The sequence below is a fragment of the Lytechinus variegatus genome, chromosome 3 (genome assembly GCF_018143015.1).
Source record: "Lytechinus variegatus isolate NC3 chromosome 3, Lvar_3.0, whole genome shotgun sequence".
NCBI lineage: Eukaryota > Metazoa > Echinodermata > Echinoidea > Temnopleuroida > Toxopneustidae > Lytechinus > Lytechinus variegatus.
In genome coordinates, this window is record NC_054742.1 from 35,960,390 (window position 1) to 36,017,210 (window position 56,821).

The 56,821-nt window shown below is 35.1% G+C and overlaps 2 protein-coding genes across 2 annotated transcripts; one reads left to right on the top strand and one right to left on the bottom strand.

Moving 5' to 3' along the window:
• Positions 1 to 3,425: 3,425 nt before the first annotated feature.
• LOC121412205 (angiotensin-converting enzyme-like) lies at positions 3,426 to 13,869 on the bottom strand. The gene is made up of 12 exons (XM_041605113.1): positions 13,779 to 13,869; positions 12,738 to 12,868; positions 12,194 to 12,357; positions 10,587 to 10,849; positions 9,893 to 10,084; positions 9,409 to 9,544; positions 8,719 to 8,850; positions 7,588 to 7,814; positions 7,064 to 7,214; positions 6,472 to 6,570; positions 4,378 to 4,500; positions 3,426 to 3,888 (listed from the first exon to the last, which is right to left on the bottom strand). Exons 1-12 carry the CDS (start codon positions 13,828 to 13,830, stop codon positions 3,729 to 3,731), a joined length of 1,830 nt encoding a protein of 609 aa, XP_041461047.1. The 5' UTR covers positions 13,831 to 13,869; the 3' UTR covers positions 3,426 to 3,728.
• Positions 13,870 to 18,801: 4,932 nt separating this feature from the next.
• On the top strand, positions 18,802 to 56,411 carry LOC121412016 (angiotensin-converting enzyme-like). The gene is made up of 27 exons (XM_041604929.1): positions 18,802 to 18,954; positions 19,479 to 19,687; positions 20,175 to 20,308; positions 20,975 to 21,129; positions 21,894 to 22,153; positions 33,883 to 34,074; positions 34,975 to 35,110; positions 35,542 to 35,673; positions 36,102 to 36,325; positions 37,425 to 37,569; positions 40,998 to 41,096; positions 41,479 to 41,601; positions 42,142 to 42,306; positions 43,629 to 43,635; positions 45,948 to 46,223; positions 48,191 to 48,349; positions 48,998 to 49,085; positions 49,649 to 49,792; positions 50,250 to 50,441; positions 51,470 to 51,567; positions 52,101 to 52,273; positions 52,580 to 52,803; positions 53,588 to 53,732; positions 54,190 to 54,288; positions 54,996 to 55,118; positions 55,709 to 55,890; positions 56,249 to 56,411. The coding sequence occupies exons 2-27, from the start codon at positions 19,501 to 19,503 to the stop codon at positions 56,344 to 56,346; spliced, it is 3,960 nt and encodes a 1,319-aa protein (XP_041460863.1). The 5' UTR covers positions 18,802 to 18,954; positions 19,479 to 19,500; the 3' UTR covers positions 56,347 to 56,411.
• Positions 56,412 to 56,821: the final 410 nt, after the last annotated feature.

The following is a 56,821-nucleotide window of genomic DNA, read 5'->3' on the forward strand; positions in this document are numbered from 1 at the left end:
TTTATAACAAAAATAAAAATATCGAGGACACATGTACATAGAGCTATGTTGAGTATGTTCTTTTCATGAGATAAGTCTTTAAATTTGATATGAACAATGTAATGTAGGGGATACAACGAAGGTAAGCTGGAAGAATATTCCAAAGACGTGGGGCAGAGTTTGAAAAGGACCTATCACCCAAAAAAAGTTATTTTTTTGACAGTTTGTGATTTGCAGGACGAAGGAACCTACTGAGAGTGTATGCCAGGATTAATTCAGAGATATATTTTTTGGAGCATATCCATGAAGAAATTTGAATGTTATATAGGAGAAGAATTTGGAATTGTACACGAAATTTTGATTGGGAACCAGTGCAATAATTGTCAAAGAGTTGGTGCTATATGGTTGGTTTATTTCCAATTTGTCTAATGCCAATTAGTCCAATTGCCAACTCGTCTGCTACCATTTGGACTATCATCAATTCGTCTACTCACCACATGGTCTACTTTCATTTCGTATAATGCCATTCCGTCTAATAACCAGTTGGTCCAATAGCCATTTAGTCCATATACTATTTGGTCTACTTAAACTAAAAGTGTTAATTGTGCAAACTGAATGAAAAGAAAATGGGTATTAGACCAACTGGTTATTAAACGGAATTATAATAGATGAAATGGTTATTAAACAAAGTGATGATTGGACCATATGGTTATTGGACCAAATGGTTAGACAAAGAGTTGATGGACGGAATGGAATTAGACTAAATTTCAAATCGTCACTTAAAACTCACATTTTCTCATAACTTTTTTTCTTTTTCTTTTTTTGATGGATTGACATGTTATTATAATCAGCTAACCTGTGCGCTTTGAAGCAACAGTATATAAAGCGCCCTACAAATGTTATTAATAATATTATTATTATTAAATGAAGGTAGACCATGTGGTGAGAGGACGAGTTGGCAGTGGACGAATTGGCAATTTACCATATGGTTGTGTTTTTAGTGAGGGAAACTAAACGGGCTGCCGAGTTTTGAATTATCTGCAGCTTTAAAACATCGTTTTCTGGAATTCCATGGAGTCGGCTATTGTAACTGTCAAGAAATAAACCAATAACTGCATGAATGAGGACTTCAGGATGAATGATGACTTGGACAGATATTTACGAATTTTACCCATTTTCTTAGGGTGAATGATGCTTTCCGACAACTATCGGTACTATTGACATGGGAACGCATTGAAAGTTTTTTTTTTATCAAACAAACACCAAAGTTAGCAACCGTTTTAGAGGGATGTGCATTTGAATTGGACGTAGTTCAGGGGTATTACCTTCGATGGAAGGACAGATGTAGGACTTCCATCTTGTTATCGTTAAGGAGTAAATAGTCCTCAGTCATCCAATTCATTAACACCAATGTCGAAATTGTGAAATATCGTTAAGTGTAAGCCATTTTTCTTCTTTTATCCTCTTAATCGAGGTATTTATTCACAATAAAATGTACGCATATATATACAACAAGTGGAATGCCTCTGGCCGTCTCACCTGCATCACGCGGTTCAATATAGCAGCAGTGCTGACTTTGAATACTACTCTAACTCGCACAAGATGTTCAGTGATACATGGTTACTCTTATGTCCACTTTTTATGAACGAGACCAATAAACTTACAGAGATATGATGGTTATTCAACAAAAAACCCCAACATGGCCAAAGTTCATTGACCATACATGACCTTTGACCTTGATCATGTGACCTGAAACTCGCACAGGATGTTCAGTGATACTTGATTACTCTTATGTACAAGTTTCATGAATCAAATCCATAAACTTTCATAGTTTTGATGGTAATTCAACAGATAAACCCAATTCGGCCAAAGTTCATTGACCTTTGACCTTGGTCATGTGACCTGAAACGCGCACAGGATGTTCAGTGATATTTGATTACTCATATGTCCAAGTTTAATGAACTAGACTAATAAACTTTCAAAGTTATGATGGTAATTCAACAGATACCCCCGATTCGACCAAAGTTCATTGACCCTAAATGACCTTTGACCTTAATCATGAGACCTGAAACTTGCACAAAATATTCAGTGATGCTTGATTACTATTATGTCCAAGTTTCATGAATCATATCCATAAACTTTCAAAGTTATGATGGGAATTCAACAGATATCCCCAATTCGGCCAAAGTTCATTGACCCTAAATGACCTTTGACCTTGGTCATGTGACGTGAAACTCACGCAGGATGTTCAGTGATACTTGATTAACCTTATGTCCAAGTTTCATGAACTAGGTCCATATATTTTCCAAGTTATGATGACATTTCAAAAACTTAACCTCAGGTTAAGATTTCGATGTTGATTCCTCCAACATGGTCTAAGTTCATTGACCCTAAATGACCTTTGACCTTGGTCATGTGACATGAAACTTTGATAGGATGTTCAGTAATACTTGATTAACCTTATGGCCAAGTTTCATGAACTAGGTCCATATACTTTCTAAGTTATGATGTCATTTCAAAAACTTAACCTCAGGTTAAGATTTGATGTTGACGCCGCCGCCGCCGCCGCCGTCGCCGCCGCCGTCGGAAAAGCGGCGCCTATAGTCTCACTCTGCTTCGCAGGTGAGACAAAAATCTGTTTAAATCAATTCAATTCAATAATGCAATAATTTTTGGAATATCACATTTTTTTCCAAATTCCGAACTCGCTTTTTTGTTTACATAAACTTTCTAGATAAATAATCATAGTAAGCTTGAATTCAATCCATAAAAAATTCGCATCATATCTTTTTCCTTTGAATATGCTCTTTATATAATTTTGATAAATAACAAATTGAGCAATAACACGAATTTTGCAGATCACAACCTATAATTAATGTTTTTTTCTTCTATAGAAATAGTAATCTTGAAAATATAAAATAGCTACCTTACTATAATTTTCAAAAACAATCGAACATATTTACAATACAGTATGAAATGAAAAGTGGTATCAACTTCTCCACAAATGTTACATGTGTTGCTTTCTAATACATGCCACTTAGATAAATTGTCTCTTGAATGTAAAATCTTGTAAGCTTTAATTATATTTGTAACAATCTACAATTGGTAATATTTTGGTAATAAGTATTTGAGCTGGCACTTAAAATTCCATTAATGTGCAAGTTTACACACAACTTAATGAAACACCTGCCTGGTCATTGAATCTGACTAATCACTTCACCCACCTCGTCCATGTTGTCATCCTAAAGGAAATTATTGAGATGGCAATCTGGAGGGCGTTTCATCAATATGTTCGTCCGACAAGTTATCAGATCTGACAACTTTCTTGGATTCTGATTGGTTGAGAAGCACTGTTACTATAGTAACTGTCGGATAAAACAGGACTTGTCGATTAAACGTCTGACAAGTCCTTTCATGAAACGCTCACCTGACAGCTAATAATTAAGAGCGCCATCTTTGATAGACGTGAGGAAAGAGTATAAATATGACGTATTGTTATCTTCTAACCACAGTGTAATAATGCATCATCAAGTCTTTTAGAACTTGGTATGTTGATTCTTTGTTGAACAGATTCAGCGGTTGTACATTTCAAAACCCATTAAAAGATATATTTGTATTTTCCGAGTCTTCTTCAAAGAAGGGCTTCTCATTCTGGATATACCACCTGAAGAAAGATCTATGATAACGGCCCAAAACCCAATCCATAAGTTCAGTAGAATGTAAATTAAAACAAACCAGCTCTATGACTGTCAGGTCCATCCAACAAATTTCCCCTGGTTTTCATTCCGCAGCCATTCGGTAAGAGGCTGAATATATTCTAGGAGAGGTTTGGCATCCATTTTGCGTTGGCCAGTCATGACCTCCATAGCGTCATGCCAAGGTTTACTGGCACCCATCTTCAGCATATACCTAGGAGAATGAAAAGATAGTTCAACATCTGTTCAGTATGGGCCCGAACGGTCTCAGTTACCTGGCAAGAAAGGTCTGGGGTTCAGTTCCCGGCCACAGTATGCCCGGCACCTTGAAACAAGGCTGTCTTGTTAACATTGATAGAATGAATAAAAATGATACATGATTGTATTCATTGGTCCAAAGTTTAAGGAAATAACTAAACATTAAGACAAAGCCACTGAGTTCAAGGAGGACAGTTTGTAAACGAAACGAATGGACACAATTTCGAAAACAAGATTTTATATTTTGTTTATTACTTCTAATTGTGATATTTAGCTAACTTTCCAGCATTATGTCACTGCATTCTGATTTTATGTAAATTGCAAACGCCAAGAATCATCCCATTGTTTATAGCAGAAATTATGGAAAACATCAAACATGGAAAAGGAGACCACACAAATGTGGGTTTTTAAAAATATTTTTCCACACAATTTTGAAAAGTAATACCTGAATTTTCTTCCGGCTTCTTTAGAATTATAGATGTTGCATAGATGTAATGGGCCCTGTTCTCCTTTAACGTCGCACAGTGCCTTGTGAAATTGGAACTGAATAACGAAACTAACGAAATATCTAGAAAGACAGAAAGAAATAAAGAAACACACAACAATGTAGCCAGTAAACATACCAAACAAGTGTTTGATAAACAAGTGAACATTCAACGTCGATAATGTTGTCATAATATTAAAGTATGATACTGTGCATACGCTTTACTTTCCTGTATTTTCATTTCACAGTAGATAGCCATATCTGACCACTTGGATCCTACACTGTTAAAAAAAACCCTGATCTTACAGAAAAAAACAGAAGATTTTGCAGAAAGCAATAACAGAATCATTCTGTAAATTCATTAAACATGAATTTTTCTGCAATTTAACAGAACAGGGTCCCGTAAAACACAAAGGTTAGCGATTGATCATACGCTTGATTTTACGATTTTTTTTTTATTGTACATTGTAGACAAATCGTAGAAAAATTTTCTACGATCATTGCTAAGTTCTGTGTTACGGGGGCCCAGGTTTGTTTGAAAAGGGGACAAGTTTGTTTTAGTAAAGGAAATGTGTAAGGTTCCCTACACCAAATACCAATTTCCTGTAAGTTTACATGATCTGGTAAGATTACAGGTGTTCTCGAGACTGCTACAGGAACTTCTTTTATTTTAAGGATACATTTTCTTACAGTGTATGTTCGTTATCAATCATTTCACGGGATAGAAGGTAATCGTGTTACCTGGACATAAAGGATCGAATGTCACTGAGTTTGATCACATGCCAAATTTATCAAATGTAAATTCGTCAAATATATTCAGTAATTTTCTAATGGGTTTGAAGATATTCAATCTTGCTTTACTGACCAATACCTGAAAAAATTATTTCGGTCGTTGACAATGGTGAAATCGCTGAGTATATCCTCTGAGGTTTAGCTTATATTGATTCTCATTATGCTAATCGTTAATGGGCTTCTGGGAAAATTTCAAATAAACATTTATTTTCCTCCATTTTACAAAATTACTTCATTTTTGTTAACAAGAATAAGTTTAATCCTGTGCTTTAATGCATGGTCAACTATCCAAAATATTGATTGCCTGATCATGCTGATTGAATAGAGTCCAAAAAACAACTCCCTTGAAAATCGAATATCTACTGTTTATTATTGTTGTCATACCTGACTATAAGAGCATAGAAATAGATAAATTGATACGGGCCATTTTCATTTTCCTTCTAAGTTTATTGCTTAATCCTCAAATAGCACCCTTTAATAGAATACTGTGTCTCTTAAAAATATGTCTGTTGATAAACTTATTTATTGAGGAAAAAAAACATATTTCAGTGCATCTAATTCATGCGGAGTCACTTTCAGTTTGTTTATTTATTTCAATAGAGTAAAGTTACAGAGACATCATTAATCCGAACGTACTTGAAGAACTTTTCAATGGAATGAACCTAGTTAGAACGAGACTTTGCGAATCTTCAGAAATATCATGTTAATGTTGGGAAAACTTGGAAGGCTTCTGGCTGTCACGTGATTGCTTCTTTTCTTTTACCACTTGACAATACGCATCCCATCAAAACTTTGCGGTAGTAATTTTCATGATATAAATTCGGATTGTTGGTTTTGCTACAAGATGTAATATAATTATGATCTATGAAATAATAAGTCTCTATAAAATTACTGAAAGTAACTCAATTTAATTGTAGTTAAAAGTTGAAATGTGATTTGAACAAAGTCCACTACAGACAGAAAACAGTGGCAAAGTTAGCCAAAAAATTTGAGGGGCGTATTGGGAAAATTTCAAACAAAATGCGAATGAGTGATGCGAGCGAGAATAAATTTCCAGTTTTTATTTCAATATTCCAATTTTGTGATAGATTTTGGCATACTATCCAGATAATATAATAATAATTTACCATATCTCTTGACTTTTTTCTTTGTTACTTTGTCGTGATTTTTTTTTTTTTTTTGGGGGGGAAGTGCCCCAAGGCCCCCCTTCTGTATGTCACTGGTTAAGTTAATGCCGATAACCAACCAATGCGACCGACCTACCTGACGTACGGTGTACCCGTTGCTACGTGAAACTTCGCCCCTGGGTCAAAGTCATCAGGACTGCGTGGTATTGGTGCCTGAATGCCTTGGTATTGTTTCCTATTGATAAAAGTATCATAAACTTACAAAATACGCACACATAATTGTTATGTCAGTTTTTTGCGGGCAATTTAGGGAAGAGAAATTAATATTGTTGCTGACAGGTTCATCACAAGTCATGCATGGCAAGTGTACGTTATTTCTAAAGCCGAAATTGGTATATGATAAGTGTATTTCCTAGCAATTTGACGTGAAAGTTCATTTCTTGAACGGTTAAATGATATGTCACTTTCATAGCATAGCCATGGGGATCAAACACACACTAAAAGGACAAACCAAAGTTAAAATCGAGTCAAAATATGATAAACACATATGAAACAGGCAAATTAAGTATATAGGTATAAAGAACGGGAAAAGGTCATATTGAATTGGTTTGTAAAAGTAGACAGACAATAAAAGCGACCAAACAAAACAAACAAATAATCGAACAACGCAAAACAAAACCCAAAGTATTTCAAGATTTCGAAACTTTTATTTCGGAAACATTCGATACCTTAGATTCCACCAGGCTTGGTTGTAATCATTTGGTTGTATTTCGCCTTTAAAAGCCTGCCATCGCCATTTATCAACAAGCAGTCCATACGGCAGAAATACCAGCTTGAATAGCGCCACCTTCATTAGAAAGTTAATACTGGATTCTGCGTCTGAACGATAAAAAAATGAGTTGTACAAAGACATCTATTCAAACAGTAACCTTTCTCTTTTTTTAATATCAGTACCCCTTATCATTTCATTTTAAAATATATGATAGGGCTATCATCTCAGACAATGGCGGATCTAGGTAGGGGAACATCCGGCTCGTGACCCCCACCCCCCCCCCCCTTTGAGAGGCGTAATTAATGCTTTTTAGGGAATGTGTCGTGCATACACAATTGAGGAGCTTCGCAACATCTTAACAAGCAGTTAAGCAATAAAAAAAAAACCATCACAGTATTTTGGCAATGACATCCTGGAATGGAAAGGAATCAATCAACGGTTATGACGATCAGGCAATGATGAAGAAAATGATGATTTTACCTGTGTGATTGGATAGAGACTGTTGGAGGAGACCAATTCGGTTCAGATAGCTTGGTGTAATAACCGACAGAGAAACAGTATCCCCTACTGCTTCGTGGAACCCAGGGTTGGCTCCATCACGAAAGAGAGCATGTTGATTCCTGTACTGTAGGTAGTATTGACAATGTCCCATCTCATGATGGACAGTGAAGAGATCCTGCATGTTAACTTCTGTGCACATCTTGATCCTGCACAGCAAAAACTGTGGTGTTAACCGGTGTACATAGAGGACCACACCAGTTATTTTACACCGGTGTTAAATTGGTGGTGTTAGTTTTACACCTATAGGTGTTATTACAACACCTTTGGTTGTTACATTTACACTCTTTGGTGTTATTTTCAATCTTTAGGGAGTAATATTAACACCTCAGGGTGTGGTCCTCTATTTACACCAATTGGTGTCAGTTTTAACACCATAGTTTTTACAGTGTGTGTACAGGGAAATGAAAAAGACATAAGTACAAACACAAAGCAATGCTTAATAGGGTGTTAATAAAGCGGTATAATACTGAATAGATATATCTGAATATGCTAAGCAACCACTGGGGATGTGCCATATTGATCAGGCCTATTTTGAACCTCGCTGGTCTAGATCGACAGAGAAATCGATATGATGGGGATGACCACATCTACATGGGAATAATGAAGAGGTTTCAACTGATTTCAGTGGTATAATGACCCCCCCCACTCAACAAAATTGAGGGGTATAACATGACGTATATGGTAAAAATTGTCTAAAAAAATCGCGAGTGAGCGAAGATACCGAGCGAAAATGTTTGCCTTAAAGAAAATGTTTATTCGTGATACATTTGACATATACCATTGTACACTGAAAAACAAATTATATCATAATTTACCCTTTCCCTTTCTACTCTCTTCTTCATGTTTTTTTTTGTTTTCATTTTTGATCGTTGAACCAGGGGGCAAAGTTCTCAAAGCCCCCCCCCCAAACCCATCTGTATGCCAGTGACTGAATTTAAACAGGAATTCGTTTCCAAGAAATAAACCTAACTTGTTGAATTGCTGCATGGACTCATTGAACCATTAGCGAAAGAGAGTATTCTGTGCAATTCCATAAACATAATTTCTCACCTCACATCTTCATTTTTGTAGAAATCAAGAGAGCTTCCGTGGCATGATACTTCACGATTTCTTGGTTTAACCATCATAGACTTAGCCCAGAAACTCCTTGGCATTGATTCAAGCCCAAGTGATGTAAAGAACCTGTATGAAAGAATCATATCCGTGTTTTAACTTCCAATTTGAAAATAAAATGATTTAGATTTAATACGACTGAGATATAGCATACTAACAGAAGCCTAAAATAATTGAGCAGGTACTCAATTTGCATACATACACACAAAGAATGACTCCATCTTTAATACTTTTGATAGTACAACTGTAAATGCGGAAACAAGATTTATATAAGTCGTGATTTGAAATTTCACTTATACACTAAATTGTACAAGTGAAATTTCAAATAACGAAGAAATTTTGTTTTAAATAAAAAAAATCCGGACCAGATTGCTATAGTTTTCGTTTCGATAAGTTGATTCAGCTTAACTAGACTGAAATTATCGGAACTGACTGTAATCGGATTGAATTAGATTGAAATTAGTTATTTCTCATGCAATCATTTCTCATCAATTTTTAAATGAAAATTGTGTTATATTCAAATTTTCATGATGAACATCGTTTTTTTATATTTAAGACTAATTTCAATACGATAGTTCTCAACTTCATGTCTTCTGTCATTTAGAATTTTTAACACAATCGACTTACTGATTAGCAACAGCGAACATGTTTTCTGCTGTCCATCCGAGATCTTTCATTTGATTGGTGACATCAATTGCCCCATGACCCGGATATGGTTCCACGATGTCGTAGATATTATTCCATTCCTGTGCCCACATGTTACCTGTGGCAATTGCAATCTTACTGTTAATTACAGGTATCTATAGACTTATATCATTACGAAAGCAAGGTTTATAAGATTAGGCTAAGCAGAATATAATTTTTATATTCTCGGCCTCGTCGGAAGACCCCGGGGGAGCGTTTCATCAATATCTTCATCCGACAAGTTTTCAGACCTGTCATCTTTCCATTTTGATTGGCTGAGAGTGAGAGGCACCGTTCCTATGGTAACTGTCGGATAAAATGGGACTTGTCGAATAAAACGTCCGACAAGTCCTTTCATGAAACGCCCCCCCCCCTGGTTTTATATTTTTCGTTGAAAGGAATATTATTATTGCTATCATAGACTCACCAAGGAGGTGGGCAGGGATTGGTCCATGTGGATCTACAACATCTGATCCATAATAATCAACGAGCCTTCGCCTGACGTAAGCGTGCACTTGTAAATACAGCGGCTTTATAGACTCCCAAAGAGAGTCGATATCATCAACAAAATCAGGATCTTCGTATCTATGCAGCCATGATTCCCCTTCATTTGAAAAACCTGAACACAATGATGAAATATAAATGTAAATTTCTCAAGTATTTTTTTTAATTCAGAAAGATCGAAAATGAAATTAATAACATGCATTATCTCAATAAGAGAAGGTTTGTTGATGCTGAGGGCATTGATGTACCCGGTGGATAGAATTGATAGCTTTAAAAGGAATGGAACAGAAACGAGTAAGAGAGGGGAATACGGGGGAAATGAGGGGCCGTGGTTAATACAATCCCTTTTTACATCACCTCTGTTATTGAAAAAAAAACACCCCAGATAGTTTATGATTTGACATCTACAGATAATTAAGCGTAACATGCAGTGCACATAAATGTGATAAAGATAATTATGTCACAAACTATAAAACTGACAAGAATATCAAATACATGGATTATACAATTACAGGGATAGTCAATGAATTTCAGAATTCGATCATACATGGCTAAAAATATTTTTAAAAAGTGACAAAAGTATATATCCACGGGCTTATATTCAAAATGTTTCTTACCTTTATTCACAGCAGCTACGTTGGATAAATTCACATATATTGGATAAAGGTCTCTCATTGGTCTACCAACTGCATCTCGCCAGCCTTTCCACGCCCATAGCAACTCATTGGCATCACGTGACATCGCCATTAGGTCAGTTAGATCTGGTTCGATTTGTAGACAACGATGGCTTGTCTGAGGCCTACCGAGAAAGGTGCGACCAGCACAAACCTTGCCATTGTGATATATTCTTCTCATTTCACCTCGTATGAAGCCATAATATCTGTGTTAAAATAAATAATATCATAATGATGTATCAAATAAAACGGGAGAAAATAGACGATGTACCGTTCATCTCAATGTAGATAGAAGTGCTGAAGATGACGGTTTCTATGGCTTTAACACCGTGAAATTTGCAATAGCAACAAATACTAACATAACCGGGTTTCGTCGCCGTGGTCATCAAGTTTGATCAAATTCCCAAAACTTACAGACCCATCCGTTAATAGTAAATGAAGAGGCATTAATAGGAGGAAATTATAATTTGTTAACAAATTTTCGGCATTCTATTTGTTTTTTAAGATCAGTAAGCTCGATCTGTAATGAAAACCGTTAGTCAGAAAAACTGGAACCAGTGGGATTCGAACCTGTCATCTGCTGCTTTCCAGGCAGCGGCTTAACCACCAGGCTATTCTGGTTCACGGCTAAGTCACGATGAACTGGAATTCAAATACCCTCGATCCTCTTCTTTCTGACTTATTCGTATCCGAATGCCGTCCACCGTGGACAATAGATAGTAAATGAAGAGGTTAATCTTATACGGAAAAACAAAAAAAGACGTCACATTTTGTCCAATCCAGGGGCGGATCCAAAATTTTCCAAAAGAGGTGAGGGGCACAATTTTCGGAGGAAAAATTTGACGAGCAAAAAAGGATTTAACCAAAAATTAAGGATATCTCGTCCCCGAAAAAAATTGACAAGCAAAAAAAAAAAAACACAGGTCTTCACTTCCAAAGGGAGGGGGGAGGCACGGGCCGGCTTTGCCCCCCCCCCCTGAATCCGGCAGTGGTCTAATCGTTAACTTTCTTCGTGCGTAGGCCTACTCCAAAAGTTTTACACGCTTTGATGCCATAAAAGATCATTATGTGGTTACCGAAGACATTTATGTCATGTATTATTTTCTTTCTCATTTTGTCACTAAAGTAGGTCTAAATATTAAGAAACCCATAATAACAGCATACACCTCCGTGCTAAAATGGCCCTTGATGACTTGAAAATCGATTTTTTTTTGACATTCTGACCTAAAAATTTTACATTCTACGCACTTTTTGTAACCAGGATAGGTATATAACTAAACAATTAATGCGAGCGGAAAAAATAGATTAATACCTAAAAACGGAACCATATTTATTCACGTTTTTGTAATTAATCAGAGAATGAATAATTGGGTATCTTCCTCCATCAATAGCGCCAGCGCGAAGCGAGCGAAGAATTGTTTTATATTCTGATATGAAACTAGATAATTTAAGCATGACTGTGCGCGAGTTTTTGAGATTTATACCTAGAATTTGGGCATTCTGAAATCATTTCTCTTATTATCAATAATACGCTAGCGCGAACCTCTTACCTGAGTTGACTTGGATTATTGAAGGTGAATAGATCAGACCCATAAAAGTTGTATAATCGTTTTATTTGAGGATCCAATCCAGGTTGATCTACATTAATGGATTTAGTCTGCTCCAGAACTATGGATGTTAATGCAACAGTTGCTCTTTCAACGCCTCGTTTTTCCTTTTTGAAAATATGAGAGTGAAGAAGTTTGGAACGAATTGTAAAAGAAATGATAGGAAATGAGAAAATACATTCCATATTTTAAAATTTGAATTTTAAGGGGAAGACTTTGATTTCAAAGTGAAAACAGACATTTTTAAAAATGAGCAGCACGAAATCAAAGAAGCAAACATTTTTTTAAGTTAAAGGAAGTTATGAATTTGTTTAAACCTTGTGATCATTCCAGTTGAAGAAACATGCTTTAGGATAATTTTTTCCTGGATATTTGTCGATTCTGAAACTTATAATTGTTGTAATGCATGAGTTTGATTCGTCTTTCAATGAATAATTCTTTTAAAAGATATAGGTATATTCAATATTAAGGGGAATTTTCATCAAACCTCCAAATTATATTCTGTCAGGTTGGTGACGTAGTTCCATAAAGCTAGACCATTGCGATTTCGAACCTCCACTTCTACTTCATTAATGACTTCCATCCATCGACGGGCCAGTGGATTACTCCTAATCTGACCTGTGTGATTAAAAGGTTAATCCGAGGGTAATCCACAATCATCATAAATTACGAATTTTCATATTATGACGACAAAACATGAAAGCAAGCAAACTATATGATTTTAGTCATTTGGGATCATTTTGATAAAAAAATATTCAGTTTAAACTATTATGGATTTAGGGTCGTCTGAGCTGGAGATAATTCTTGCTTCATTGCGTCATATTTTTGCCATGACGAATAAAGAAATCTTTATGTGTAGGTCAGCACAAAAGAATGTCTGATTTATCTACTGGGATTGAAAAAGCATCTTGTATAACACATGCATGCCTACTATAAGCAAACAATAAACAAAATATCGTTTCATCATGTTTATTTGATTTGTGCCCGATTGTTATAATATTGCGCAATCAAAGTAACAATTAAATATAACAATCGTAATAATCAGTATTAGCCTTCATCCTTATCCATGAAAAAGGAGAAAATACTAGAGCGCATCATCTAATTAATCTTTGACAAAGGAAAGACATGCTGTATAGAAAATGTCAAAAGAGCAATTATCATCTTATAGGCTCCCGGCATCCGAGTTGTTTCAGACAGAAAAACTACATGGACTTTGTATAACTTACTTTAGAAATGCATCCGTTGACATGCAAAGAATAGAAAGAGAATCAGATACAGTTCCTCCATTAGATTCGTCCAAAAGACATGAAATATTAAAACGACTCGGAAGCTACAAATCGCTGCTTATCTTGATATATATTTCCCTTTGTGTTTCATCATCATTGCTGCGTATTAAAAGGCAAGGTACGGCGAAACATTCACTGTAGCCTACATGTAATTGTGAATGATACCCCCCATCGCACCGGTGGGATGTACGTACATTATAGTGACAAATGAAATATATGTAAAGTGGATAATTGATAAATACCTTTTTGTCTATACTGTATACACATCGAAGACACAGGATTCATACACACCATCTGTCCCAAAAGGCCCGAAGTGTGATTTATCAAACTATATATAGTATCAAGGTTTACAGATTCACTCGTTGCTACTGACGACAAAGGAATGGTGATTAGAAAGAACAGATGAAATGGCGCCATCTTCATGATCTTGGTACGCCAAGGTTGGTTCGTTCGGAACGAAGAAAGTAGTTCTGCTTATAATGCTAGAAGTATGAAACTGAAACAAAGAGTGATAAATAGAAAGAGAACACAATGTGTTCTTACCATTTTGGGCCAAAACGATGTGCATAAAATTGCGGTTTCATAAATGTTTAAATTTCGTTTTGTCATCTCTTAAGGCTGATAACTTTATCGTATCATAATAACAAAAATGAGTCAGTTTGGTTCATTCTCTGAATCTTTGTGCTTGGAGGGTATATCAAATACTTGAATAGTAAATATATTATGATGAACCCTAGACAGGTAAATAGGCAGTGGAATAAGGTTCAATGCAACTTAGCTTATGTGGATCGCATGGTTGAGCAAATTAAGGATCTCATTACAATGAGTTATGAAAAGGATGTGTCTTATTTAACTGAAAGTGAATTGAAGGAACTGATTGTCTTTCTGTGCCTACACGCATATTAATTCCTGGTCCCACCTCGGTTTTTGTTGTTGTTGGAAGTTTTAAAGTGTATTTTTTTGTACATTGAATCAGAACATATTGGAAACCTAGAACATTTTCAATCCAAAAAGATAAATCAAAACTTTGTCAAGGTAACATTAAAATGAATGGTAAGAAGCCTTATTGACAAATTTACAATCATGAAAAAATTGCATTTCGGGAAAAGTGTCATTTGTAACTATTCAGATGGTTAGGATTAACAAATTAATCGAATTCAATGATATCAACCATTGCTTACTCGTTGTGCTTAGTTTGTATTAGAAATTAAAAGGTGATATAAATGAATAAATGAGAAAACTTACTTTCCATGAATAATGAGAAAACTTACTTACCGAATCGTTAATTGTAAGATAAGTAACCTTGCAAAAAGTTATAAAGAGAGCGTATAACCAAGATAAAAATGCTATTCCAACAACGATTCCTGAGTACTTTTGATAGCTTTTGGCAGAAGACTCGACATGGAAAAGTCAAAAGGGATATAATGATACATTATAAAGGTGAATCAAAGATCTTTTTCACAGAAATGTAGAATAACTCGTCATCAATCCAACAATAAATCGAGTAACAGGATGTTTAAATAACGCCCTGCTGAAGTGACATGAAATATGAGCAGATGGGTAATGTGTCGATGAATCTTATCTGAGCGTCCCCGACCAACAGCCGGGTTATCTGTCAGTTCGCACTCGGAATTGATAGTCGTATGTAGAAGGAATGAATAGTCGAATACAGAAAGGTGGATCAAGGGGTTGTATTAATGGAGTACCAAAACATTTTGATTCCATGTATAGAATAGAATAGAAATAGTTTATTTGAACAAAAGAAATCATTCGCGGCCCAAAGGCCGAATTACAGATTTTCAGACAAACACAAAAATATACATGAAAATTACAACATAATGAGAAACGGGAATTAGAAACACAATCCAAAATACGTGAAAAAAAATAATCAGATGTCTGGGGTAAATACATACATACGTTATTGCCAAATCAGTCATCATTGTAATGCAATCATTTTATAACCATTTACTATTTGATTCATTAATCTAAGATCATTAATCTAAGATTTGATTATTATTATTTATTTATTTATTTATTTATTTATTTATTAAAACATCTTTATACAGGATAACATGTTCAGATAAAATACACTGTTTTTCAACACGGTCCTGTTACATAAAAATATCAAACAACAATAAAAATGCATACAAACTTAATTGAGTTAAAATACTGGGCATGCTTAATTTACAATAAAAGTTGCACAAAAAAAAAATAGAGCAGGAAAATAGAGAGAGGTAAGACAGAGATAGTGTGGTTAAGTAAATGGCAGAAGTAGAGAGAGAGAGAGCGAGAGTGAGGGGAAAGAAAGGAGTGCAACAACATAATACAGAATTAACTATACAATCAACTATACAATAAAATATGGATAAAAAAAATCAGTCTACTGTCAGTTTAAAAATACTTTTTTTTTGTACGACCTCTTGAAATGTAGGAGGTTAGAAATATTCTGGAGTTCATTTGGCAAGGAGTTCCATGTCTTTATTGCACTAAATTTAAAGGATTGCTTGAAACTTTCAATATTTGGCTTCGGTATTACAGCATTCAGTGAATCAGCGTTACGTGTATACATTCCATGTCTATCAATAAATAGTTCAATATCATTACATAGTCTAATAGGGGCAAGTCCATATATACATTGGTAAGCTAAAATACATAAAAAATAATCCCTCCTTGTATCAAAAGATTGCCATTTTAATTTCTTCATTAAATCTGTACAACTAATAGAAAAATCATATTCTTTCATTACAATACGTGCCGCCCGCCTTTGCAGTCTTATAATAAGTTCCCTATTTTTCAATGAACAATTTCCCCAAACAGAACAAGCATAATCTATACATGGCTGAATAGTTGTTTTATATAACGTATTCAGTAAATCTGGTTTTCATCATTACTATTAATATCATATTTAACTATCCTTTTATTATTCACATTATCATCATAAAGAAAATTGAGTATTGCTCATAGAGAAACATTGGCACTTTGTATTACACTAAAAAAAACAATAAAAAAAATAAAAGATGTTCGTTCATAGTTTACCACTGGTTTATATTGTTACGTTGTGAGTAGTTATAGGTCATAGTAACTTGAAAAGTAAGGCTATAATTGTGTAGGACGGCTAACATATGTATTTGAATTCCGGAAGACTTGGCAATTAAAAAAAAATCTGTGAGAACTCATACATTAATTGATATATAGAGCGATTAGCAAACGTATGATGCTCAAATGATAAAATATAACAGGAATGGGATTCATTGGTTTTTCTTGGAAATGATAGACAAACGTTTCTGAGATGGCTCTATAGACATACAATACTAGTTATTTCTACAATTTTATCCTCCTTTTTGTTCTACTCCTCTTTCCTTTCCTTCTCCATCTTCCGATCTCTCCCCCTCCCCCTTCTATTATAGGTTCTATATAGGCTCCAATGCATAAAACATACCACAAAATTTAATGGTAAATTTACAGTTATCGACTTCAGTTTCAATTCAGTCTTTATTCTTCCATTGCCACATTTTCTTTTAACAAATTACCATACAGATAAAGGAAATAGATATTGATAACTACAATAACCATGGACATCAGCAAAATAAAATCGAGGTTTCCATGGAAAAAACCGTATATGACATGATGTTTCGTGCAATTGGGCCCTACATAGAATGGGTGGCAACTTTTGTGATAACGTTTGCGACCCAATCATAATCTGAAAATTGTTTCCAGGACACGTTAAAAAAAAGATTAAAGCTCTATCTCAAATGCGCAATATTAATCTTCGCTCACTTTTTAATGCAAACTAAGAAATACACATACATGTATTTCCAAGGTTTTTCAAATCTTTCGGCATCAGCACCTTTAAATGTTCTTGCAATGTTAGTTAATTAGAACCAAGGAGCTTCGAACTCCCTGCCTGTGCATGCCTACCCTCATTACATGAAGTAATAGTCTGGTAAGACGCTCACATTACATACCAATGATATACAATATCAATAATTGCTCCTAAGCTTGTGTGAAAGACTTCCAGGCTAAAGTCTGTAATCTCGATCGAATACATTAAATTAGGCTAAGATTGGAAGAAACAAAAAACAAAAACAAACATAGTAAGAGCGATTTCAGATAAGCCTTTTAGAACTCTGATTATTTTTCATTTTCTTACATAACTTATTTTTTTGTACTCCAGTGAATCCCAACGTGAAACCATAAGAGTGTTATTGAATAACTGAATATCAAAGTTTAATCTACCCTGAATAAGTCAGTTTAAGACCTTGGTTCCAAAAATAAACGTTGTATGGTAATGAAATTGGTATGTTTAAGATAGAAAAATAGGAAGAAGAATTACACATCCACTAATGAAAGACAATTCGAAATATTTGTAAAATTATTATATTTCTGTGAAATTACGAGCTAAAATCCAAGAATTAAAGTCATTAATGAAAATGGCGAATAATGTTGAAATATTATCTCTCTCATTTCATTCGTATCAATGCAGGTCTGATAGCAAAAATATCATATTAATTTTTTAAGTTACAAAAAGTGCTTAGAATTTAATTTTTAGGTAAAAATGTAAAAAAAAAATCAGATCGTGCCTGGAGCTCGCATTATTTAATTGTTGAAACCTATGTAACGTTTTCATGGCTAACTGCAAGCAGTAGGTAGGCCTACCTTTTCGATCAGTTCAATACGTGTATTAAAAATTTCTGCACGCGCTTCGCGTTCGTAGTAATTATTTAGTTGCATATTCTTTTTTCAGGATAACAAACATTACCTAAAATTTGTATATGTATGTTCATTTGTAAGAATAAAGCTAAGAAGTAATTATTAGGACTACCCCTTCAAAGAAACAAACAAAAATCATGTTCGAGAGGCCGATCGGGAAAAATATGGCTGAAAAAAATTCCGCCCACCCCCCTATTGGCGAAGACTGTATCCGCCCCTGCAAATAGCTGAACATGGAATCGCATACGTTGTACGTAAATACTTTAACGGATTATTCTTACATTCGCAAAGCACTTGATCAATGACATGCCCGTTTCATGAAGACTTGTTATTATTATTATGTCAAATACACACTTTCTCTTTTTCTCGAAAATTTTACCATCACCCAATCATATTGCATGATTTCAATAGTTACCTGATATTGTGTTATCATAGCTAGTTTTATGAAACTGGGTCCTGGTATCAGTGGTCCGTATGGTAACCATTTTTACTGGTATTACTGAAGTTGCTAAAAATGCATTTGTAACAATGCGTGCGTCATAAATCTATGCATAACACAAATATATTTCATTGAGTCCATATGGTAACACAAAAAGAGCGCACTGTAAAAAGTACAGCTTATATTTGATTTTGAGCTGCTTTGTACATCAGGAAGGGGAAATGCAATCTAATCGTATTTTTTCATAATCTTTGTATCTTCTCTTTACGGTAAGTCTTCGTCTACTACATAATATGTGTATTTAATTTTTTAATCAAATTATCAAGTTTTTAAGTGTTATAGCCTAGGTTTTGTTTGCAAGATTATAAAATATATCTAGTTGCGCTGTTACCTCCAAATCACATATTAATATAAATATTGCATAAACATACTGTATAGGTATTTATCCATTTTTGATAGATATGGTGGTGTTTTAAAAAAAATCTCCAAAGTGTTCTTATGGTTGTATTTTTCATATTAATAAAAGTCACACTGAAACTAATTATGAGGGGGAAAGAAGACATAGCTTTCTTCTTTTTTTTTAAAGATATCTGATATTAATGAGACTATTATGTATTATTCATTCATTGGCCAACATCAGAGCTGGAAGGGCCAATTTACAATCACATTTTTCAATAGCGGCCTTTTTTCTTTTCATTTCTCTATTGCATTCAAATGAAATTTGGTTGGAGATGACGTGACTTCTAAGTTGATAAGTCCATATTGTTTTGAAATGTTGTATTGATTTTGTCAGTTTGAGAGAAGAATCAACCATTATGACGAAGTGGAAGGTGATTGCGATAACGCTGGCAGTGATTTGCGCCGTTGTAGCACTTTCCTATGCTTATGACGTCATCGATATGACGACTGCTGAAGAAATGACTGAGGAGTTTACCAATAAGCTTCCCCGGTTAGCATGTTCGGCACCTTCTTCACGTATGTGTGGGCATTTTAATAAGACAGGTATGCATTCTCTTTATCTTCAAGAAAGACAACATATTGTATTTATGTGTTTTTTTATCAGAGTATGGTCATTACAAGAATTTGTTCAACTTTTTAGCCCTCCAAGGGCGGGGCCAGTTTTATGGCCATGAAGCCGAAGGAGACAATGATGCATGTTCACGGAGGATTGGTCTATTGTTACTAGGGGTACTGAGCATTGTCACAGCATCCCCAGTAACAATAGACAATCCTCCGGAGCCATGACATTGATAAAGTAATTCAAGGACCTGTCAACGGAGGATTAGTCTATTGTTACCGGGAGTGCTGTGCACCGTCACAGCACCCTCAGTAACAATAAATATTCCTCCGTAACCAGGTTCACGAAGTAATTATTGATGATGATGGTGGTGGTTATGATGATACTGATATTGATAATAATAGCTGTTTATTAGCTTCTAACAACATGATGTGACTGTGATGAATCCTGCGTGAATATTATCAAACACAGGCAAGATTCGTGATCCGGAGTTGGGACGATACTGGCTTAAACATTATGTGAACACTGCATACGTGGAGGCCAAGTACAGGAATGCTCAAGGCTCGTGGAACTATGAAACAAATATTACGAAAGGAAATGCAAAAGTAAGTACATGGACATCCATTAAAATGAAAATTCTTAGGATAAACCATGTTTAATATAGTCATTTCATGTTGCCTGTCAAATCAGGTCAAATGAAAATAATTATAATGACGAACATAACGTAAATGAGAGTTAAATAAGGCATAATGTGTCAAAAATATTAATAAAATACCTATTTGTACTTGTCCAACATGTCCAACTAGGTGTCTGCTTATACTACTGATAAAAGAATAATTGTGAACCGACATTTGCTTTTGTAAAAATTACTCTGGACACAATGCTCCTAAGAATACGACGATTTCTTTAAGGCAATTATTCCCGCGATAATTGTTCCGACACAAACATTGTAGCCGACGATAGGGGGGGGGGCAGCCAAATTAAAAGATATAGATGAAAATTAACGAAAATAATATTGATAATTTGAACAATTAATAATACGCAATGCCAAATGCCAAAATACGTTTTCAAAAAACCTGGAAATTCACTATAAAACCGTTAAACCAGGCATAAAAATACTATCAAACAGATATTCTGAATGATATTTCTCTATTTTACGTCTGTCTATATCTATTATCTGTCCCTTCTCCCTCATTATCTTTTGTTTCATTTTTCATTTTCCCTTTTCCCCTCTCATTCTAAACTCAACATCGTATTGTTTTATTTGCAAGGAAATGCATCGCATTGGAGACATTGCCAGCTCTTTGATGGCAGTTGTTAAGGCTCAAACGGAAATGTTGGACCCAGTCAATCTTGATGAGATAAGTAAGAGAATCATATCATTCATGATGGATGGTGGATTTTATTCAACGATTGAACATGCTCGGTGAGTTGGGATATCTGCTTTTACAGAATTAAGAGGAGAAAGAGAGAAGAAGAAAAAGGAGGAAGAAGGGGGAGAAGGAGAGGGAGGAAGAAGAAGAAGAAGAAAAAAAGAAAAAGAAAAACAAGAAGCAGAAATCATGATAATAATGATAATAATAATTATAAGAAGAAGAAAAACATAGTGTTACCCAAGTTTCATTGAAAATACGATGATAATTACCCCGTCCTTAGACTGCATGTACTTCTTCATGAAATGAAATACAACTGGAAAGAACATGAAAAAAAAGAAGAGAAACTCGGAGGAAGATTTCAAATTTATCTTTTGATATTTGAAAGAAAATAATCTGTAATTGTGATGGAGATTATCATGTTACAGCTGAACCTAATTCGTTCTGTATTATGGTTAATATTTACTGCACGTACATAGTCCGAAATAAAATTCTATACGGTATATTTTTTAATGAAAACTGAACCAAAATGCCTTATACTAGTCATTTACTTGTAAATCGAGTGGCAACTCAATGCTCAGTGATCGGAAGACTGCCTGAATTCACTAAACCTTTTATTGCACTTTGATGGAACCTACATTGTATGCTTGAAATTTAGCATCGGCTTGCAAACACTGGTTCTTTTGCTGGATTACCAAGACTATTTTATCAAGTAGTCAAAAATCAATGCAAAGCGACGGAGAGAGAGATAGGGGGGGGGGGGTGCCTAGTAATTCGTTGATACAATAATACATTTGTTTGTTTGTTTTTATGTTAGGGAAGCTAGTGCGGTCCAGGATAATATGACTACCATTTTTGCAACAGGAAAAGTTTGTCGAGAGAGAAAGCTACCAAATAAGAAACGATCGGAGATATGTATGCACATGGAACCAGGCCTTCAGCACTTTATGAGCATATCACGTGATTATGACGAGCTGTTATGGGCGTGGAAAGGATGGCATGATGCAGTTGGACCGAAGATTGGAAAGCTGTATCCTACTTATGTTTCACTGTCGAACGAAGCTGCTAGGAATGGGGGTAAATCCTAAAAGAGATTTCAGTAATCCTGATATAAATTCAACAATATTTCAAAGAATATATATATATATATATACAGTACTCTCTTAATTCCAAAGACTTATTTTTAAGTCCAAAAGACTTATATTTTAAGTCCAAGAGAGACTGGTTAAAATGACAAAACCCTTGGATTTAAAAACAAAACTATCCTTAGACTTAAAATTTTAAGTCTGTAGAAGTTTTAAATTTTAAGTCGTTTGGACTTGAAATTTAAGTCTTTCTGGATTCATTTTTAAGTACCATCAGGATTTACTGCAGTTTAAGTCTTTCTACGGGTTTAAATATGAATGGTAATTCCCAACATAAAAACAAATCATGTAAGGGTTGTTTTCAAGTCCTTCTTAGAATTAAAAATATTGAACTTCAAATGAAACACGATACAAGTACTTCAAATTCATAAACATTTATTTCTCCATGAAATAGTCAATTATAAGATAATCTAGAATTTCAATTCCACAATAAACTAACATATGCAAATTCAAACCAGTTCATAACCTTTTTACAATATCAATATGTTATATACTGCCTTTCCACGACAAAAGGAAGTACTGACCATAAAATAGTTTACAAGTTATAAAGCAAAAACTATATTTTGTACGATTCATTTTATTTTGTTGTGAATTCATAGCTCAAATTGGTATACCGTATAAACAGATAAACTGATGATGCATAATAAAAAACTACAAAGTATTTCGGTATGTGGAAATTTATGCCAAGTAAAATGGTAAAATTGGTCAAAAATTATGGTCAACACTTCCTTTTGCCGTGGTAATTCAGTAATTGCCCTATCTTTTGTGTGTACAAAATGCAAGTAAGCAACAACAGCAATCCAATCAGTGAATGTACATCATTTTGATTTATATCATTTACTAACCTCTAATAATCAGGCCTACTAATTCAAGATTTCTTGAAGATTACTCCTAAAACATGTTACAGTAAAAGGGGTGTTCAATAAGTTTGTGGCAGATGTGTGCAGATCCTCTAATTCATTTATAGTTAGTGCCATTTCTCGTTTTTTTAGGTACAGCTAATTTAAAAAATATATAGTTAGTCATCGGTTTTGACCCTTTTTACCATGAGATTTGGGACAAAATTCCAAAATCTGGCACTGTGCGGTCATCCATTGCCCTGGTCTCAAGGGCTTAACACCAACAGAAATCAACAAGAACATGGAGACCATATTTGGAGATACTGCCCCTTCCTACAGAATGGTTAAGAAGTGGCCTGGTGAATTCAAACATGGCAGGGAGAGCTCGGAATACGACCCCCGTCCAGGAAGGCCAGTAAGAGTCGCCGCACTGGGCACAATTTACAACGTTCTCAGAAACCGCTAACTGGCCATGTTAAATTACCTGTACCTAAAAAACAAAAAATCGAAATAACCTAAAACTTTTGGTGTATTCATGGATTGAGTAGATCTGCACACTTGCCAAATTACAATTTTGCAGTTCATCAGCTTCTATCTTAACCTTATATAGCATGGGCTATTTTGAAACTGCATAGCCCAGGGTGGGGGGGGGGCTTATTTGCCCCCCCCCCCCAGATCTTGGCCATCGATCGCGACGAAAATAGGCATGCACGTTTTCCACAACCTAATCTAAAAAATTGTATAATTACATAATTATTCAATTTTTTTTTCAATTCTGCTAATTTATGCATGAAATTAGAATTCAACTGTACATCTGTATATACAGGTCAAAAACTGCTAAATTATGTCTAAACACTCGTTTCAGGATTCTCATCAAATGTACATCCCAAAAATTGTATCAATTTTTTTTGTTCCTATGTATTTTATTGTGTTTTAAATTTCTTATTTCTTTTTCCACATGAAATTAATGATACAATTATGAATTTTGGCTAGAAACAGAATTTGCATTGGATTTGTACATGAAATCATGTTTTTGAGCAATTTTGGGTCCGACATGCTTATAAAATGTTGCGCAATTTCGGAACCACATACCCGTTGAAATTAAAGTTATCAAACGTCACGGCGCGAACTTTTCATATTCCGGATATAACGCAAAAATATGTTGAGGGGCTAAAAAGTTAAAAGATGCAATGAAAACAGCAGTGTGGACTGTATAGAGGCACATTATAATGTTACATCCATTTTCTAAATCAAAATGAGATAAAGTTTACCTAACCTAATCCATGTTAAAATTTGTCCCTGACACTGGCGGAAATGTTAACTTGGATCAACTGCATATTTGTACGGATTACAACAATTTTATTGAGGGAGTGTTCATGAATACTTTGGTAGGGCTGGGTTGAAATTTTTTTACATGTAAAAACTTTCTTGACCCTCCTATACTGAACCAAAATTTAATCAAAATTGTGTGAAATATACCATACAGTTATTTCAATGACTTGTCAAATAAACTGCATGTTATTTTACCCCTTTGAGGAATAATTAAAAAAAATTGTTTCTCCCCCTTCTTTAAGATAAAATCAATTGGCAATTCAACTGGAAACTCTGTACTAGTGTTTGATAAAAATGGCTGCTAGCTACTGAAATGTCGCATGTAGTGCAAATTTAATTGGACTAATCAATTAGTAATTGGAAGAATTATACTATAAAACAACTTTAATGATTGATATACCAAGATGACTTCCATCTTTCTGTATTCAAAAACTGTAAATCCAACAAGTGTAAACTAGCTAAAATTTCCAGTAAACATGGCAGACCTCGTTATCAGTCTTATGGTTAGGGAATGTGGCCTTAAAGGACAAGTACACCCCAACAAAAACTTGATTTGAATAAAAAGAGAAAAATTCAACAGGCGTAACACTGAAAATTTAATCAAAATCAGATGTAAAATATGAAAGTTAGGACACTTTAAAGTTTCGCTTCATTTCACAAAACAGTTATATGCACATCTCGGTCGGTATGCAAATGAGGGAACTGATAACATCACTCACTATTTCTTTTGCATTTTATATGAAATATTTTGATTTTCTCGTCATTGTCATGAGAAATGAAGTTTCATTCCTCCCTAAACACATGGAATTCCATTATTTTAACATTTTGTGTTTCAGGCAAGGAGGTCCCAATCATCAAATTCTTAAAAAATGAAATATTGTATAATTCAAACAAGAAAAAACAAATGAAATAGTGAGTCACATCATCGACTCTCTCATTTGGATGTTACTGGCTTGTTCAAGTAACTGTTTTGTTAAAAAATAAGCGAAACTTTGAAATGTCATAATTTTATTTTACATCCGATTTTGATGAAATTTTCAGCATTGTGCTTGTCTGATTTTTCTTGACCTTTAAGGGGATGGTCCGGGCTGAAAGTATGTAAGCGTAATAAATAGAGTAGAGTGAGCAAAATGCCGAAAATTTTATCAAAATCGGATAACAAATAACAAAGTTATTGAATTTTAAACTTTAGCAATATTTTGTCAAAAAAGTCGTCATGAATATTCATTAGGTGGGCTGATGATATCACATCTCCAATTGTTCTTTTGTATTTTTATTATATGAAATCAGGTTTATTCTAATTTTTTCCACCAAGAACTAGAAAAAGTGGATAACTGATTTTGTGCATTAGATATTTATTGCTGCAACTTATTTTATTATAAGGGCAACATATTCACACAAGTATGAAATAATGAAACAAATATGATTTTATTTGATAACATATGAAAACAGAAAGTGGAGATGTGACATCATCAACCTACCTAATGAATAATCATGACAACTGTTTTCACAAAATATTGCTGAACTTTAAACTTCAATAACTTTACTATTTGTTATCCGATTTTGATGAAATCTTCGGCATTTTTCTCAATGAATTCTACTCTATGTATTCAGATACATGTATAAATATTTTTAACCCGGACCATCCCTTTAAAACAACAAAATGTTCTTCTAATAGCCTGTCAAATATAATTCAACAAAGCCATCACCTGCCACTCTACTTTGATTATCACTAAACAGGCAGGAAATGTGAGGCTTTTCTTCATCTGTGCGCAAGGTAATCCCACTCACAAGTACATCATAGACACCGATGCGCGTGTAAGACAGAAGCTGCGTCTGCTGCAGTTGTTCTGTATTCAGTACTTTCCTATATCAATTCACATTGTGAATTGGCCTGCCTATTTAGTGATGATCAAATTATAACATTTTGGTCTAACATGAAGAGGGTTCAGTTTGTACGGATTACTGATCAGACATTATAACTGATGTAAGTGAGCGCACTGCAGGTCTCACCTTGGATGGGTGCAACACCCCATATATGTAGGCTGCTAAATATTCATTAAATGGTGCCAAAACTTGGGAAAAGTGGACATCGAAACAGTAATGGGCTTTGAAGAGCCTGTCAAATGTATTAACAAAGGTATCACCTGCCACAAGGACATTTTGGTCCAACACCAAGTAGTGTCGCTTGCTCTTCTTCAAAAGGAAAGGTTGGCTGAACATTTTCTCCGTTTCCAGCCGTCATCCTCAAATCAGTTCCTTCCTGAAATATTACAATTTTAAAGAAATCATTAAAAACCATATCCATTATCTATTTCAGCAAAAAAATATATCAGGCCTTGTCATTTGCAGCAAGCTTTTTATCACTCACCTTAATTTGGTCTAATAACAGGAGGATAATATTAAGAGCTGCCAGTCATTACTGTTCAAAAACCTGAAATGCAAAAAACCCCAACCCTGTACGGTGAATCCTATTGAAGACTGGCATCTCTGAATATTGACATCATTCGCCTAGAGCTCCCCACACAATTTCTTTACATATTCTGATCTGAAAACTTGAAATTCTGAGCATTTTTGCTACCAATGATTAAGATGGGTATCTAAAAAAAAAATAGATGCGAGCGCGAAGCTCGTGCTGAAAATTTTGATATTTCAATCTGAAAAAAATTGAGTTTAATGGACGTTTTTAATAAACAAGATATATATCCAACAAAGACTTTTGCCAATCGAAGCGGGAGTTCTTTTGAGGTCTAGAACTGAAAAAGACTGTTACAATCGAAAGCTCAGCTAAGGCCACTAAAAAGGGTGCATTCAGAGTTCGAGTGATTTTGTTGGTCAACATCACACAACGTTGGTCTCTTATGGATGCACACAGCTTGCCTAAGAGTTTAGGTCAAGCGATGAAATCGCTGAAACTCTGAATACATATAAGATATCCAACTCACAAGACCCGCCAATTAAGTGTTGCAAGCTGTTCATTGTTATCTGACAAAGGCACAATTCACTCCAGTGAAAAAAAGTAAGTCTACTGCATTTGCACTACAACAAGATTTAATTAAAATTAAAACATGAAAATTGAAAAACAACCTCCTAATTATTCAATGTCAAAAAAGTACACTCATGAAAATGCAAATCTGGCTGGAATGCAAGTAAGTGACACAACATTCCCAACTTGGATGCATATTTCATGATGTTTGATCACATCAGTGTTCCAATTTTGGCAGTTTTAATAACATAAAAAATGGCAGCTTACTGTCAGGAACTTCATCTTTCATGACCTGTTGTATTGTAGCATAATCCTCCTTGGCAGTGGTGATGATGTTCTCCCTGAAGGTAGTCCCCCATTTTTTCAGAAAATTCCCAGACTCCTTAGGAAACATAAGTGCAAATTCAACATTGATCTGGAATAAAATAAAACACAAACTAATTAATACCACCGTTTCATGATTATCTGTGGATTCGCGCAAAACTCCTCTGCGAGATTTACGCAGGGTGCCGCAAACTTATATCCCTGCCTGCCTGGCCAAGGTAGAGATCGGGACAATGTGGCATGCTTGCACAACACAGGAGTGTGTTCGAATTGGAGACATGTTTTTTAGGCAGTCTCTGAAAAATGGAGAAGCCATGCCAAAGTCTGACAATGGGAGGACCATGCATGTTTCAGCTAATGGTTAAAGTTTGGATCCTTAGGAATCATGAAGTACCTTTCCAGCAATCGACTGCTGTATTCCTTCACAAGGAATCGCCTAAGTAAAATCCTCCACTCCTTTCACAACTTTTTGTGATGTAATAGTGCAGTGCATCAAGTTAGCAACTCACACACTACCACGTGATTGGCTGCAAGAGTGCACAGCAAAAAACAGTGAGAGGTTCAATTTTGCAAAATAACGTTTAATGAATGCAGTGGCTCTGCCTACTCTGCAAACATTTTGGTACGTGGTAGATTTTTTAAAAGGTGAAATAATGATAAATAAATTGTAGATGTCCACATTATATGATAAAGATTTCTAAAGCACTACATGTACATCGGGGGTATAAACTGTATAATAAACTAATTGGCACATTCTACAGAACCATCTATGTTTCTTACCAAGTTGGATAAATCCTTGTATCATGGATACAGGTCTATGAGCTCGGTAACAGAGAGTTCCCCTTTGACCTGTGCCTGCCGATACTCATAAGTTCGCTGAAAGTATTCTCTTATTGTTGGTAAGTTTTCTTTGGTTGGGCTGGCATACTTCATTCATTCAACCTACAAAGTCAAAATATGGTAGATATGAACCAATATAACTATAGGCGGGGAGAGAAGCACTTATAATCTTCAGAATCACAAGGTAGTAAAGCATAATAAAAACTTAATTCTTACAGTTTGATGAATAGCATGGGGTTTATAAGTTAGAAGGGGAATCAGATTTACCATACAAAATTGTAATGATTGGTATTAAACATGAGTTGATTGATTTCCAAGTAACTAGGGTCAGCATATGCTTGGTATAAATACTAGGTTTTCTGCAGCTGCATCTTTAGTAGCTGAGTTACGAGATTTGGCTCTTAAAAAGAAAATCCTGCAAAATGAATTTCCATTGGGCCAGGGTGAATATTCTTCGAGAAAATTGATGTTCTTAACTTGCTTTTGTGATTAGATCAAAATCTTCCACAATCCTATTTCATTAGGTTTCAAAATCTTTAATAGCAAAGTGCAAAATTATCAAGTGATAAAGCAGCTTTTTGGAAGAATATTCACCCCGCTACTGACCCTGTTGTTAATAGGGGCTTACCATTTCCTTTGCATCAGTGTCTTCCAATAGTGCATCATCTGTACCTGCTTCATCTTCTTTTTCATCGCTGGTCTTCTTCGGTTTCCTCATTTTTTTCTCCTATTGCTCTGACATTCTGGAGTTTTTAAGACAAGTTTGGATGAACCCTTCTCCATCACAATAGAGCACTTCCTGTATTTAGATTTAAAATGAATAAATGTCATTAATTTGTTTAACTACTTTTTTTCCTTTACAAATTACAGATAAAAAAACTCCCTTCCTTTCTTTACTAAAAAGGCATTAATGAATAACATTTACGTTTGGGATTGTGTGCCTCATATAGTATTCTAATAAATGATTATTTTAAGTTATTTGATTATAGTAAGGTAAAAAAAAAAGAAAACAGCATGGCACATTTGTTTTAATCTAACCAATGTGTCATGCTGCTCCACAACACACACAAATCACTTCATTACATAAAGGCCATATTTTGATTATTTTGGTTTCATAATTTAATGCAAAATAGGCACATTTCCAATGTTTCCAAAGCTTATACTGCTAAGAAACATGGTTGCAAAAAATTAAGAAATCTGCAGTTTGTGACAAGATTTTCGTTTATCGCAAGCTCCGAGGGTGATGGTATTGGCAAAAAACAAATAAAAAACCCAAACCCTCCATATCTGCGGAAGTCAAATGCAAGTCCCCACTGGCCTGCATTCGACCGCAAGGGGAGAACTGATGGGCGCCGGAACCTCTGCGATGGACAACCATGTATATGGTGCAGCGCATTTAAATATTGCAGAAAAGCTTAAGCGGTTGAATTTCGGGTAGTTTACTCTACATGTCAGAAATAGATCTAACTTTATGTACTATCTACAGAAAATCTCATCAAAATGCGAACAAGAATGATGTGATTTTTACCAGAAAGGCGATGATGTAAATTTGACGCAAAAAAGAGGACGGTGCCCTTGTCTGCCCACTCATTCACTATAGTATACAATTTACATGCAGTTTGGGATTTTTTGCATGAAAGTGGCATTTTCAAGGCATGCGAGTAAAAAATAAAATAGTCTTATTTTTTCAGTGATATACGTATCGCAAAAATTGATTTAAAGATAATGGTGTCCGTTGCATCTTTATGATGTTAGAATTGCAAAGTTACATGTAGGCTATATGCGCAGACAAGGAGCTTCAGACCATACATGAAGATCTAACGTTAGATCTAGAATCTAGAATAATGTTAGATCTAGATTAACCATTTTATATAGATCTAGGCTAGACTAATGCACTGACTGAAGTGAAACCAAAACACTAACAAGTGATTTCAGCTGATTTCACTGCACGAGTGACTAGGGCCTAGATCTAGTAGTAGAAAGGTCTAGGCCTAGTACACACACAGAAAAAAAATCAAACCAATTCCAACAATAACATATTGACCAAGACCAAGTGAGCATAAAAATTCCAACTTCCAAGGTCTAGGAGACTGCACGCATGCATATAGCCCCGGGCCGGCCGGGACGCTGCCACGAACGCCAGTACTGAGTACAGTAAAGAGTAAGCGTTCGGGCTGCCATAGTAGTAGCTCATCATGTAGGAATGGGGGTGGGTGTCAGGACAGAATAAAATTAAAAAATTAAACTGCCTTCTTGAGTTTGATTAAACAAAAACTACTGTTGTCTGTATAGATCTAGACTCTAGCTAGTCTAGATCTATATAGTGTGCGCTGTTTTCAATAACTGTTCTAGGACCTATTTGTTCTAAAAATTATAAAATGCATTGCTTGTTTAACTTTTAAATGACTATTAAAAATTGACTGCCCGGATAAACAACCCGTCCGGACACATAACAAATTAATATACGGTACATCATGTCTAGATCTACGGTAGTCTAACCCAGCAGGGAGCTCCTGCCCGCGAAGCGGGACGGAGCCGCTTCGCGGGCCGGAGCTCCCTGGCCTGGGTTAGGTACCGGTAGGGTCTAACGCTAAGCGGCTAAGTTTAACATCACGTTGTCATTGGTGACACCAAAAACACAGATTCTAAGAAGTTTTCCACGACGAATCACAATAAAATAAATATCAACATATTCATCATTATACATATATAACTTCGAGCATACCTTTTAATTTTGCAATAATGTCCTCCGGAACGCTTTTGGTCAAATATTCTTCCTTTGCAGCCCGGGATCGCAGCCATTATGAGAGAGAAATTATGGCGGCGGTGGAAGTTTTGCTCTGATCACGTGATTCCAATTCATCGCAATATGATTGGTTAAAGTTTTAAGTCTTTCCAAAGAATTAAAACATCGATTGTTTTCGCGAAACGTCCGAGAAATTTTAAATCAAGGCATCACTAAAATAAGTCTTTACGACTTAAATAATTACAAGTCTCACATAAGGTTTAAATTTTAAGTCTCGGGAATTAAGAGAGTGCGTATAAAAAAACGGGACAGATTTAAAAAGTCTATAAAATTTTTGTTTTAAATTATAATCGTTATATTTTGGTGTCAATAGGTGCTCTGAAGTTTTATCCTTCAAATGCCATCAAAATAATTTAGTTTCGTTCATGCTTGAGCAAACACGGAATGTTTTTGTCTGGGGTTAAAAAGGAGGCTTGCGCCAAAATGGCATAAAATGATAAATATGATGGTTGAACTTCTTGCTAACCAGCAGACTTCCTCTTAACCTTTTCATTATCTTTGCCATAATTTTCGAATCATGCGGTCAAAATTCATTTCCAAATATACTTATTTGCTTGAATTGTTCTGTTGTTCCTTTTTAATATGTTCTCTTTTAGCTTTTAATATTCCTTCTTTAGGCAAGAACGTTTTTTAAACCGAAGTATGGGAGAGCGTGTTTTTTTTTCTTCAAATCCTTTGATTGTGTGCTACAAAGGTTATGGTTCCTTTGAACAGTAGCATACTGATGGGTTGGGGCTTGGGGTACTTCCACAAAATAAAAAAATAAATAAATAAAAATCATTAACAAGAAAAAAAGTGAAAAAGGAAAATAACAGAAAACATAGAAAGCGAAATATGATATCATTTTCTGAATATTGTGTCAAAACCACAGAATTTTATTTCTTGATAAAAAAGTGGAAATTTTTGCTTGATAGCTTCACGACTTTTTAATACATTTTATCCGATCTGCCATATCTTGCTCCTTCAAAATTGACTCAATACACAATTGCCGTTGAAAGACATGAATCCTTTCCCGTTTGTCCTGTCAAGCACATAAACTTGGTGAAGGATTCCATAACCCCTTTAAAATAGGATTCATGTCTTTTATAGGTACCATAACATAATTTGTTTCACGTAATAAAAGGATTTGAATAATTACAAATCCTCCCAATTAATAATGTAAATCTTCTTACTTGGGTTGACAAAAAGTATTCTTTTCTTATTTATGAAGGAAAATTCAAAGGTAAAAGAAGTTTAAATAAAAAACAAAATAATTCAGGTAAATAAATAAATTTGTAAACAAAATTTGAAAGCTTAATTTGGAAGTTATGGAAAAAACCATGAAAAGATTAAGAGGAAGTCTGCTGATTAGCCAAAAGTCTAATCATCAAATTTCCAATTACTGCCATTTTGACGCAAGCCTCTTTTTGAACATCCGACAAAAACGTCCCATGTTCGCTCAAGCATGAACAAAATTTATTTTTTTAAATGGCATTTCAAAGATAACATCACAGGGCATCTATTAACATCAAAATATAGATGTAATAATTTGAAACAAAGTTTTTATAGACTTTTCAAAACTGTCCCGTTTTTTTTGTACGCACGTTATAGTAAATAGTGGTGGTAAAATACGATATGTGATTGACTAGATCGGTACCACGTGACTTCCCTTTAAAAAAGTTATATTGTACATAAGTACAATATAACTTTTTATTTTTGGAGGGTAAAACCGTAATTAATGACCCGTGCAAGGTACAATATGGACATTTTGGATGTGCAACGGTTCGAATGTTTGACATTCAGCCCCCCATTTGCTCGCGTTCAACAAGCTAAATAGGCGTTGTACAAATAGTGATTGTACTATCATACAATATTACCATGATTACTGGACTATCCAAATGTAAAATTATCCCTCGTGCAGGTCTATTTCACCTCGGCCTTCGGCATCGATGAAATAAACCTGCACTCGAAATAATTTTATTTTGTCGTACACAACATAATCCAGCACATTGTACACTACAGTGCGTCCCATAAAAACGAAACAGAGATTTATCGATGATTTATTATAACTTAATCCCAAATACAACAGACAAATTACCTACCATTGTAAAGCTTAGAATCTTCTCTTTCATCTGAAATAACTTAGATTATTTCTATTATAATTCATGCATGAGTGAGCAAAAACAATTTGAAGAGGGGATACCAAAAAGTCACTTGGCAAGCTGTATCTGGGTTTCAAAAAGAAAACCGCATTTTTCTAAAGTTCAATATCTGCTCTTTAATTTGATACCTCAACTACAGAAAATGGTCAAGAAATAACAAATTCCGATTATTTGAAATAAGGCTTGAATTTCAATAATTTCATAAAAGGCTAGCGTTCAGACTCACTCGACACTCCGTTTTGTTGACGATCAGCCATGCATTAAGTCTTTTGTTAATCGCGCGGTAGCTTCGGGGAAACCGGTGAAAACACGTTTATTTAATGAAATTTTGGAAATAAACAAGCATTGACACCAATGGAATTTAACAATAATTCATTTTTTTTTTTTTTCAAGGTTATGAAGATTATGGTGGCGAACTCCGGAGTACATATGAGGACCCCAATTTTATTGAGGAGATCGACGCCCTTTGGAATACAGTCAAACCTATGTATCTTCAGATCCATGCATTTACGAGAAGGAGACTGGTAGAAAAATATGGAGCGGACAAGGTCAACTCAACAGGACCAATACCAGCTCATCTTCTTGGTAAGTAGAGTCCCTTAAAACGTCTGAGTAGATTGTAACTTATTGTACCGACGTCTATTTGAATGCAGTCATGGTTACGGGGAGTGTTGATACATTATTTCCGTCTTTGTTGCTATGTGTATACGATGATATAGATGATGAGTAGTGTAAGAGTGTCCAGTAGTGTACCTAGGATTTTCCACAGGGGGGGGGGGGCAAAACCGCCCGCCAAAAAAAATGACAAAAAAGGGGGCTTCAAGCTCGTCGGGGGGGGGGGCAAACAAGGTATTAAAGCTCGTCAGGGGAGGAGGGAAGGTTTTCAAGCTCGTCGGGGGGGTTCATGGATACGTCCTTTGCTTGGGTTGTGACTCGTCAGGGGGGGAGACTGTCACTACTTAATAGGCAATGTCCAGATGGTCCGGTGCTCTCACTACTTTTAGCCATTGTCAAAGTCAATGTAGCATGAAAGAAGTGCCTTCGGATATTCTTCAGATTATGCCACACCAATAATGAGTTTTTCACACAGCGACGCCGAACGAAACTTAGAACACAGCAAATGTATTGAAATTACACGCCAAATCACTATGAAACGCTGGGAGGTCTTTGTCGAATATTGGTAAATCCGAACAGCGGTTTTATCCTGCGTTAAGGAATTAACGATTGGTTTGCCCAGAGTCCATGAGGAAACTGTTTTTGAAGCGCACGTCGCGTTCCGTAAATTCCCTAGTTCCATAGCTACGCACTCAGTATGATGTAGGGGTTCTCACTGCGTATTTGTCAGTTTTCTTTGACCGTCATGACCATCGCAACAAGAACTGTAAAGACGGAAGGGTATATTAGTGAACTTACAAAAAAATGTACACTATTCTAAACCCCATCTAACATTGTCAGTTTTTTATTCCCATGCCTTCCCTTCTCAAGGTAACATGTGGGCTCAAAAATGGGGTCAAATTTATGATCTGCTGACTCCCTACCCTGGCCATGGAGTCGTAGATGTCACAGAGGAAATGCAGAAACAGAAATGGACCGTTAACAAAATGTTCCATGCTGCAAACGAGTAAGATTTTTCTATTGACATCATGTTGGATGAAAAAGGTATATTCAAATTGAATTATATTTTTTCATTGTCATGCTTTACGTGACATTACAAATGTTAACTATGAAGTAAAAGTCAAACTTTTAATGACCACTTTGACATTGTTGTGAAGCCTGTCTCTAGAGTGACCACCAAAATCACAAAAATCCATTTTACAACGTATTTCCGGATTAAAAAAATAAAAGAGACATACAACCCTCATTAACATAAGACTGATGTATTTTGAAGCAAGTATTTGTACTTCACAAATAGGTTCTTATACCCCAGGGTTTTTTTTACTGATAAATAAAAATGTTATTTGGTCTACACTTTGGATGTGAGTGTGATGATACCTTATTTTCAATAACACCATTATTGATACTGAATTTCTATTTTTTTTCTTCCTCACCTAGTTTTTTCAAATCTCTTGGATGGAGGTCGATGCCTGAAGCATTCTGGGAGAAATCTTTGTTAGAGAGACCACATGACAGACAAGTAGAATGCCACGGATCTGCTTTTGATTTTTACAAGAACAGAGAAGTCAGGTGAGGATAGATGGATGAAGGATCATTCATTCTGCCATTCCTATCTGTAGTACAACCAATGCAAGTCTTGATATGATTTCTTATCTTAATAGACGTGTACCATTTTGTATTCATTATGAATAGCTGTAACAAATGAATAATTAAAAATAATGTTTGTATATTTTATTTGTAGTTAGATATCAAATTGGTTTTACACTGATGCATTGAATGATGACACCCTGAGAAACTGCTTATATGAATCAATCAATTAACATTCACGTTAGTTATTAAGATTGGGGAAGGCAGTGAGACAATTTGGACCAATAATACCACGCTTTCTTAGTGCCCTTTCAACTCATATGGCTGTGTCTAGAACACTGTCGACAATCAGAAGATATGTTTTCTCTAAACGAAATTCTAGTTGAAATTGATTGATATCTTTTTATCAGGATTAAGATGTGTACAGAGATTACGATGGAGGACCTTTACACTGCTCACCATGAGATGGGTCATTGCCAATATTTCCTACATTACCGTCATCAACATGCTGAGCTTAGAGGAGGCGCCAATCCGGGATTCCATGAAGCAGTAGGAGATACCATTGCCCTCTCAGTTGTTACCCCTGACTATCTTCATCATCTAGGTCTTCTACCAACTGATGAGGTTGATGAGGGTAAGATATCCGAGTGGTGTTTCAGATGCAGCTCTTCATAACTTACGCATGACTTTGCACACTGCTAAAAAAATATGTTCTTTTTCAAATTCTAAATCATTCAACGTCATATTAGATAAAATTGAATTGCTATCTTGGTAGATAAACATTCTGGTTGATAACCAGGATCTGACTGCAAAAGTTATATTAGAAGTTTCATTAGGTTATCGAAATTCATTCCCATTTTCTATAACCATCAAGAAAAAAGAACAAATTTCACTAAACACAAGAACATGTCACCAGTTCTATGCGTGATTTTTTTCAATAGGGCAATTCCATGAAATATGTCCGTGTGACTCCCTATGTGGGATCTTCATGAAATTTTCTGTCTCTGATATCTTGTTCTTTAGACAGTCTATAATGTTCTTAAGGACCTTGACTTGGTCAGTTTATGAAATGAAGTAAGAATGGAGAAAAAGGTTGATCGTTTTATGGAATTGTCGAATAACCAAACCAATGGACAGCTTTAGAATATCCATCAGATTCTTTTATTGATCCAATCAACCATCATAGAAAAATAGTTTTATCATGTGAAATTTATAAATTGATTTTGATACATACATTTTAATCACGTCTCAGTACTAACGAATTTGAATTGATTTGACGAGACGACGTGCTATTTTTGTTTACGAATATGTTAATAAATATACGGGACTGGATGACATAGAATCCCCGATTGAAAAATGGGGATATTGATTTCATTCCAAAGTTGAGAGTAATCCAATCAATCCCAACTCTTTGTACGAGAGGAACAAGGAGTGCTTAGAAATATGCTCGTTATAGTAACAGAGGATTTGGAATTAAAATGCACATTGGAATGTCCACACTGTTTCCTTATACTTAGAAAACAGCACTCTATTCCCAAACATTATTTAAATCAGATCGTATCAAATGTCTGTAATTATATAGAAATTTCCAGTTTTAAGTCGTGCGTAGTACCATCTCGACATCAAAATGTAGTTTCTATATAGTAGAAAATTAATATCTTTTCAAATTTATTTTTGATTGTCTTCTTTTAAGATAATGATTAAAAATGATTTCCGATTCACTTTACCTTAAGAATTGCAGATCAATTATCTGATGAGAGTTGCTCTTGATAAGATATCATTTTTACCTTTTGGTCTCCTGATCGATAAGTGGCGTTGGAAGGTGTTTAGTGGTGAGATCCAACCTGACCATTATAACACTGCATGGTGGCAAATGAGGTACATATTTACAATATTTTGAATCAATGTAGATATAATAATTCAGATCTATGATTATATTTTTTTTTTCATTTTTCATATGAATCATATACATTTGCTTTGAATAGTAATATTCAGTTTCCTAATGAAAAAAATAAACATACGAGGATTCTCAGTTATTTTTCCCCAACTTATTCAAACGATATTTCACTTTCATGTAAAACAGCATGACCAGGGTTTCATTTTTTCTCTCTTTATTTTGAAGTTTAATATGTACATGTAGTATGAAGTTTTACGCTTTGAAGACCAATGTATAAATGCAATTTCCATGTAGCCTAGTTAAGTTTCGCGAATGTTAGTTAAGGATACGACGAACTTTCAAAATGCTTGAAATGCTTTCACAATATATCTGAATAAGTAAAGCGTTTCTTCATAAATCTTTTCTTTTATTTTACTCAATCTGCCTCGTGTGAGCGATTCAGTAAGAAATCTGATGATTGTAATGCATATAGCACCGAAAAATGGCTTTCCGTTTTGGACGCACTGTATAAGATACTGTATGCTGATGAAAACATGGGTTAGTGGCTGAATGTCCGTTATTTTGGGGGTACTTAACAAACGAACCTTTGTGTATTATGCAGGGGCGGATCCAGCATTCGCCAATAGGGGAGTGGGGCCCAAAAAAAGTTTTGACACACTTTTCCCCGATCGGGCGCTCATAGTTGATTTGTGTTTGCTTTTTTGTAGGGGGTAGTCTTTACAGTCACTTTCTTGCTATATTCTTATAAAACAACATAATTATATGTCTATTTCATGAGCCCTATTTGAATAGTGCCAGCGCGAAGCGCGAGCTAATTCTATATTTTTTGATGAAATTCAATGTAATTTGTCCTGAAATTTCTAGCCAATGTTTGTGATCCTGAACAAGATGCCTGTGTGATGATAATGTTTACTGCGATCTCAAAGTGCGAGAATATATTTTCTTATATTTACTGTACGTTTTGGAATGATCGAAAAGGGACCTGTTAAAGGGGAAGTTCACCCTGAAGAAAACCTTGTTGTAAAAATAGCAGAAAAAATAGTAAAAAATATTGGTGAAGGTTTGAGGAAAATCCGTTAAAGAGTAAGAAAGTTATTAGAGTTCAAAATTTTTGATTTGTGACGTCATAAACGAGCAGCTGCCCCATGTGTTATGTAATATAAAATGTATGAATTTCAAATTTTGTATGGTTCCTGATGAATTAATTTTGCTTTCTTTTTATGATCGGGTGTGAAACGATTTGTCTATTGATATACAAAAGTTACAATGAAAACCATTTTCAATTTTCTGAGAAAATGACATTTCGTTGATTTTTTACCATTCGCTATGTAGGAATGCTGCTCGCATATGACGTAACAAATCAAATAATTGAAATTCTAAAAACTTTTTAATTATTTGATAAATTTTTCTCAAACCTTCGGCAATATTTTTTATTATTTTTTCTGTTATTTTTACAATAAACTTTTTGTCAGGTGAACTTCCCCTTTAAGGACTGTTTGCAGTTAGCCATGAAGACGATACACATTTTAACACTCTGACAATGCGAGTGTGAAGCGCGAGCTGAAAAAATGATATTCGACCTATAAAGATTGGACTTTCTAACCACTTTTCGTAATCGTGAACAGGATAGGTATAATTAAACAATGCGAGCGGAAAAAATGAGATTTTATACCTAAAAACGGGACACTCTATACATATCTTTTAATTCATGAAAAGGGTGGGTTATTGGGTATTGATCTTCCCATTTTAAACATGCAATCGCGAAGCGCGAGCTTAAAATGTCGGATATTCTGATCTGAAACTAGATAATTTAATCATATTTTTATTTAAAGAACCAGCTGCGTATCTCAATTAACATGCGTTCACGTATTTTAGATTTTGACCTAGAATCTATTCATTTTGAATACTTTTTTTATAATGAGTATCGATAATGCGAGCGCGAAGCGAGAGCTAAAATATTTGGTATTCCGATATTTCATTTTGAAAAAAGGGACAATTTAATTATGATTTCTTGAACATGTTATCATCTTATTTATTGATCTAATGAGAGAGCAAAATTTGTTGACATCAAGGACTCAAAACTTGAACTTTATAGCTCTTTTGTAATTATGGATAGAATGCAAAGTTTGATATATTTTTAATAATTTTGCGGGCGCAAATCACGAGCCGAAATATTTTATCAACTTTCATGAAAATAGGATTTCAAGTAATATAGTTTGTTTTTAAATCACTACAGATGGATACACTACTCACAAAGTAAAATGCAAACGCGCAGCTCAAGCTGGTTATCTCAATCAAAACTTAAAAGGATTACTTTGAAAACTTTTTGGATTACATGAAGAGAATAGGTAATTGGAAAATCAAATAGTGCTAGCGCGCATCGCAAGCTGAAAATGTTAATATTGTACAACGCCTACTTAGCTAGTTGTACGCGATCAAATGGGAGGCTGAACGTCGCACATTCGTACCGTTGCACACACAAGACGTACCATCCAAAATGTAACATTGCACGGCTTTAGGAGGTGACGTCACAATGCGATTTCATTGAATAAGGTGACAATGCGCGTACAGCCCGCTGGCTAAATGCGCAATGCTGTCCAAGATCATGTGCGCTTGTGGGCCCGGCTTGTGGGATTTTGCTTTTTGCTTTCAATATTTTTGCTCCCTTTTCATAGATTACTGGAGGGAAAAACTCTTGTTTTTTTTCATATTTTCGGTAGATTCCGAGGCGTTGTACAACACTAATAGCGAATATTCTTATTCGTGCAATGGTGCGAGATTTCGCATTCGGTGAAAGAAAGAAACGCTCTATTCAACTCGGCTAACGCCTCGTTGAATAGAGCAACTTTCTTTCACCTCATGCGAAATCTCGCACCATCGCACTCATGCCTATTCGCTATTTGTATACTATAGGACAATAAAACGGACATTTTACAGAGCACTTAAAGAAATCAAAATAATGAAAGCTCGATGTTAGAGCTGAAATGTATTTGTATATTAACTTCAAACTTGATGTTTTAAATTCCATACCAGCCTATTGAGCAAGATATGTACAGTGTGTCTCATCGAGCATGAGCAAAAAAAATGATATAGTGACATTAAAACTTTTTCCATTTTCCAAGTCTTCCCCTCATATTATTTCATTTACTCGTCTTTCTCATTTTTTTCCTCTTCCTTTTTTCTCCTACCATTTCCCTTCTTTTTTCTTTTTTGTTTCTTTCTTTCCCCTTCTTTTCTTTTTTTTTGCTCCGCCAATAGGGGGGAGGGGGCGGGTCCCTTGCCCCCCTGGATCCGCCTATGCTATTATGAACCTTGACAGTTTACCTGGAATGGTCTGTTTTCCATGTTTATCAGAATACACCATCTGAAAGAACACTAAACCATGATTTTATTCTTTCCTTAATAATAGACGATATTATCAGGGATTAGAAAGCCCCATAGAGCGCAAACAAACTGATTTTGATCCTGGAGCAAAATATCATATAGCATCAGGAACACCATACATTAGGTAGGTATATAATCTTTATTCAAATGAATAATTCAATGAATTAGACGAATCTATTGAATATTTCACTTTGAAATAACAGATTACATATCAATCAAAAATTATTCTATATTAGTGAAAATTAGAGCCATTGTTGTCACCATAAAATCGCTGCTGATGTGAAAATCCATTTTTTTACATGGGTGACATTAATCTGAAATCATCAAATATAAGTGGAAAAGACGAGGAAGATTACAAATGTTATGGACTATATCAAACTATATCATGGCACTTTGTACATGTATTTTCCTATACGATAATCTATAATCTATAGTGTCTGCCGATAGTATAGAAATTGATTTAACTTGGAAACCCCATTGCTGTATCAAATTTCATGTTTTTAAAGGTATTTCGTGAGCTTCATCATTCAGTTTCAGTTTCATCAGAAGTTGTGTGAGATTTCAAATAGTACTAAACCTCTACATCTATGTAACAACTATAACTCCAAGGAGGCTGGCAAGAAATTCGGGTAATTACTATTAAGAAAAAAACTTTAGTTTGGGTTGTAATTTCAGTGAGAGGAACAAGAATATGGATTTTTAAATCATCATAATATAATTATTGGAACGAGAATATGTGTGCAATACGATTGTCTATCCATGGCTCTGCCTCTGGCACCAATATAAATCAGACCAATGCTAGTCAAATTGTAATTTTCTCCATCGAATAATTCCTACTGTCTTCTTTTCGTAATTTTTTTACATGATGTCATCTTTGCGAATGATTTATGAAAGAAATACAATTATATATATAAGAGATGAAATCAATCCATGGTATTTATAGTTTATTAGTAAAAAAAAAAACCAATAACTTGAAATACTTTCGATGATTTGTCACGGTAGTGAAACCCCAAAAAATCTGATTGAAAATGTGATACTAATAATAATCAATATTAATTTACTAACAAAATAATAGTGTCATTACTTCGAAACGCCGTTTGTTTTATGGAGGAGAAAAGACAGTTTGATTATTTGTTTTATATTTATTGCTCCTCCTCTGGTCACTTTAGATCTATGCTGAAGATGGGTATGAGTAAACCATGGCAGGATGCCATGGAAGAATTAACAGGCCAGAGACGAATGGATGCTAGCGCCATCATCGAATACTTCCAGCCACTCATCAAATGGCTTACGGAGGAAAATGAAAAGAATAATGAAAAGATTGGATGGGACTAGTTGGGAGGTTTAACTGCAAAGTCGGTGTAGTTGACACGATCACGTAACAACACTGACCCTCAGATTGACCCACACAGCAAAAACTGTGGTGTTAACCGGTGTACATGGAGGACCACACCAGTTTTTTTACACCGGTGATAATTTGGTGGTGTTAGTTTTACACATATAGGTGTTATTACAACACCTTTGGTTGTTACATTTACAATCTTTGGTGTTATGTTCAATCTCTAGGGTGTAATTTTAACACCTCAGGGTGTGGTCCTCTATTAACACCAATTGGTGTCAGTTTTAACACCACAGTTTTTACAGTGCAGAAACTAGAGCTGTTGGTGCCGAACCCCGTTATGAGAAAAAAAATGAACCTTATTGCCATAAAAGGATGTGGCGCCAACAGAGCCGATATCTGCATCGATTTGACCACGGAATTAATAATCCTCTGAATTAAATAAAATAAGTATTTTTTAAAGGTTGGTTTAATTTAATTCATCATCCCCAAACGATGAAAGTTTTTTGTTACAATTCTCTGATCCGACCCGGGACTTTTTTTAGAGAGTGTATTAATATATGTTTATTTTAAGCGAATTAATACAGGATATAAAAAAACAGCGATTATAAAAAAAAATCAATCTAAATTTCTAACTTCATATTATTTCTCTCACGAGAGACATTTTGTTTCCCTCTGTAAGGTGGTTTTCTTTTGAAAAAAGATATTATACATGATATAAGTGGGGAGGATTTGATTATGTGGAAAATAATGATTAGTTTTTTCCGCCACATTTCATTTTGTCATCGAGGTAACTCCTTGATTTCTTCATTGTTTACCTTCTACCTCTACTTCTTTTCTTTCTCTCCTCTTGTGTCCTCTTTTTAAAGCCATCTTTGTGGACAGAGATTGGTTTGGCATTCAAGCGTTCCGATTTTTCATTATTTTCATTATTCAATAAATGAAATTTATTTATTAATCTATTATTTAATTTGCTTGCCCATTGTTTAGTCAGACAGTTTGGGGAATGGAGTTTGACCGTGCTTAAGTATAGGCACTTGTCCCCTATTTCGGAATGGTCAAAGAGGGATTCTTAATTATTTTGCGATATAATCACTTTGATTCTAATTTTGAGCTTTTAAATTATCTGTACTTTCAAATTGTATCCTAGACTTAGTAAATCTGTTTTCTGCTTTTAGCACAAACCATTTCAGTGGCATGATGTGAACAAAATCCGATAGTTTTATTTTTAAATTGTTCCTTTGTTTTTGGATGCGAGAACTATTTGTCAAACCAAGATTTATGTTATTTATCTTAATCATAAATCTCATTTTATAGCCAAAGGGTCAGTTGCCCACTGATTTCTAAAAGTCGTTATACCGTACATTGATGGATTTTATATAGATCATTAACTTAACTATGTTAATTGTATCAATTGCTAGTTTAATTGTTTGAGTTTACTATGTCGAAACTAATATTACATTCGATATATAGGTAAAATTTGGTAAAATATAGGGAAATGTAAATTGCTTCTTTGATTTCCTAGTATATTTATTTATAAAGACGGTACATCCTGATATAAATTTGATACTAATGGAGAAAGTGAGTGAATAAACATATAAAACAGTGATTAGTTCATTGTAGCCGATTGAAAAAATTAAAAAGTCACAAGAGTCTTTAATTACACTCCACATGAAACCAGTATATTCATCACTAGGACGACGTGTAAATAAATGGGCTAATGGTATCGTAATCCTTTTTTTTTTGAAATAGAAGCGAAATGAAAAGGCGAGAAAGTGGAATCTGGGGAGTAGGGTAGGCCTATTCTTTTCTGAATGAGTGTAGCCCTTGAAAAGATTACAAGAAGGAGTGGTATAGCTGAGTCGGACCTGAGTAGTATATAGGCAGTGCGAGAAGCTGAGTAGATGAGAGAAGGCTGGCTAGATTCGGCGAATGGAGTTGTATAGCAGGAGCAGGAGAGAAGACTCGAAGTTTCGGGGAGGTTGAAAGTCTGTCAGAACCTTTGAAAGTTGATTTATCTTGTGAATTGAAAAGGAAGGTAGACATATTCGTTTGTAATGTTATTAGCTAAATGGACCATAATGCTAATTATGTAATTATTACGTAATTAAAAAAAAAAGATTTTTCAACCATCGCAAAGCTCCCACTTATAGAAGGAGGTAACAAAAGTATAATATCTACCGGCGTAAACCCACTCTGAGGAGTGGGGGGGGGGATGATTTACTTTTTTTTGACGATTTTTTTTCTGTCGGGTTAGGTTAGGGTTAGTCATCTAGGTTTAATCTCATTTTATAGCAGAAATTCTAAAATATGAGCGAACAAAGCGAGCAAGCAAAAAATAACCACTTTTTGGTTTTCAATCGCATTCTAAAATTCTAAAATATGATGGATGTTTATGACAGAGCTTCAAAGATTTTACTAACAGATTAATTAAAATATATTTTCTTTCGTAAAAAGTGTGGGGGATATTTGTACACGCCACCCCCCCTCCAAAAGTGGGGGATATATCCCCCCGGGATTAACGCCAATGATAATATCAGAAGGTAATTAAATAAAATCCGTATTTTATCGATTAGAATACGCTGAATGAATATAATAGCTAATAATTTCGTCCAGTCATTATGCGGCCTCGAATGCAAATGATCATTGCCAATATTGCAATGTACGCATCTGTTTCATTCTGTGTTTTTTTTTCTTTTTTAATAGAAAGGCCATGTACTGACTTCCGTTTTTTTTAAGGAAACGCCTCGTGTGTGTCTGGTGACAAACTTTGACCCGATCAGAAAAACCGCCCTGGTTATATTTTCGTCCAAATACTAAGGCACCATATCATAAGCAAAGTGTGAATAAGTGAGATGGAGGAAGGAAAGAGGGTAAGAGAAGGATGGAGCACTATAGACGTTTGCTTTAATGATAGATAACGAGATGGATAATAATGGTATTTAAAAAGAAAATAGTTTCCTCCTCCCCTGCTGAAATCATGTTTCCCTTGCCATCTGATTCGACAACCATCACGACGTGTTCAAGATCGTTATATCATTATTAATCTGCTAAAATACTTCCCATAAAGGCCAATTTTCTGATCATCATGATTATTAATAGGAACAGTTTATAAGCCTGTACATTGTAGGATGAAAAGTCCTCTATACATTCGGTCAGAGTTCCACCTGGATCATATTATCTATCAATAATAATGAAAAACATAATCATAAAAGTACAGCATTGCCAAACATCTAGTTCAATTTGTGACATATTGTTACTATGGAAAATAATGTGTTCGTATTTTTATTCAATCTGTTATGACACTCAACATGTGGGCAGGAAATTTCCTTATATGGTTGTGCTTAAATAAAGGTGCTGTAGAGCATCACCTTCGAAGCTTCACTTTCCCTCCAGGGGTTATATATTTTTTTCTCATCTCTGGCTGTCACTTGTCTCTATATGTAGATCTTCCATAGTTTCGTGGCAAAAGCAAAATAGCGCATGCATATCGACTGGCAAGAAATTTTAATTCAGAATTCCAGCTCAGAGGTCTATAGGTTTTCCAGTCTCAAACAAGGGGGATCCTCTCGCGCATCATTTGACAGTTGCCCGCTGAGATTCGCCATGTGATCCCATTTCAACAACTCAAGAAAGTATCACTTGCTAGAAAGAGAGCTGACCAAGATGGAGCTCATCGTGAAGATGGTCGTCTTATACATGATGACAATGAGTTTAATATCCATTACAGTAGGCTTGTCGACTACAGACCAATCGGAGAATAACCAAGAACACGGTAGTAACTATAATGAGACACAGTTTGAAATATTCTTGGAAGAGTTCAATCAGAGAGCGATGGACGTCTATTCGTATTCTATAGAAAAATCATGGATATATAACACCAACATCACGGAATATAACAGACACCAGATGGTATGTATTTTATACTGAATTTATTTCCAATAATGGGTAAAATGATAATATGCATGTTTGCTAGGTAAAATAATACCAAATACCTTGTGAATTTTACGCAATGTTTCGTTGAAATTTACCGTATTTTGCCTGATATAGGGACAAATTATAAAGCCAACGTGCTTGTTCCCTTTCTACCCAATATTGGGTAAATTATTACTCAATCGTATTTAGAGTGTAAAAGCAATCAAGTCGAAATACAGAACGATTCTCTGGCAAAGTCAAATCAATACAGCTATTTGAGATATTAATGTGAGTACAATACATCATTTTTAATAGCAATAGACAAAACAATCCGGTTATAGCGGTTGTTAATGTTAGTCTGCAATTAAATTAGAATGCGACGTGTTAAAAAAGAGAACACGCCCGTAGAAAATAATATAAACATAGCATTTTTTTAAGAAAACACACAATCGGTTATTGTTACTTCTATTGATCTTGTATTTGAGTGAGACAAGTGTAACTTCTCATCTGGGGTACATCCAATATGATATGACACAACGCAAAGTTATGCATCGCATTCACCCCGCGGTATCAATTCAACAGGGGCACTTTCCATGACCTGAAATAGAACATATCTCTTAGCCTCATAATAGAAGCCTGCATGCAGATAGAGGCATGGACATAGTTATAGAAGACTGCCAAGAGCTACCAAATATTCAGAAATATGTTTGGTAGAATACAAACCAGCCCTTTAAAACTGACGATGACTTGAATAATTCCCTCCAGAATATGATTACTATATATTAGAGTATGGAATATGTTGGCTGTAAATATTTCATTGTCTTCTTTCGACAAACGCATCGTCATTGTATTTGAATTATATCATTGCATAAAAACAGACGATTGTGATGTAGACAAAATAAATCCATGGGTAAAAGTGGGTCTATAAATGATAAATGATCGGGGACGAGATGAGAAATTATAAAGACTTGGTGAAAAAAAAAACTCCAGTAGCCTACATTGTTCATACTAATTAACTAATAATACTTTATAATCAATACATGAATGATCTGTTTGGGAATACAAATGGTAGCATATACAAATGAATAGCTTATTCACCGCCATATTTTTTTTCTTTCTTCAATTGAGTATTAACAATTAACACTTAGGGGGGGGGGGTGAATGCAGAAAAAAAAGGAAAATAGACAGTAAGGGTTGAGGAGTTCAAGGCATAATGATAGAACTAGATTTAATAGAAATACAGGAAGGTGACCGCACTTTTTTTTGTAGGAACCCGTTGTAGTGTTTTAAGCAAAAAGCGCGATATTAATCGATCTCTTATGATTGTATTGTTATTTCCAATGTATTTCTTTGTTTTTTCAACCTTTTGGTTTTCATGGTTTTCAGATAAAATGAAACACATAATCATACAAAACAAAATCATAACATAAAGTAATTTCAAACAGTTAAAACATAGGTATTCATATACATTTAAGATAATTAGCTGAAAATATAATTTGTATTTGAAACTATACACAAAATCACGTCATTTGCTATCTTTTATAAACAACATGCGTTTCCAGGCTTCGCAAGTTTCTTTTTTTTTTTAAATACGGGAGACTCGTCAAGAAACATCGGGATTATGGCAATCCGTTTTAACATTTGATCCCATTTATTGATATTTTCTTAAATTCATTTCTTGATACACTGTAAAAACTGCGGTGTTAAAACTTACACCAATTGGTGTTAATAGAGGACCACACCCTGAGGTGTTAAAATTACACCCTAGAGATTAAACATAACACCAATGAGTGTAAATGTAACACCTATAGGTGTAAAACTAACACCACCAATTCAACACCGATGTAAAATATGACTGGTGTGGTCCTCTATGTACACCGGTTAACACCACAGTTTTTGCTGTGTATCGAGAATTCGATTTTTTATATCAAGAATCATAATAATTTGTATCTTTGTATCACTAGATTGAGGCGAGTGTTACTACAGGCAGTTTTTCGAACCATATGAGAGAGCGAGCGCTTGTCTTCAACGATACCAATTTCACTGACACAAATCAACGGCACTACAGGCGACTCGTCTACGTTGGAAATGCTGCTCTTAAAAACGTGTCTGAGATGGAAGAAGTCAGTATTTGAGGTTCATTATTATTTCCAAGTTTATTTTCGGATGGCCTCGATTGCACAATTCCTGGTTGGCACGGTACAATATTATGCAGGACCAGCGAGTAGAAATTGACCTGTTGACCTTTAAAATTTCATAGTGATTGGTTGCAATTTGCGTTGTACAGACATAACAATATCTTTATACCATTTTAATGTGATTTTTAAAGCAACCATTAATATACAAACTTACAGAATGAAAACTGTGGATCGCAAGCGAAGTAACGATAATTATCATCATCTAGAATACATACGTCCGTTTTATGCGTTTTCTTTTTCACCTCAAGACAAAAGTTTGCACGCCCCCATGCCAAAGAATTATGAATTTGGATTTATTTCGTTGATCTTGACTGTGAGATGGACAAATATAGTTTTTACAATGATGATATTATCACCCAAAATAATGTATATATTTCGAAATAATAATGAAATTTAATTAAAAGAAAGCATTATGACGCAACGTCATAATTATATTTCATAGTTTTATTTCTACAATTTTTTGACACTAAAATAATTATTTTGTACCTTAAAAATGATACATGAATAAATTTTATGTGTAGATAAACTTTTCCCAGGGGAAATCATTATTATTTTTCTTATTTTTTTATGTAGGGTGCAAACTTAGTTGCTCGAATGAAAGGACGATATTCAACGGGTAAGGTGTGTAAGGAGGACGGAACGTGTTACAATCTTAATCCGGGTATGTACTCCAAAATTTAGAACATTAATAAATAAATACAACTTTCTCAAACATGAGCATGCAGACGCCACTGATTAACAACAGTTGCATTTGTCAACTAGTGACCATAATATGGAGAAAGAGGCCGGGACTCGCGGGTTGGAGGCAGAGGGAGGGTTTGAAAGTACTTTTTTCATGTTTAAGATGGGGGGGGGGGCTGGTGTAAAGATGTATAATAAATTAACGCCTTATGCCTCCCTAGAGTAGGCCTAACTCATGTAACAGATTTAGTGCTGAATACATACAGTATACTTTTTTATCATTATATCGAACTCCCGAAGACCGGTTAGATTTGCAATCTCCATGATCTTTATTTAATGGCATTACATAATCATAACTTATCAAACCCCTTCCTCTAAATGCCAGCTACTGTTTGATGTTTTTGCTTGTATATAGAAATAAGAGAATGGTTAAACGAACTTACTCATTGAACCAAACGACGTAAGTCACGCGGTTGTTGGTATAATAATGTTCTTATTGTTCTTTTTTCTTCAACAACTTCCCAAAACCTTGTCATTTGGAAGGACTTTCAAAGATCATGGCATCTTCAAGAAACTACAGTGAGTTGCTATGGGCTTGGGATTCATGGCGTGCTGCAGTCGGACCTGCGAACCGCCAGGATTTTGTGAGGTACGTCGTCCTGAAGAACAAAGTAGCCGTTGCAAATGGTGTGTATACCCAAAATGTTCTTTCCAATTATTTTATGGCTAACACGATTAAGTATTTTTTTCAGACAGTGTTTACGTTTTGAATGACCCGTTTATAGAATTTTATATGTCATACTAATGAAAATAAGGATATTGTTAAGATAATAATGATGACGATAATACTAATAATATTAACTTGATAACAAAAGTATTATATTTACGAATATCATTATTATCATAATCATAATCGTCGTTGTCGTCATCATCACCGTCATCATCTTCATCCTTATTATTTTGTTTTGGCGTACTTGACCAATATTTAATGTTACTTCCTCAACTACGTGGGATAGGCTTGCAATGAAAAATTCAATTGAAAGTTTCGTTTAATTCTCTTCTCAGCATGCTCAGTAAATTCACAAAATTACCTAATACCAATAATCATTACACGTCTTGCACGTTTTTTTTATTTTGATGACAGGAGAGTCGAATGCTGCCACCTACTGGCAATCAGCTTACGGAAATGAAACCTTCCCTGTGATGGTGGAGGAACTTTACCAACAGATAAGGCCACTTTATGAACAACTCCATGCCTATGTAAGGAGAAAGTTGTATGGCGTCTACGGACCAAAATACATCAACCTCCGAGGACCTATCCCAGCACACATCGTAGGTATGAACGGGCTCTCAAGTTTCTGAACTGGATTAGTGATGAGATAGTGGGGACAGATGGTTTTTTAATCTGGTAACCTTAGTATAGCCCTCAACCAAATATTGTACCAACAAGACCCTAAACATGACCTGAAATCCGATCACCAATGGGACAGAAGGCAAACGCCTCTTTTGATATTAAGAAGTAAAATGAGGATGGTGTGAGGGGCGGAAGGAGAAAAGTGAGATCCGTGTCTGTGAGTCAATAATACCTAATATATTTTCAATCTATCAGTTCTATGATGGCTTCCACTCTATGAAAATATCTTGGCTCCGTCCCGGAGAATGAGACTTGAGTTTCGAACGGACATCGTCTTCTTATAAGTTTGGTATAAATGTATCGTGCCATATGCTTGCGACATTTTTACCATTCCTTTACCATACATTTAATGTATGGTAAAGGGATGGTAATGTATATGGCACGATTTAATTCCTTAACTTATCACATGAATATGTTCATCTATCTTTCCATGTGTTTTAGGGGGTTGAATAGTATTTCTAAAGTATTCAAATAATATTTCCACAGTTTTTAATTCGGAAATGCTTATTTCTAGTTGGAATCAGTTTATTGTTAATTATAAATAAGGTAAAAGGTTCTAACGCTACCTAAGGCATACACGCATACGTAAGTTCTCACAGTTCAAAAAAGTTACATTTCCTATACACATTCACCTCACACTCTCACGCCCGCCATCTGCACGCACAAACCACATAAATACACACTACGCACGCACGCATTCACAAAACTCTCCTTCGATTTGGCGGAATTGACACCCTCTCCGATTCATATACATTAGCATAAACAAAATAACTGAAAATTCATTGAATATAAAAACTGATTATTTTCATTACATAATAATACCCGAATAGTTGTATTTAATTTTCAAGCATTTTATTACTTGTTCTTCCAAATAATTGATTCAGGCCAGTATATGTGTAATACATTTCAATGGTAGTCAAATCATATTTATCATATGGTCTTGTTTTAAGGAAACATGTGGGCGCAGACGTGGGGTGGATTATACGATATATGTAAACCCTTCCCAAACAAGGCACGAGTCGATGTTACCAAGAGTATGGTGGAAAAGGTAAAATTAATACACTCTTACAAAAAGCAGTGCAATACATCTTACGCACTAGTTGAAATGTTCAAATAATATTTATCAAAAACAATATTAGTAATTTAGTTCACCACGTATAACTATGTCCCATCAAATATCCGTCGCTGTTCAAGGTCAGGTCTTACTTTTCTGCCTCCAACCTTAAGTTGAATCGAATGTTTCGTATGTTTATACATTTGATAGTATGCAAATATTTATTTAATCAAAATCTAATGCAACGCAAACATTAACAAAAGCAGCATATCGAATGTTTTGTTATGAACTTTATTTACACTTATTGCATAGAATGGCATGTTGTCTGGCTGCCCATGATGAAGTACAACATTTGAATGAATCACGGGAGATAGGAGCATTTAATGTTATGTAATTAACATTTCTAAAAAAAAATCAAATTTTTGCCTACGCTAAGAAAGAGCAAAACAAATAAATTCAGAAAATATCAAAGATTATATCAAAGGACTGAGTAAATATATTTTCTTTGTGAATTTTGTACCGATCAGAATTACACCACCAGTAAGATGTTTGAAATGGCGAATGAGTTCTTCACTTCCCTTGGTTTGATCTCTGTACCTACATCATTCTGGAATGATTCCATGTTTGTACGTCCTACTCACGGAAGGAGTGTTAACTGTCACCCGTCTGCATGGGATTTCTACAACCAAGTCGATTTCAGGTGTTTCCTATAAAGGTTTATTGCCATTTTCAGAAGTTTATGGCGTACTGCCATCCAGATACTGAAAAAATACTGTAATTTAGTGAATTAATTTACTGTAAACATAAATCACATTTTCATTAACTTTCTCAAAGCAAATAAATTTAAATCGTTTTCTTTTTCATTACAATTTTTTGTGAAAGTGAAATACTAATTTACAGTGAGAGCGTGCCGGGGAGTGAAAACTGCGAAGTTTACTTTTATCTCCTTACTGTTTTATCTCACATATAATAAGATCTGTTTTTTTTTGTATCATGTTGTGTACAGAATCAAGATGTGCACAAGTATAACAGTGGAAGACCTGAATACGATACACCATGAACTAGGACACATCCAGTACTACTTGCAATATAAAGACCAGCATGTTCACTTTCGGGGAGGTGCCAATCCCGCTTTTCACGAGGCCGTCGGGGACGTCATGTCGCTTTCGGCCGCAACACCCGGGCATCTATATACCATAGGTCTATTGGACGAAATTGAATATGACGAAGGTAATTGGTTTCTATCAGCAGAATAACACAAAATTGTCTAGCTAGACAGATATGGTCGTTTATCCAAAGAGTTACAAGAAAAGTGATACCTCCTTTTTTTCAAGTCATTCCAAATTGCATACATCATTTCTTACAAAGGTGTAGATATGGCTTCTCCTTTCCCTCAGTTTAGAAGTCAAGTTTAATACTTATAGGTAAACACCAATATTGGTGTATTTGTGAGATTTGACGGTGATGAATTCATAATTTTCTTAAATGCTAGTGTATGTTGCGTTGTATCAATAATGATGTATGCACGCAGTTCAGCCCTTAGGGTGTCAATGCTTTGTTTACACATAAATGAATAAATCATTAAAATATGCAAATAAATACACGGGGAAGTACAGTAAGACCCCTTTCGAAAGCTTGAATACTGATTCCCATATGCTCGTGAAACTTAACTGTAATAGGTTATTACCAGTCAAACTTTATACAAAAAAAAATAGCAAGCACGAAATAAGTAGGATAATGCCTATTCTGGCTATAATTGTCTGATTAGCTGATTGATCATGAATTAATTTCAAATTATGTAATTTACCTCTTCCTACCAATAAGTTCCTAATACAGCGTTGAAATTCGGTAGACCGTATTTTTCGGATGATGTTGCCCTCTGTTTACTTGCAACTCAAATAGTCAGAACCGCGTCTTCCATTCTAGCATCAATAGACACAACGACACGTACTTATCATTAGGTTTGATCGTAGTATGATTACCACTTCTGGTGTTCTTGATAATTATACTCTAGAGGCTGATCTGAATCACTTGATGAAGGTTGCTCTAACTAAAATAGCTTTCTTACCTTTTGGATACCTGATGGATCAATGGAGATGGAGTGTCTTTGACGGGACCACACCTCCATCCAAATACAACCAAGAATGGTGGAAACTAAGGTAATGGTTGACTTGTCGTATTCAGTCCAAACTTATTCCTTTGAAGAAGCTGAATCCCAAAGGGTACTTTACGCCATGGGCGGAAATCCCAGGGGGACAGGGGACGTGTCCCCCCTACTCAAAATAGTCGGGGGGGGCACAATATCAAATGTCCCCTACTATTTGTGGTCTTTTATGATGGTAAAAATACATCATTCAAAATTTAATGATGACCTTACTTTTGGGATGATAATTGGGGTGATAACCTTTTTTTTTGTCAAATTTATTTTCGTCGAAATGACCTTAAATTTGGGGTGATTTCCTTTTTTTTGCTTGTCAAATTTATTTTCTTCGAAATGACCTTAAATTTGGGGTGATAACCTTTTTTTTCCTTGTCAAATTTTCCAGCCCCTTGTCCCCCTACCGATTGGGAGAGAATTGGAGTGTCCTATTATTATTTTTCTTTCTCTCTCTCCAGGCTGAAATATCAGGGAATTATTCCACCTAATGAGCGTAGTGAAGATGATTTTGACCCCGCTGCCAAGTACCACATATCGGCTGGAGTCCCTTATATCAGGTAATATTCATGATTAAAACTTTCTATTACATACTTTCAAAATACCGCACTGAGATCTCAATATCAGTGACTTAGCCTGAAAGCATCGTGTATTCATATTGTGCAAGGCCGCAGAAATTGTTTGCTGGGGGAGGGGGCAGCACGCATAAACATTTTCAAAAAAAGAAAAGAAAGCTAGGGAGGGAAGCGACCAAGTTTGTAATTGGGGAACTTTTTTTCATTTTGTAAACTGATATTGACGGATTTCGTGCATAGATTTGGTGAACTTTGTAAAAAAAAATTAGTTAAAAAATGTAAGTTTTATTTATGTGGGACAACTATCCTCCGTTACGGCCATGGCATCGTGTATATCGCAAGAATAAAGCTGTATTCTGTATTCGCCTACTATAACTACTATGACAAGTGCGACTAGACAACTCCATCAGATCATATTCCCCCACTTGAATATTCTTTTGGTGTATTAATACATCACTCACCGAGGAGAGTTCTCTGCCAGACAATTTATCCTGAACGATAACTCATACAAATATAAATTGTCAGTCACAGGCGGGGGGGGGGGGTGTATATTCCCGATGTTGTCAGAGACCCCAAAGGAGATACTGAAATACATGAAGGTTTGCTTATCCGAGATCGCCATAAAAAGGAATTATTTTTTCTTCCATCTACTGTTGTGCAATAATTTATTTTGTCCTATGCCTTCGCTCTAGATATTTCGTCAGTTTCTTTCTCCAGTTCCAATTTCATGATGCTTTGTGTAAAGCTGCTGGTCACGATGGTCCGTTACACCGATGTGACATCTATAGGTCAAGAGAAGCAGGGTTACTTCTGTCGTAAGTTCAATTTTTTATTAGTAGTTGTGGCATCGTGACACGTGTATGTCCTTATGTAGAGTTTCTGTTTTAATTCATGGCCAATATTGTTCCATTTCTTACAAATCGCATAAAATAAGATATATGTTGCAAAGCTTTTTTTTTAAATCAATTAATCATCCCCCTTTCAATCGAATCATCATCATCATCATTGGCTTTATCATCGTCACCTGCATATACTTTACATTAACGTCATCGCGCTGCCATCTTAGCGGACGAAATCATTGACTGCATGCTTTGGTGATCTACAACTGGCCCTCTCGGACAACTGATGTTTACGCGTATTCCTATAGCCTCTCGTCACATGCATGATGTTCATGAGAGATAAAGACTGATATCTGAATGCCCTTTTATTTTCAAAGATAAAACAATATTAATAAAATGTCTTCCGAATAACGATCTTTTACTTGTATGATTTTTTTTTGGGGGGGTGGATGTCATAATTTCAAACAAATGCCCCATGATGTCTATCAATCTTTTGCTTATAATTCGTAAAATGAACCTTCAACAGTTTAAAACTGTTTCTTCTGTTCTTTTGTTTTTCAAAACAGAAATATGTTAAGTAAAGGTTCTAGCCATTCATGGAATGAGGCACTGGAAGCCATGACGGGTAGTAAAGAGATGAACGCAACTGCATTGGTGTCTTACTTTCAACCTTTGATGGAATACTTGAGAAAAGAGAATGAAAGGAACAACGAGACCCTAGGTTGGCCCGAGATGTACACCCCTTTTGGTAAGACAATGACTTTGTTGAAACTCTATATCAACCCCATGTATATAAGTAGAAACTTGGAATCGTGTCCGGGTGATGTAAACGATTCACACATCTCTCTTCGATGATTTTTATTTTTCTAATCCCACTTATGTTTTACATTTCGGATTCTCATCATATCAGGGGGCGACCACTTCATCCTCTATTGAGATTATCGTATAATTAATCAAACCTGCTAAAGCGAAATTTGGCAAAAGTTTCGTAGATTAAAATAAAAAGAGAATAATGTTTGTATCATACAAAAATCGATAAAGTCTTCATTTTCCTGATTACCAAAAAAATTGTTGACTATGTCGCTCTCATATTCATATTTTAATAGATCCTTCTTGTGGAGTTAGAATTGGAACCATGTCCCCATCTACATTTATCCTGGTACTATCATCATCAATTCTTTGGACACGACTTCACTACTTGTAGTTACCCTTCGCGCCTTTTTAAGGACAAGTCCATCCCATCAAAAGTTTGGTTTGAATAAAAAGAGAAAAAATCAAACAAGCATATTAACACTGAAAATTTCATCAACATCGGATGTAAAAGTTACGACATTTAAATTTTTAACAGTTTTATATTTTAACAGTTATATTCACATCCAGGTCGGTATGCAAATGAGGGGACTGATGACAATATCCACTTACTAACTCTTTTGTATTTCATTACATTTGATATGAAATATTATAATTTTCTCCTCGTCAAGTGAAACAAGGTTTTATTCCTCCCTGAGCATGTGTAATTATCATTGTTCCAACATGTGAATCTAACAAGAGGGCCCTTATTGTCAAATGTGTAAAAATTGAAATGTTTTATAATTTAAACAATTAAAAAAGAGAGAAATAGTGAGTGAGGGACATCAGCGACTCTCATTGACATTATCACTGAGTTGTGCATATAACTG

Bases quoted from the DNA above. Each gene is read 5' to 3' on its own strand.
- LOC121412205 (XM_041605113.1), bottom strand. From the start codon at position 13,830: ATGGTGTGTATGAATCCTGTGTCTTCGATGTGTATACAGTATAGACAA. The intron at 12,869-13,778 runs GTATTTATCAAT...TTAATCACACAG, and splicing joins TATACAGTATAGACAAAAAG to GTCAGATTAGGAGTAATCCA. The intron at 7,815-8,718 runs GTGAGAAATTAT...TTTGCTGTGCAG, and splicing joins TACAAAAATGAAGATGTGAG to GATCAAGATGTGCACAGAAG.
- LOC121412016 (XM_041604929.1), top strand. From the start codon at position 19,501: ATGACGAAGTGGAAGGTGATTGCGATAACGCTGGCAGTGATTTGCGCC. The intron at 20,309-20,974 runs GTAAGTACATGG...TTTATTTGCAAG, and splicing joins TTACGAAAGGAAATGCAAAA to GAAATGCATCGCATTGGAGA. The intron at 36,326-37,424 runs GTAAGATATCCG...CTTTACCTTAAG, and splicing joins AACTGATGAGGTTGATGAGG to AATTGCAGATCAATTATCTG.